General features: G+C 34.5%; 2 protein-coding genes across 2 annotated transcripts in view; one reads left to right on the top strand and one right to left on the bottom strand.

The window, feature by feature from the left end:
* Window positions 1-484: 484 nt before the first annotated feature.
* Window positions 485-29,641, bottom strand: LOC126809565 (WD repeat-containing protein on Y chromosome). The gene is made up of 11 exons (XM_050534193.2): window positions 29,520-29,641; window positions 28,743-29,175; window positions 17,826-17,890; window positions 5,215-5,461; window positions 4,306-4,452; window positions 3,578-3,640; window positions 3,081-3,300; window positions 2,506-2,552; window positions 2,085-2,222; window positions 1,377-1,565; window positions 485-700 (listed from the first exon to the last, which is right to left on the bottom strand). Exons 2-11 carry the CDS (start codon window positions 29,106-29,108, stop codon window positions 485-487), a joined length of 1,698 nt encoding a protein of 565 aa, XP_050390150.1. The 5' UTR covers window positions 29,109-29,175; window positions 29,520-29,641.
* Window positions 29,642-59,078: 29,437 nt separating this feature from the next.
* LOC126810815 (neurogenin-1) overlaps window positions 59,079-60,948 on the top strand; it is a 3,131-nt gene continuing 1,261 nt past the window's right edge. The window contains exon 1 of the mRNA XM_050536100.2: window positions 59,079-60,948. This exon is cut by the window's right edge and continues 1,261 nt beyond it. Within this exon, the coding sequence (XP_050392057.1) occupies window positions 59,398-60,282 (885 nt within the window). The 5' untranslated portion in view covers window positions 59,079-59,397 and the 3' untranslated portion in view covers window positions 60,283-60,948.

The raw sequence follows: 60,948 nt of genomic DNA, 5'->3' as shown, positions 1-60,948 counted from the left end.
AACTATTGTTTGTAAACATGTTTGTTCCTTTACATCCCATACTTTTATTACCTTTATTTAAAAAAGATGAAAAATATCTTCAAACAAGGCATAAATTACATTGTGGTACATCACATTAAATATCGTTGACAAATGATATTCATAATTTTTACAAATGCAATTCATTCCTTTTTGTAGATAATATTCATTACATTCTGGCATATAATCACTACATTTGGGCCATGGTATTCATTATATTTTGTTAACCATTAATCATAACACTTTAGTATTAATTACATTTTGGAATATACTCATTATTTCACATTGGTAAATGAAATTAATTATACCTTGAAAACTGATATTACTGTTTGGTAAATATTCCTTATTCTTTGATAAATGATATTCATTCATGACATTCATTATATTTTTTATTGTAACCAGTATATTTTGGAAAATGATACTGATACCACTAAATCAAGGCTCAATACAATAATATCTGATAAAATTATGGTATTAAAAATAAACCTACTGCATCTTTTGAATAACTAAAGACTTGAGCGAATTCTTCATGTATTGTGATTCCTATAACACCTGTAGAATGACCAGTCAGTATGGCTGTAGGTTTACTAGTAACATAAGGATTCCATACTCGTATATAATGATCAATGCTACCTGTTACTAAGATATTCAAATTCCTATTGTGGTCGAAACATTCAACACCCTGTCAATTAAAAAAAATGTTTTAAAGTGTTTAGTTCCAAGAAAAAATTTTTCTTTCACAAGTTGTGAATCACAACTCTGTCTCAAATGTGTATAATAGAAAACAGCTTATGAACTCCTTGTAAATAAAATTAAAGAAATAAATTAAATGAAATGTCTTACTCTTTTGCAATGACGGAAATTTTACCCGGACAGCTGCCGTGCTAAGGCATACTATTACATGTATTTCAACTTCTAATTGCCATGGCATCTTTAAAATGACATATTTCCATGCCATGCCCTCCTGTCCTGCACCACTGACATGGGAAAATCATTTTAAGAAAAATACTACATTATTTTTATTCAAAAATCACCTGTTATCCATATCACATAAACTCAGGGCCGTAACCAGCTCAGAGCAACGAGGGAGGTGGGAAGTGTTCTCGGGGGTGATGTAAAATTGACAGACAATGTATATTTCTTTTTTTTTTAATGGTCAACAATTTTGTCACAGGGGTTGGGGTGGGGCGAAACTTTTTGCAGGGGTGGGGGGGGAGGGCTGTAGATACAGGCCTGCCTAAACTTGAGGTAAACTTTTAATATCTTACGAGAATTTCAAATAGGTAAAGGGGTTAAGACTGAGAGAAAATCATTTGAATTCTGGCAGTAAGTACAGTTAAAATATATTTAATACATACCTTTTCTATTCTAAAGACATAGTTTTTCTTCAAACCACAAACATCAGCTATAACTACAGCTGATCTAGAACAACCACTAGATGATATGATAGCATCACTATCTGGTATATAACGTACTTGACGTATTAACTCTGGGTGTATCTTCTGTAAAACTTTATGTGTCACCCACTTAGAATGTTGTGGTAAATCCTGCAATTGAAATACATTTAATTGTTATAAAGTTTTCTTTGATAACGCATTATTGTTTTAAAAAAAAAGATTAAAATTTTTTTATTTTTTTTTAAAATTAGCTAGACTTCTACATACACTATCATTTGAAAATGGTAATCAGTATTATTTTTGAAATCATATGTTTCTTATATAGTACATCAAAATCGTAAAATCTTTTCAATATTGAAAGTTTGAAAAAAGAGAAAATCCACAAAGATTGAGGTTTCCAGTTTCCATACTGGAGACTAAAGGGGGGACAACTCTTTTATATTTCTGGAAAATGCTAATCCCCACACTGATCTTTCTAATCATATCTACTACATAATACTTCAAAATCTGATGATCTTTTCAAGTTTCGCAGTTTTAAAAACAGTAACCCGAAAATTCCTAAAGGAAGACAACTTTTTAAACTTGATTTGCTTGACCAAAATTCATTCTGTGACATAGATTTTGCATTGCAGCAATGAAAGAAAACAAATAATAATCATGCCATTTTACCTTTACAAATATTTTCTGTGCACCACCTTCACTGAGAAAGGGTGTCTCAAATAACTGGGTTAAAGGTCGTTTAAAATGTAAAAGAGAAATATCACCGGAATCTAATCCAAATATCAACAAAGATTCAGCACCAGGATTCTGAAATAAAAATGGCAATCCATAGTTAGGTATTAGGTATATCCATGACAACATCCATCTGGAAACACAGAAATACTACACCTCAATTAAATGGCCACAACATTACATCAATTAGTTTGAAAACTGCTTTTTGGCATGAACTGGTTCTTTCAAAGGATTGTTTCATTTACAAAATGTTTTCTGATGGTGCATTTCATTTGCAAAATGTTTTCTTAGTGTGGGGTTATATGAATGTGTCAATTTCCGCTATGATAATGATAATCTTATGAGAAATCCAACATACCTTTACATCATACCAATAATCTAAACAATATGGTACATCTGTCATTGCTGAAATAGAAACCCATAGATAATTTTATAACTTTTTATTCATATTATTCAATCAATTGATTGACAGGATAGGATTTCTTTGTTGATCATATTTTATTTATTGTTACCTTACTAACTAAATACTTTCAGTCTTGGGGGGGTTGGATGGCCAAATTGTTAGCACTCGCGTGCTGTATCATAAGGTATGTCATTAAGTCAACTGGCATGGTTTTCGATTCCCCGTCCAACCTCGTATGTTTTCTCCGGGTCCTCCGGTTCCCTCTCACTGCTAAAGACCCCTATGCGCAAGCGAATTATTGAAATAAAATTGAACCATGTGTTAGTCCCGATATGACCTAGTTTGAGTTGAGTGGACGTTAAACCCCATTTCTCTCTCTCTCTCTCTCTCTCTCTCTCTCACTTTCAGTCTTTAATTTCAAAAGAATATATTTTTAATTGAAAATAAGATTGGAGTATGGATGAACTTCACAATAACATAACATTAAAAGAAATGAACACAACAAATTTTAAACATTCAAATCTTCTTACCAAATAAATGAAATTCTTCAAAGAAAGATGTTGCTGAGACATCATAGAAACGTATATCTCTACTAGTAGAACATATTGCTAGTTTATGACAATTCTGCATGTAAACAGCATCAGTAACCCACATTTTAAAACGTCTTTTCTGACTCTCATCATCATCCTCAGATACATTATAAGATCTCTCAAACTGCATGTTAGGATTCCATACTGACATTATACCTTCCTATTTAAAACAGAATAATATGTTTTACAATTATTTTAATGCATCATAAATAATCATCAAATCTTCTCATGATCGTATATCTAAATTAGCACAAATCATAAATCATATGCACATAGTATATTCTCAATATTATCTTTTGATAAGGATTAGAACTCTTTATTCTTTTGTTTAAATCAATGGCTATTCTAACCAAAAATTACTTTTGAATTCTGAAAATTAAAGGGTGATAACTCTGTAAGAATCTAAGTTTTAATTTCAGTCTATAAATTTGTATTACCCTGCTTATAGTAACGAACTTGGTAGGATTATCTATAGCTATCATCTTTGTTGTTTGTTCTTGCTGTAAGGTAAATAATAAAATATATGATATCATAGAACAGTAAGTGACAAAACTGTCACATCTCAATCACTTTCAAATCAAATAGATATTAACAGTTACCTGGATATATAAACATCTTGTCATAATCCTCCCATAATAATCCTTTATTCTTATTGACACTAACTAATCCATCACACATATTAATATGTATTTATCTTGTTAAATACTTTTAATAAATTCTCAAATGGGACGAAAAACCAAGATCCAGTGTACATATTGGCATGCATGTAAAGATCCTTTGACAGTTGGAATTTGATATAAGAGAAGGGTGCAGTGCCGCTGTCTGGGGAAAATTTCTCCCATAGCACACTACATGGCCTAAGTCTGTCTTCATTAGCTAAGTCAGAGCAGAACAGTAGGACGTTAAACCCCATTTCATTTTAATAAAGTCATTAAACTTTTCAATGCTGCTGATCACCATTTCAGTGATTTTGAATCCCTTGCAAACTAAAATATTGATTGTGATAGTCGAATCTCTAAAAGACACATCTGTCAAAAAATGTTTTAATTCCATTCAGTTTTAACGATGTGATAAACTTAAAATAATGGGTAAATCTTTTGATACTTGATTGAATCCAAGTATGAAACCATGCACAAGATGGTATATGCATATTTTACACACTTACCCTATTCTGTACAATATGTCTTATCTTGGGTTCTTGTAAAAATGGTATTTCTTTCTTACTGCGTAGATAATCATTTTCTCTGTATAATAATAGCATATAGGTACAAAACTCATTCCAATCTACATAACCATCACATGATGTATCTAACTGAAAACATTTATATATATAAAATAACAACCATTATATTCGTCAGTTCATTTATCATTGACCTCTAAAGGAAATAATTCATATCGTTAGAAAAAGATTTCTTAGTAAAATTTAGAGTTTAAATGAACAAACTTAATGTTTAATAAACTTTTTCTTTTTTAACTTTTTCAACTCAGATTATTCAAATTGTCAGTATTAAATTCTATAACTCACTATGATCTCAGGGCTAGATTTGAAAAAAGTAAAAAATAATTCTCGAAATTTTTTATCTTTTAAGTAAACATAATACATGTGAATTCAAGATTTCTCCTGTGCCAACACCAGACAAGGAGAACAGAGGTGGCAAAATCTCAAAAGATGTTCCCTTGCAGTCTTTTGATTTGATCATTAGATTTTGTCTGGGATAACTCGATCAAAGATGCATTATGTAAGAACTAAATCAGCCTATTGTAGGTCTTTGTTCTGGCTTCAAATGTTATACAAATTATTATTCAGACATTTATTCACAGGACAAAATAATCAACTCTCTAGATCATCAGACTGCTGAGATTTTGAATGGATTAGACCATCCACGCCACATAATCGGTTAACATTAAAATGGATGTCACTCAATAAAAGGACTAACAAATGAGACTTCAAACACTCATAGTTTCACTCAGATCAAATAGTTTTATTTTTCCTTATCTATCTATCATAGAAAGAACGGACAGCTTTTAACTAAATCTTACAAAATGAATCTTAAATAAATAATTAATTAATTACCTTGGTGAAAAGTTTTCCTAAATAATCATCATATTCATTTGTTCCCAGAACCTTAGCAATAGTTTCCTGAAATTCTGTTACATTCATACACCCTGGAATTCTTTTCACAAGTTTTGGGGGAAAATATCCCGATTCTGCTGGTACCCAAATATCCTCAGGGTCATGGACGTCAAATTCTTCCATGAGTTGCTCCAAATGCTTAAGCTTGATCTCTTCTTCAAGACGTACATGTTTCTCTCTTTGAAAACTGTGACATAAAAGAAAGAAACTTTAAAGTTTTATACCACATAGAACATGTACAGAGAGACCATTCAGAAACAAGCTTCCACTCATCTCAACATCCAAGTGTCATTTCGTGTTCTTTTATCAAACACGGGGGGTTGGATGGCCAAATGGTTAGCATGTGCGCGCTGTATCATAAAGCCTGTCATTGAGTCAACTGGTGTGGTTTCAAATCCCCAGTTTTCTCCGGGTCCTCTGGTTTCCTCCCACTGCTAAAGACCCATACGCGCAAGCCAATTATTGAAATAAAATTAAACCATATGTTAGTCTCGAAATGACCTAGTTTGTGTCGAGTGGACGTTAAACCCCATTTCTCTCTCTCTCTTTATCAAACACTTTGTTCTATTTATAAACATACAAAAACATAAATAAATTTCATTTATGAAGAGTATGTATTTTCATTGGATAATTCCTACTATGTTAATTTCAGAAAATGAAATTGATTTGTATTCTAGACTGATTTGACTAATCACTTACTCCTCAAACACGTTTTGGGTTAAAATTACAAAAATGACAAGGGATTCTACTTCCAAATTTTGACTGTTGGTTAATTTTGATAACAAACCCAAACTTAAAATACATATATAGTACGATATTGTGAATTCATGCATCTCAAAATATATCTATTTGTTAGTGTCATGTACATTAGCCCTATTAAATGAAAAAAACAAATCTTGGCATAATGATTCTTTATTAATGAAATATTCAGTTTAGCCCTTTGAAGTGCTCATATTATCAAAATTTGTTGATTGTTTTAAAGAAAAAAGAAGAGCTGAAGTGACTGTAGAAAGATCATTTTGACATAGCCTACACATCGTACCATGAGTTGTACTTATAACATCAAACAAGATATCAATAAATAGGCATCCACTAACTCACCAACCAATAATTATGAACCAATAAAATGACATAGTTATGAAAATATGATTGAGAGGGTCAGTCTGATAAAACACGTTCAAGCTTGGTAACCTAATCATTTTTTAATTGTTATAAGTGTATAGAAAGCTTTTAGCTAGTGCGGTAAGTTATACAAAGCACAATTATTGACATATTACACATCTCATCATCTCAACATGATTTCATGCGTTTTACATGGGTGTGGTTAGAAACAAAATACAAACTGTTAACTTTGTAAACTTCTCAAAGCAATAAAATCATGTACCATGCTGATTTGCATTTTTTTTTGGACAATATTAAGTTTATTCACAGCTTAATCCACGCTAAAAAGTACTCAAATTAATTTTTCTTTAATATTTAAGATTAAGAAAAGAAAACCAAAATATGAAAGATAAATAATCCACAGGATTTGATTCAATCAGAGTATAAAGAGGCCCATCATCAGATTTTACCAAACACCTATAAGTGGCTCTGGCTTATTTACATCATGCTCAATGTTGACAAATTTTCATTTCATCATATCTTTATAAATACTGAAAGTTTTTTCACAGCACAGTAGTTTACTAGTGATTCAAATGATGATCATTATCTTTAAATCAAAACTATTATATTGAAGAACACTTGTCAACAAATACTTTAAATATGTTTAGACTCATTAAGATTAAATAATGTCAACAATGAATTTTTTAATCCTCATATTTGTAAGAATCTTTCCAATCTAAGTTTTCTCAGGTTTAATGTTTATAATACAATCTGATGCTTGCTGACATTAAAATATCTCATTGTTTCCATGTGGTACATAATACTCTCAAATTATGTCTTGATAATAACTTTTTAAAAAGAACAGTAATATATATTCAGAATTATTTATACCTATTTATAACAAATAAAATTTATACTCATTTATATGGAATATCTAAGAAAATTGATACCTGTGTCTATATCAAATAAGAAAACTTATACTAATAGCGTTTAATAGTAAGAGTGTTGTAATTATTTCACCTTCAAAATATAAACTTTTACCTATTAATCAACAACTGAAATAAATGAGAAATAATAGCATTACTAACTTACAAATCAATACTTACAAATCATTCATAAATTGAACTGCTTTTATACTTGAAGCAAAGTGAGACATTTTTTCCTCCTATAAAAGTTAACCGTGTGTCATTTTATTCCTTTTAACGAGCTGCTAATTGAAATAAACTGACTCTATTCGTTATTAATTCTATTAATACATGCACACAGATATAATTCTTATTGATAAAATCAGCCACATTTTAGCATAAAGATTGTTAATATCCATTGAATATTAATAAACTAGTTGATTCAATTGGATTTCTAAAGCCAATATACCATACACACTTTTCTTCACTGTATAAATAGAGACCAATGTTTTCATTAGGTACAAGAACCAGTTACCTACAGCCCCCTCCCCTCTACTTGGTACGCTATATAATCCCAAATCTATTAAAGTACGAGACTATTGACAAGTTTTAATGTCACTCAAAGATTATCAAATATCTGGTTTCATGAACCAGTGAGAGTTAACTTGAGTATTTTATTAATCCACTTGATATTAAAGGCTAGAGACCACAGACAATACAAAAACATTTACTTTAAAATGAAGCCAATTTAATATGAAAAGCAATTACAAGATAAGAGTTTGTTTCTACCTCCAGGAGTGACTATATTTAATCATGTCATCTATAATTTAACTAATATTGCATGTTGAGTTAATTACATGAATTCTAACATATGTCAAAATATATAAATAATTGATAATCTTTCATTAACTTTTTGTTGCAAACTTTTGGACATCTGATCAAAAATAAATTGCTTTTAAAATATCTAGTCAACTCTAGATTGGTTATTTTTATTACACTTATTGCATTGCATTCAATGGTAATTTTATCTTATCAACCTTGAAGCATACAGACTATACCAGTGAAGCAAGATGAACTGAAAATATTAAGTTCATGTACATATTTTCTAGTCAAAAACTTTTATTGTTCTATTGTCATAGATATAGAAAATATTCAAATAGCCTTCAGTATCATTCATAATTATTAATTATTCTCACATTCCAGACATATTACTGAAATAAGTAAACAAAGCTAATATCAATACTATCTACGAATCATTCTTAGTATACCCATTGGGCAGTAATACTTCAGGGTATTCCGGTATATCATTCATACATTGGAACTAAATAAAACTTTAACCTGGTTTAAGGGTTAGCATTAGTGAAATACATAGATATGCCAATACAATTTGTGACGGATCATGAGGTCACTGGGCCCTGCGTGTCACTGCGGCAGGGGGTTATAGAGGTTCTCCCAGAAAATTTGACATTTGGAAATGCTATTTTTAGTGTATCCTGGAGGAACCCTACCTAACATATATGTACAATGAGACAGCAGATAGTAGGGTTTTTTTTAACAAATTGAAACCTATTTAAAAAGTGGATTGCTCTTATTTGAAACAGTGGTTCAGAAATAAAAGCCATATAAGACTGACTTTTGTCTGTAACATAGTTAGCAGTGGTAAGTCATAAGAATACTCTACTCATGCATCTAGATGATTATCCAACATTCCGAAGCATATCTAAAAAAAACGTTTAAAACATCAGTCTATCAGTTCTTGATTTCAATACATAAAAAAAAACCCACCAGAAGTAAAGTTAATGTTGAAATATATACTCTGTAAGTCTTTAATCCATGTATTATTTTTACTGAATAAAGCTTTTTAAAGGCATTTGTGTTTGGATTATTCATGGATCCTTTAAAATTTCAAAATTCATCAAACTCTATCAATTCCTCTGTCAACATACAATTTTTAAAAAAAACGTTACCTTGTACTAATAATCTGACATCTATGTTCCGTTACAATTCCTTCGGTGTTTATAATTTGCACACTAAATTTCATTTTCGACTTTCATAAACTCAAACAAACCAGGGTTTCAGTTCTAATGTCTCTTAAAACTGGATTCCGTTTGTAAAATGGAAAGGAACATACAACCAAGGTAAGCAAATAGACAAACTACAGGTAAATTGTTATTCACAGGTATATACAAGGTGAGTAGGTAATATGTAAATAACAATACCAATATCTATTGTAATAAACTATTGCTATATATATAATCAACACTAATTAACTAAATGTCCCTCATAATGACATCTTTGTACATAGAAAAAATACTACAATAATGGTATTATTATTTTCTGTAAAAAAACAACCCATAAAGTAATATTACAGGTGAGAATATAGTAATCTATAGGTATTTTTCACAATTGATAAGTTAATCTTACTTAACAGAAAAAGAATATATTTAGAGTGACAAGACCCAGAAAAACAACTATCTATTATACGTTTCTACTGGGAGTAAAAATTAAGGAAATAGAGGCTCTAATTAGACCTTTTAATCCCCTTTTATGGTAAAACTGATCCAAGAAAATCTTGATCATCAGCGTGATGACAGCTCGTTTTCCTGCTATTCTATTTCTAGCCCATGAATACAGCAACTTTAAAGTAGTCTAATATAGTCTAATTAAGATGGCTAACTCGAATTCCAATCAGCTAATCAATTGTTTGCAGTCCACGGAGACAGGAACGTCGGGAGAAAATTTTGAAAATTTAACTGCCACAAACGCTTTTTCCTGCTATTCCAGCCCGTGAATAAAGGCAACTTCAATGTGGTCTTATATAGCCTACCTTATGTGGCTGACCTGAATCCCAAACAACCAATCAATCATCGGGGGAGTATGGTGGCCACGCTCTCCCAGAGAAACTTTTGAAAACTTAACCACCACAAATGCATTTTTATGCTATTCTAGCCTGTGAGTTAAGCAATTCAAAAGTTGTCCAATCGTTTTGTAACCAAAATCCCACTCAATGCTGACCTGAATTCCATCCATCCAGTCAGACTGTTGCAGCTGCATTCACAATAATAATCAATGCCCGAAGACAAAATGTTTTGATCCATAGTCAATTAAGTACAAATCCGTGGTATTCAATTAAAATAAAAGTAAAATTTGTGTTTATTAGATTTCGGACAATTTAATTTGCCAACTAGATGAAATAACGTTTTTATTTCACTTCACCTGTCTGCCCAAAAAGTCAGATTGCCCCCCCCCCCCCGGCAGGATGGGAGATAAGATAAAGAGCTGGCAGTTCTCACTATAATAGTTAAAAACTAGATTATGTAAAGGCAATTTGCTGAAAATTTCAGTCAAATTGATCCACTATGAACCAAGAATTAAGCGCTTGAAATTTCGGCCTAGCCTCGATTATCATTACTAAAGTCTGTACGATGAAAAACATAGGATGAAAAACATAGTCTCGATCACCCATTTTTATGATTAAATTATGAATGGAAGTCGAGCAGCAAATGGGATCATAATCCAGTAAATATCGCAGGCTAGCGATGCCATCGAGAGTTGATTATGGTCTGGATAAGTTAATTAATGTCTAATCAATAATTTAGATAACATTTCAGGCCTAAAGAAAGACCTGCAATTGGCAGATTTAGCTCTTGCATAATGTATGTTTAATGAACAATGAATTAACCTCATAACAACCATCGTGCATAGACTTATCTGTCTTTAAAATACTGGATGTGATACCAGTAGATAAAGCACATTGATTTTCTTTTATTTTTTTATACCAGTAAATGAGAATATCCACAGACCTACCTAAGCTCTGTACTGACTCTTGAAATAACACCTATTTTACGCTTTACTTCTTTCTTGTTATCAATATCCTTGCTAATTTCCTTATTATCCTTGATATTATCCTTGCTATTATCATTATCAGAGTCAAAACTAGATGATAATTCATCACAAGAAATAACACTAGATTCGGACATTGCTTTATATATATATACTTCACAATGTGAAGTTAACATTTAATAAACTACCTTAAATTTAACTAACTTTTACTTCTGTCGATTGAAAAAAAAATTTTATACCAAATTAATTCAGAAAAATTCTAATTTTATCAAAAAGTTCAAAGTTATTATTTGATTCTAGATTACTCCCCAATAGACATGTAAATAAAACAGTTCAGATAATACAATACAAGGTATTTATTTCTCTGATTAAAAATTCTTAAATCGCATTTAAATTGATATCAAGTCACTGTTTATTGATATATCTGAGTTTTATTCCCATTTTTAGTTATTGTAAATGAATAGGTGGTTTAACATTCCATGGTAGAGCATAATCACTATTGTAACCATGTGATTTGTATCTGAGATAAGAATTTTCTATAAATGTTTATAGCTGTTTTATTATTTTAAACCATTTGATTTATTGTTTTTTTGATACAGGATTAACAATATGTTATCAGAGACAGTAGAACGGAACTATAAATTTCAATCCATATAATGTTTATAACATACTAAATGGTCGATCTTAATTTTAATATTTTCAAGATACAATATTTTCAAGAGCTAAAACCTGCTTATTGTGGGTCTTTATTTATATAAACTATTATTCAGAAATTTATTCACATGAAAAGTCCATAATCAACTCTCTAGATTACTGGAAGGCTGAGATTTAAAAGGATTGAATCATTTATTAATTTAATTTAATAATGAATAATCTAGACTTAATCTCAATTGTCAAGTACAGTTGCTACGATAATAAAAACTCTTTGCTACATCTTCAATAATATTCATGTTTCATTATCAATTTTTGAACAATTATTGCAAGAACGGCCAGCTCTTTAACTCGATGTTACATAATGCCTCTCAACAAAATATTCCACAGTGATAAAAGACTTGATAATCAATAATCGACAATTAATTGACGTTTTTATTTTTGGATTCATTAATATTTTAGTGTTCTAAGTCGTTCAAAAAGGTGATAAAACAAGGTACATATGTGTAAACATTGCTGTGCACGTAAATGATCCCTTAACAGTTGGAAATGACAGAAGAGTAGGCAGAAACACTGCTGTCACATGTAACAATTAACATAACAGTATGTTAGTCTCAAAATCAAAGAGGTATTTTGTTGGGGAGACAATAAAACCCCATTCTATTATTCTAAATGAAGACAAGATATAAATAAAATACATACAGTATTTTTGGGCATATCATACATTGTTCAGGTTAGTTGTTGAGTTTTATACCATGATTAATAATACAATTTTTATTTTATGGCTTTTTTGATAAATAAATTAATCATAGCTTAGAAACCAGCTCAAACACTTTCTGCATTGGTACCGGAAATTGCTCAATTAATATCTTAGCAACTAAAATTACGAATGGAATGATTAACTATTTACTCTCAGACTCCAGGACAAAATGGTTTTGTCAGATATTTCTCTTTGTCAAAATATAAATGTGGATATATTAGCTGAATGACTGATATTGCAAAAGGAGCAATTAATGTATTAATTGCAATAGGTCTTTCTGTTCTTTTACATGAATATAGTACTGAGTCGCTATAACAAGTAGCTATCACTCAAGTCAGTGGTACTGTCAACCATAACGCCCCCCTAAACAACACACTAATTAATCAGATGGTAAGTTTATCAAGTTGTTGATAATATAACAATGATGTCATTATCTGTAATTTGGACACCATTTACCAGATAATGACAATAAGTCAGTCATTTTAGTTTTACCTGAAAATATGCCAGGCACTGCTAAGTTATGGTTTGTGTCAGACATGTATTAAAAACAGCAACAAAAATCAAGATAAAAGATAAATCTGTGTTGGTAACATGTCCGAATTGGCGAAGCTTTTAGGTTTTTTTTTTAGAAGAGCCAACCCATTGAAAACAATTAGTACCAGTTTATGGAACCAGGCCCCGAGTTCACAAAGCATTCTAAGACTTAAATTAAGGATTAACTCAACTTTCAATCATTGTTTATGAGAAATATTTTTGATCCAGAAACACAAAATGTTGCACATAGTTTCTTATTGATGTATTTGATACAATAAAACAACAAAAGTTTTATAAAGGGCTATAGGTGAACAATTTTGAGTAAATTCTTAACTTAACTTGAGTAAATTCTTAAATCAACTTGAGTAAATTCTTAAATCAACTTGAGTAAATTCTTAACTTCAGTCTGAGAATGCTTTGTGAACTCGGGGCCAGTTCCTGGTTCAAATATGTGACCCATCACATCGAAAAGGGTAGTAAGTCGCATATAGGCCTGTATTGTTCTAGCCCTTGTAATGAAAATGTAAAGATAACAGTTTAGTTTAGTTCCACCTGTGAATAGAAATCATTAATTTGGTAGTGAAATTGTTTGTATTAAATGTTGGTTGCTAAGGAAATTTTATCTTTCAATAACTCATTTTTAATCATGATTTTCTCAAAATCTGGTTTTGAAATTCTCTCCAATTGACTTGGGATAAATTTGAGGCAATATCTCTGCCATTGAACATGATATGGAGTCGGAAATGGTGCCAAAATGAAGTTTGGAACCCCAGGAATGTGATTATGTGCATAACTCAAAATGGCCAAATTGCTACTTACCCATCAATGTGATGGGTCACATATCATACGAGGGGCTCACTTTAACTTAACTGAAATCTATAACCTGTAAATTGATTATAGATATCACCTGTGATTTATAGCAATATAAAAAGGATTATATGAAGTCACATATGTTAATGAATTAAACACAGAAGACATGTAAAAAAACAGGTTTCAATTCATCAGTTTGACAATAAAATCAATGTACATAATACAGTAGCTTTATTCTTTTTATAAGCTTACTACTCACTGACTCCTACGGTCTATTATTGTGTGGCATATAGCAGCCAGTGTAAAGGTTTATTTAGCAGATAGTTTGATCGTGATGGTATGATAAGACTGAATAAAGTCCCCGTGCTCCCTCTAATGAATATCAAGAGTATATGCATGTCCGTTGAAAGAGTGGGGGTCAGCATAGTGTGCCGAAATGGGGTCTTGAGGTGACAGTGTAAGAAGGCTAAAGATCTATCAATGAGCAGAACAAGTCATCCTTTTATTTTTTGTTTTTGTTTTGTAAGATCAATATAGCGAAACAAAACACAACAAACAATCAAAAAAAAACACGCCAATTTCTTGTTTCCAGAGGGGGGGGGGGGATATTGGTGTTTGAATATAAACAGTGATTTCGAGTAAAAAATGTTTAATTTTATTTTTCATGCATATCACACTATGTAGAGGACGTATGACTCTATTCTTTGGGACATTAAAATAGACGAAAATGGGTCTAAAAGGACATATTAATGTAATATGAATCTAAATAAAGTGATTTATATTTAATTTCTAAAAAAGTTTTTGTAATTTCTAATCCATTATTTTGGGTGAAGTATGTGAACAGTCCAAAATGAATGATGGTTGTTTATGCCCGAGTAGTAAATTCTACACTTTTGTTATTATTATTTTGTCGTTTTTGAATTGGCCATTATACTTATAATTACTTGTAAGATTGTTCATTACAAAACCATAGAACACATGACCTGTGTACTAATTATAAAATGTTCATGGTGTCTTAAATATTGCATATTAGGGTCTCATACTTTCAGGGAAACATAGCAACATAGTAGTGATTGAATTGGGCTTGTATTGAATTTTAATTCATGTTTTTAATTTCGCATAATGGAAAGTATTGAGTTAGAGGTTTAGCTCCTTTAACAAAAGCCTTTATTTGACTGTAAATCAGTATGAAGTATTAACAACATAACACATCTCTAAGTGGTTTATATCCAACTTTAGATAGATTAATTTAAACCTCAAGTGTATTTCACTTATTTAATATCCCCATATGTTATAAAAGATTATACCTTGTAGGTTATATTATCTAACCTTTTCAAAGTTAAAGAGGAATTATTTATCAATCTCAACAAAAAATTAAATATAATCAGTTTTGAATAATATCATAAAACTAATAACTGACCGTAATTTCAAAGGTCCACTGGCCGACTTAAAGGAGCTAAATCGCTAATATTTGGGACCTAGAAATTGACACATTTGGGTCGCAAGTCGCAACGCATATAATAATGCAATATGAATGTATATAAACTGATTTACATTCAATTGTTTCCGTTTTTACTCTAATTTCAACTGGTTATATTAGGTGAAATATGCCAGAAGTCTCAATCGAATGGCAATCTCTAGCATCTGGTTATTCCAGTCTACATAGAATTTATTGCGCATGCTCTCCAGATAAGAATATGGCGTCACCGATTGACATGACTTGTGGAATATGTCTAGCCTCGTTCTTCGAGTCCCTTGTTACAAATGGGACTGAAACGCATTATGGTACACGATTCATGTACCAATGGTAAAATGTCTATTTTGTCTAAAATATTGGATATCAGAAGCCCATCTTTTCCCGGTAAGATCACAGCATCAATGTTGATTTAAACTGGCAAATAATTAGTGTTTTCAATGTCAAAGACTTTAGATGATATCGGGTTAGAGACTTTGTTATTTTAATAATTAAAGTAGCCAAGTCTCTAACTCAATATTAAAAGGCATTTAGTAACTGAAGCTTGATATTAGCTTGATTAATTTGAAAGAATACTCTTCGAAACATCATCCAAATAAATAATTAGTTGTTTTTCCATAAGTATGTGTGTTATAGTTTATTGACTTAATTATTATAAGACATTTTTGTGAGAGTTTGTCAAACTCCTTGAAAAGTACTATAAAATTTATGACTGGCAAAATTTTTTATGACTGGTAAATTAAAAGTTATAGCTTTCAGATGTCACCAATGGATTGCTTTATTCATCTCAAATTTCGCATAATCTGGGTGCCTGTCAGAACGAAATGCGTATTGGGGGGACCATTTTTAAACTAATGCACACATATTTGTATATTATTTGGAGGGCTGAAGTCCCCAGAATCTTTCTTTAAGCTGTCAATATTGTTTATATACCTTATATATTAGTGATTTTTTTTTTAATTGGGAGTCACGGTGGCTCAGTGAGTAAGATGCTGGTTAGCTAACCTGGAGGTCCTGTGTTCAATCCCGACAAACTTCATCCGGATTTTTTTTTCTGTGCGGTTTCCCCTTGTCAATGCTGCAGGACTGAGGGACTGACAAGGACAGCGGTCTAGTCATTCAGATGGGACAAAAAACTAAAGTCTTGTGTACACATTAGCATGCACATAAAAGAACCCCTGACAGTTGCAATTTGATATAGTACACTGCATGGTGTATGCCTGTCTTCATTAGCCCAGTCGGTGCAGAAAAGTAGGACGTTAAACCACATTTGATTAGATATTTTTTAAATCGCGGAATTAAAACAACTCCTCTTTCATTTATATAAACGTTAAAACTTGAAAAATTACACTCATTCCATTGATATTTATCTTTGTGTAAATCTATTTAACAGTAGGAGGAATAGGAGAACACAGAGGTTAGGTAGCCCAACTTTAATCTTTATCAAGGACATGCGCTTGTTGGCTATCGGTCAGTGTCTAAATCATATTATTAAGCATGGCGACAATAGAACTTTAAACCTAAGAAGTTCGATTTCTAAGAATGAAAGAGAGAGAAATGGGGTTTAACGTCCACTCGACACAAACTAGGTCATTTCGGGACTAACACACGGATCATTTTTATTTCAATAATTCACTTGCACGTAGGGGTTTAGCAGAGGTAGGAAACCGGGGGACCCGGAAAAACCCCACGAGGTTGGACAGGTGACCCTACTCCTTGTCACATACAACCGGAGAATCGAAACCCAGCCAGTTGACTGAATGACAGACCTTATGATACAACATGCACACACTAACCATTCGGCCATCAAACCCCCCGAGTGTACATGGAAATGGAAATATTCTGGATGGAGGAATATACCACCAAAAATTAAACTCTATCAAGATGTACCATATATATATCTACAGTTATCCACTGCGATTCCTATAAGGATATTCTAAAGGATTGGTATTAAAGGGGCTAAATCGCTAACATTTGGGACCTAGAAATTGACAAAAGTGGGTCGCAACACATATAATACTGTAATATGAATGTATATAAACTGATTTACATTCAATGGTTTCCGTTTTTACTCCAATTTCAAATCAGTTATGTTCGGCGAAATAAGCCAGCAGTCTCAAGCGAGTGCAAATTTCTAGCGTCTGGTTATTCCAGATTACATACGCAGTTTGATTTGGTGCAATGTGTCTAGCCTCGTCCCTCGAGTCTCTTGATACAACTGGGGCTGAAGCGCATTTTGTCTTAAATATTGGATATCAAAAGCCCATCTTTTTCCGGTAAGATCACAACATGAATGTTGATTTAGTTTGACAAATAAATCGTGTTTTCATTGTTGAAGATTTTGGATGATATTGAGTTAGAGACTTAGCTACTTTAAATTGGAATAGAAGTATGTAAGAATCATATCTTGCTTATTTCATCCTGCCGTGTTGCCATCTAGAAATATTATAAGAGAATTATAAATTAATCTTACTTTTCTATTGTTTCAGGATTTGAGAAACTCTTCTTTCTTTTACCTGTTATTTCAGTGACATCAGCCTGAAATTGATAAACGGAAAGATTGCTTTGAAGATTAAAGGGAGACAACTACTGATTTCAGGAAAAGATGGTTACAGATTACTAATCCTCACCCCATTTACGTCAATGTTAAATGTATGTGTTCCTTTGCCAAAGCTGTTTTGAACAATGATCTTAATCTTCATAACCACATAGAGCCCATCATGTCACAATCATCTGATAAATATATTGAAAGGTGATGATCTTCTTTATATTTTGCTACACCCGGTGAAAGGAATCTACCGGCTCTGATTGACGCCAGATTTGGAGACGTTCTCATTCGTTATTCAGATTAGGGAGACCCCCAGTTTATGAACGTTTTGAAATAGATAATTTCTGAAACTATGCCTACATTTCCTAAAGACTCCACACAAAAGATAGTTTAATTCGAACTACATGACTTTTATTTCTTATAAGAACGCCTTGATTGTGTGGATTCGTTGTTACTGATACACCAGGGTTCTCACTCTTCGAAAGCTAGGACAAGTACTTTTGAATCGATCGACCCAATCCTATTGGTTGAAAATGCCCCCTTCTCTCTAGTTCCTTTAGGAAGTGTCTCTGAATGGACGATGTCAGTGGCATCGTCCGCTCAGAGACAGTACTTTTGAATCGATCGACCCAATCCTATTGGTTGAAAATGCCCCCTTCTCTCTAGTTCCTTTAGGAACTGTCTCTGAGCGGACGATGCCACTGACATCGTCCATTCAGAGACACTTCCTAAAGGAACTACCTTCTCTCCAATGTTGCTTTATGAAAGAACAGGTTTAAAACAATTGTCCTGGCAAAAATACACCGGTAAAACGGTGTGCTGTCAGGAGTCAAACTCTCGATCAAGAAGCACGTATCCTTTGACGTATGAAGTGGGCTCACGCGAATTTTCTTTGACCAACTCAAAAGTTAGAAATACATTTTTAAAGGGGAGAAATCTCTTACTCAATATTTTCCAGAACATTCGAAATTAAAAATACTAACGGGAATTCAATATTGGTCTATTTCAATCAATATTGATGTTGTTAACTTGGCGTGAAAACATGGGATCCTAATATCCAATATATGAAGAAACGATGCACATTTTATAATCAGTACGGTAGCCTACACGAGTCATGTATTTTATTGCTTCAGGTGCCATTTGGAATAAACAAAGAAAAACATATCCTACAAGCTAACTCGGAAGTAATTACTAATGGCTGATTCACAAACGACAAAAAAAAATCATAAATGGACTAACTAGGCGTAAACGACTGTCGTTCAATTTAGACTGTTATTTCACGGAACATAATTGATTAGAAATTACAATATTTTTTTATTAAAAAATTAAATATATATATATACACTCATATTACATTAATCATTTAGACCCATTTCGTCTATTTTTAAGGTTCAAAAGAATAGAGCGATGCGCCCTTTAAGTACCCTAATTCCGATGTTGTGTGTTTGGTAAAATATGAGAATGCCTGATATTTATAATTTATACCAGGTTTAGTTGTATCTGTTATACCTCAATTATACTACCACGTCCAGGAATATTTCATATATACCACAGCATAATGTCACATCCACGAATACCTCCATTATACTCCAATTGTACTAACACACAAAGGAATACCTAATTTATAACAAATACCACACATACAGTTACCTAAACTATGCCCCATTTGTACTACCACACACAGAATTACCTAACTTCTACCTCAATTATACAACCACATTAGGAATACTCCAATCATACAACCACATTAGGAATACTTCAATAATACAACCACATTAGGAATAGTACTTTTATACTACCACATCCAGGAATACTTTAATTGTACTACCACATCCAGGAATACTTTAGTTATACTAGCATATCCAGGAATACTTTACATGGGCGGATCTAGGAATTTTGAAAGGGGGGGGGGCGCCGCAAAATGAGGGCACTGACCGCGGAGACGGGGCACGCCGCTGAGAGGGAGGGGGGTATGGGCGGGAAAATTATCCGTCATTTCCTTGCATCTGTAGCCATTCCAAGAGCTATTTGGCTGATATTTTCGTAAAGTAAATGTTCGGAAATTGTACAGAGCGGCTAGAAGTTGGGAATAGGGGGCGAGGTAGGGGTTATTCCAAATCTAGAGTGCCATCTACAATCCCACCCCACAATGAATGTCAACAAAATACTGGCTATAACATTAAGCGTCCTAGTAGAACATAGACAGTATTGTATAATTATATAGTTGTTCGCCGATCGTTGTCTCGCCGGAAAGCAGTTTTATTTAAGTTGACATAAAGTTTATGTCATATATGATGATTGTGCCTATATAGTAAGTTGATAACCTATTGAGCAAAAGACATAGAAATAATTATGTTTTGTCTTTCTTAGAAAATATGAAATTATCGCTTTAATTCATTGAGTCGCCGATGCATAATTTTGAGACCGACTGCAGTGACTGCACTTATTTTGAGACCGACTATTTTTCTACCTGGGGGAAATTTTGTTCATAGACCAACATACTCACAACAGAATAAGAATGAAACACAACATTTTTTCAAACATGATAAGTTGACAAGTTTATTTCATACTAAAGTTTCGCGTGAGTAGCGTGACGTATGCAGTGAGCACTTATTTTGATACCGACTGCTCTTATTTTGAGACCGACTGCACTGATTTTGCGACCGACTATTTTTACGCCCCTGATCATTGATATCTGTCTATAGTCACTCTATAGGATTAGGGCACCGTTAGCTAAACAACAAGAATTCGTTTGAAAGTGGAAGCATTAATTAGACCAGACTGATGTGTTTGAGTCGATGGTTTGAGTTGGGAACGGACATATTTGGGTCCGAGAAAAGGCACTCGCGCGCACCCCCCCCCCACACACACACACCTTGGATCCGCCTATGCTTTAATTATACTAATGCATCCAGGAATAAGGAACACTTCAATTATACTACCACATCCAGAAATACCCCAATAGATACCCCAATTATACTACAACATCCAGGAATGCTTTAGTTATAAAATGTATACTAACACATCCAGGACTATTTCAATTAAACTACAGCATCAAAAAATACGAATACATAAATTATTACTACCTCATCCACGAATACCTAAATTAATACTACCTCATCCACAACGACCTAAATTTATACTACCTCATCCACATATATCTAATTTATACCTTATCCACAACTACCTAAATTAATACTACCTCATCCACAACTACCTAAATTAATCCTACCTCATCCACGAATATCTAATTTATACCCCATCCTCGACTACCTAAATTAATCCTACCTCATCCACGAATATCTAATTTATACCCCATCCTCGACTACCTAAATTAATCCTACTCATCCATGAATATCTAATTTATACCTCATCAACAACTACCTAAATTAATACTAACTCATCCACGAATATCTAATTGATACCTCATCCATGACTACCTAAACTAATACTACCTCATCCACGAATATCTAATTTATACCCCATCCTCAACTACCTAAATTAATCCTACCTCATCCACGAATATCTAATTTATACCTCATCCTAGACTACCTAAACTAATACTACCTCATCCACGAATATCTAATTTATACCTCATCAACAACTACCTAAATTAATACTAACTCATCCACGAATATCTAATTTATACCTCATCCATGACTACCTAAACTAATACTACCTCATCCACGAATATCTAAATTAATCCTACCTCATCCACGAATATCTAATTCATACCTCATCCTCGACTACCTAAATTAACACCTCTGTAATACTTCCACATCAATGATACTAACGCTTCAAGAAACTATCTTAATTATCTTAAAAATGATTTTTTTTATACCAAATGCAGAAATACTTAAATAAAATTATACATAACCATGTTATTGTCGAAACATAATGGATTCGAACATTATTATTATTTTTTGAACCTTCCAGATTCCAGACTCGTCGCCACTTAACCAACGCCCCCCCCCCCCCCCACACACACAGACACCTCTCCCAAACGAGCCACCCTGGTAAATTAAAATCCTGCATTCGGGCCTTGGGCCTTCCATAATAATTATAATCGAACCTGGTGATCAACCAACAACACACCCTCTTCTGATTCCTCTCCATCTTCATCATCAGAATAAAACTTGACATTCTTACTTTTCTTCAACATTTCTTTAAATTATATCATTTAACACACATCTGTCTAAAACCACCGAATTTAAAACTGATATCTTCTTATACAAAACTGGTGTTTTCTGATATAAAACTGCCCAAACGCCTGTTGTATTAGAATACTTTACTATATTAACCCTTTACATGTACAAAAGACTGGCGCTATATTAAATTTATGATCTTGTAGTTACGGCATTGATATTTACTTTGATCTCGAAGGCGATACTCGTTAAAACTTCTTGTCTTCCATTAAATTTAATATTGCACGAACAGAAGAGATATGATATGCTTTATTATCAGATGATTGTTGGGAAAAATACAAGTACTCAACACTATTACAGTCGTTAAAGTGTAGTCTTTCTTGATTAATTTTTGCATTTGTTAACGTGTAATCAACCTGGATTAATTTTTATAGTAGTTGTTAAAGTGTAGTCTATCTGGATTATGTTTTATAATTGTTAAATTGCAGTTTGTATTAAATAGCTGTTATAGTTTGGCCTGAATGGATTGATAGTTGCAAAATTGCAGTTTGTATTTAAAGTTTTAACGTGTTGTCTATTTGGATAATTAATATTGCCTTTGAAGCGTGATTTCAAATAGTGCCGCAGTATCTGGGTTTAAACATTTCGGAAATGATTGATGTGTTTTTCATGTGAGAAATTCCAACAATGTGTTTGTTTTTGTTTGTTTTGGTTTTGGTATACTTCTAATTATTATTTAAAAAATTTGTTACATGGACTGGTGTTTGGGGGTTAAAATGTTATTTTAAGCAGCAATAAATATGAGCAAACAACGAAGATTTAATATCAGTTTCTAGTTATTTATGATACTTCTCTAGAGTTAATAAATGCTAACAATACCTATATATAATATATATCAGTATAAAATATGATAACAAAAGACTGTAAGTAAGAGTAAGATATTATTGTTGTAAGTTATATATAAAATACTTGAACAGTCGTTAATAACTGCCTTCACAACTGTCTTGTTCAAACTCATAATGTTACTGTCGATTGCTTTTTCCCTCAAATTCTAACCTTTTCACATGCGACCTCTTCTATTATTACGTGTAAATATGAAATTATTTACTGCACCCCCCAGCAAGGCATTACAATAAAACCCAGCACAATAAATATGTTAAAGTGACAATCAAACTTTCACGATCAGCAATTTCAATGAATGGATGAAATGGGGTTTAACGTCCTACTATTCTGTTACAACCGGAATAATGAAGCCGGTCATACCCTATGCTATGCAGTGCTGTGAGGGGAATTTGGCGTTTTCAGCAATTCAATCCCAACTGTCAAGGGTTCTTTTATTTACACGCCAATGTGTACAAGGGACCTCATTTTTTGTCCCATTCGAATGACTAGACGTTGTCTTTGTCAGGCCCTCAGTCTTGCACCACAACTGACATGGGGAAACAACGTCCATTGCTCTACAACTCTAAATTGATTTTTTTTCACGTTTATGTTGATCAAAACCAATTCTCGACAGAGATTTGCGTTCATCAGCTAAGACTTCACTTACCCGAAATCTGGGTGGAGCACTCCTTATATTTCTAACTGTACGTAACACTTTGCCGTTAATATCATGATTATCCGCAGTATTGGCTTTAATATTCAGAATGGTTTCTGCTTTCTGTTCATTATAACAGATTGTTCTGTACGTATTCCCCACAAAACAGTTGGTATATAAAGTAAAACGTCTTCTTGGTAACATGATTTTTAAACTGGGACAACGTTATTTCAAGAGCACTTAAATTTTACATAAAAGAACATAACTAACATTATATTTTACTATCAAACAAATATTTCACACCCAACTATTACATATTTTAAATAAGTTTTGAAGAGAATACCGTCGTGTTGGCCATAGGTTAAAAGTTCACAAAGTGCTAATCTACGAAATAATATTATCCTAATCACAGATTCACTGGACAGGGATCTATAAAACACTACCTTACTGTCTGTTCAATTACACCCATCAACATTAATCCCCAACTAAATCTCTGATTACTGGTTTAACAGAAAGAACTATCTATTGTTATCTTTTATTACAGATCATGACACCTCAAAGGAACAATGGGATTTTGATATGATCATAATTATACAAAATCTAGAATCTACTTTCAATTTCAGTACACGTATGAAGATATCTTTCCTGAAATTAGGTAAATGACGGAAAAATTAATCTGAGAGATTACCTACAATAGTGTTTAGGTATTGATCCTCGAATATAAACTATTTATTAAAATTTTATGAATTATTGATGAACTTAATTCAACATCAATCAGTTGATCATGATGAGGAAGGGGGTCACAAATTAAATCCCTAAGGTCTTATCCTCGATATTCCCTTTCAATGTACCAACCAATTTAACCCTTATAGAATTTAAAGTTAATCAATCAAATTCAATATTTGAAGTAAAACCTAGGTAAACCCAATTAGTCAAAATATCGTTTCAAATTCAGCCAGATTGCATTAAATGGAGTCAAAATTGGAAAGATTCTCACATCCTCGTATCAGTGCTCATTCCACGAACCCAGGCAAATCCTTTAGGATATACATGGCAACACCATTGTAGCTTACAAACCAAATCCTGTGAATATTTATAACGCACTCTCAAACAGGTGAAATGGTTGTAAAATCCTACATTTACACAATAAAAACAATCATGTCACCAATTATTGACAGTGGTCTACTGTCCTTTGAATCTGAAATTGATTTATTTTTTTTATCTGATATACACATACGCCCAAATCAATCAATAGTGCAATCTATATATTGATTATATATCTTATATACAAACAGTAAACTTGGTGTGAAATTTATATCTTTTCTATTTATCATTTAAACAACGTTAATCTAATACTGTATTATATTGACATATAGAATAAGATGTTGTTAGGGTATAACAATAGAAGTTTATTTACATATGACAACCTACACATATTGTCAGTGTTTTATATGAGTATATATATCACACTATATCGTTTATCGGGTGGGTTAGATTAACAACAATACAATTTCCTAAAGCAAAGAGGTACTATGATGGATATTTTGCCCACACAGTGATGTTTCCGCCTAATCTTCATTTAATTTGAACTTCCAGTGGTTCTTTTACGTGCTCGTCTACCACGTGACCTCCATCCTGCAACATCGATAAAACCTCTATGGAAAATCCCGAGGCACTTTCTAGGCCAACACCGAGATGGAACCCATGAAGTCCTGGGTTAGTCTACCGCCTTATACACTTAGCCACACTATGTAGAAACTGAGGACAGTTGTCTAGTCGTTCGGATGGGACGAAAAACCGAGGTTCCGTGTACACATTGTCATGCACGTAAAAGATCCCTTAGCAGTTAGAATTCGAGTTGGCCGTTGCAACGCTGTCCGGTCAAAATTTCCTTCTTAGCACACTGTATGGCGTATACCGTCTTCATTAGCCCAGTCGGACGTTAAACCCCATTTCATTTTATAAAGATCGAAACTGAGGTGTGTAAATCTATTTAACAGTGGGAGGAATAGGAGAACATGGAAGTTAGGTAGCACGATTTTAATCTTTATCAAGGACATGCGCTTTTTGGCTATCGGGCAATGTCTAAATCATATTATTAAGTTTGCCTTGCGGTGGAGCATGGCGACAATAGAACTTTAAGCCTAAGAAGTTGGGTTTCTAAGAATGTAGAAAATAAAGAATTTTGAAAGTCTTAGAAGTGGAAAAGTCAACTTTAGCCTTTAGCGCTGGCAAAATTCCCTTTTTAACATCATAATATACACATAGTTACCAGTACGTTCTACAATTTTTATTTCTTTCTCTTATTACATTTCTCCATTAATTATTCACGCATGAAAAATATTTTATTTCAGTTAAGAGTCACTTTACCAATATAGAATGTATATATTGCCGATATTGAGTTGAATAATTGTAAGGTTGGAAAAGTTACACTACTTCCCAAAATCTAAACGAGATTATACATAAGTTAGCGTTGTGTATGTTCTACATGTGAATGTTCAATATTTAATAACAGCCACGGTTATAATCAAAAAGTGGGACTGAATTGTTTCTGTCTCGGAAGGTCTATAATCAGTCTCTCCTCCCGTGGCGTTCACAATCTTTGGCGTTGTATACTGTATGTACCCCATCTTTATCAGCAAAATATGTATTTAGTTAATCAGTATTTAAATTCCTAATAATCATTCTCAGTGTTGTATTTTTGTGTTCTGATCTATTTTATTACATTATTGTTATTACTTTATATTATATTTTTCTATCATGTATTAATAATAAATGGCCTATTCAGTGTCATATCGCCTACTGTCATATTTGTCTACTAGCATAATCAATGGGTACATAATTGTCTGTCGTCATGTTACGGTAAACGATATTTAGTTCAGTCAACAGAGAAATGCACGAAAAGATCCAGGACTAGACAACTCAGTCATGCCATTCAAAGATTGCTGTTTATTTCGACTTTTAAACACAGGGTATACAAGTTTCACTTCAAAATGGAAATATTTATAGTCTTAAGCGAATTAGATACATTTCTCAATGTCATTTCTTAGGACACTCATATTCACGCAAAAGATGTCCTTGGTTATATGCGCTAACAAAAACCATGGATAGGCAACCTATGTTTCATTGTCTTGTCAATCAACAACCAAAAACTACTAGTGACAAGATCCATAACAAATAGCTAGTATCACGGCATTCCAGTTTTGCTACCACAAAGTATGAATAGACTGAAAAGTTATATACTCATTCATTTCCGCAGGCATGAATGCTGCAAGTTTGAAAATAAAATTTCAATCAGTTTCAGTAATATATCTTAAATGGTTTCTGAGATTAGCTACCGAATAACAATTGCATATCATTCACCAAGAACTAAGTCAGTTTGTTTCCATAGCAACACAAAAATTATTAAATCTGAGAATATATTTTTTTTTTTGCAACTGTCACAACTTCAATAATAGGTTGATGTGTGTACAGTGTTTCATAAAGATATCTTGAATGATTTATGAGATGTGATCCAGAAAAAAACCTCAGAGGATGGGTGGGCAGACAAACGTATGAAATGGCGGAAGAATAGATTGACCGATGGAGAGATAAACGTATGAATTCCATTTCAATGTATCTTCATTAATAGGATAAACACAACAAATAAGCCTGTCTGTATTGAACATAGGCCAAAGAAAAACTAGCAGCGTCGTTGATCATATACAACTTACCGTAGAATTGCATCTCATTGTGGCATAATGTTCAGAATTTCATCAAACTAGACATAGATTATAGTATCCGCATCCGGGTGGATGACATGACTGTTTTACATCACATAAAGTATATTTATCTGATATTTATAAAGCAAACACCAAGCACTCTATGACGATAACTTAGTGAAATATCACCATGTCAAGTATAATAATACATTCCATGCTGATACGTCAATCATCTTATAAATACATTAAACCATCATCAACCTATATTACCTGTAAAGCTCATCTATTGACAAACGACAAATCAAGTAACAATTCTGTGCAATTAATATAACATTTCTATAAACCGACTATTTATTAGATCTGTTTATTTTATTGCTGTTTTATAATACATTTATTCAGTGTCTAATAAATAAATGAAATGGTGTTTAAGGTCCTAGTTTCCTGCAACGGCCGAGAGAGAGAGAGAGAGAGAGAGAGAGAGAGAGAGAGGAGAGAGAGAGTCATTTCGGGACTAACATATGGTTTAATTTTATTTCAATAATTGGCTTGCGCGTTGGGGTCTTTTGCAGTGGGAGGGAACCGGAGGACCCGGAGAAAACCCACGAGGTTGGATGCAACGGCTGGTCTAATGAAGATGGACATATGCCATGTAGTGTGCAATCTGATTAAAACACAGATCCTATTTCGTTTCGTTTTTTTAGTTCAAAATTTCGTTTTACTTCTTTTTACTACACTAGGTCTAGGATCTGGAAGAGTTGTTATATAGCCCGTGTTCCTATTGCTGTGAGGGATTAGCCAATGAAACGGTCTGTCACGGCTAGTTGTTAGTGTGAGTTGCAAGGAACTGTGGGTAATCCACTAGAAACATCAACGCTGATTGGTTAATCAAATGTCTAACGTCATAGAGTCAAAAGCCGCTCGTATGACCTCTGACGCGATCTACACTTACAACTGGTCAGATCTTCATGTAGTAAAAACGAAATATAGATCTGTATTTTAATCATATTATGTAGTGTGCTGTTGGGGAAATTGGTTGCTAACAACAGCGGCGTTTCTGTTTACTCTTGATCAATGGGTCGCTATCAGGGGTTCTTTTACGTGCACATCAACGAACAATAAACTAACCGGATATATGCTCTACACGCTTTTACCTACAGTTGCTCAAAAACAATAGTGATGTTTAGAAAGCAACATTTTATAACAATCAATTGTAAAGACCCCTGCAGATCTTGATGCTATAGAATATAATGTTTGAAGGGATGTGTATATTTGATAGTGAGACTTGTTTGGTAGGTACGTAGCCTTAAGAAGGATATACTGTCTTATTAGCCCAAGAAACTTTTGCACCCCCACTGATAAGAATACAGCTTATATCCAGGCTAATGGTCTATATGAAACTTGCAGAACAGTAGGACGTTAAACCCCATTTCATTTCATTTCATTTCTATATGAAACTTACCTCTTTGATTGACATCTGTGTACCGGTAATTATAGGAAACATACATTTCATAAGCGCTTTCCATGCTGGCGATATGATAGGTTCTCTTGATCTAGACTTTCTACCAGATACCATAGTGATTTCACCACCACGGCTTACCGAAAACCGTGGAGTCATTCCTGCTTCTAGAGTCATTCTATGGGTATCAAAATCGTCCTCAAATGAATCCTTCCTTCCAGTCACAGAACTTGGAAACAATGAACCCCGATGTTTAGGAGATGCTGTTTGTGGGAATATTGAAGATGATCTAGAGAGGCCTGATACAGATCCTCCCGGTGATCGGGTTCCATGACCATGGTTGGCATCTCTTGGTGTTAAATAATTCATGTCGGTACTCCAAGATATAATCCCAGAGACACGTTTATAATAATCTTGTGATCTTCAAGGCCACATCCTTTCAAAAGATAATAAATATATAAATATTCATCTACGTGTATTGAAGTAAAAGTTACTATAGTATGGATTTAATTAGGAGTTATTAATATGAAGACAAAAATGGAACAATAGATTTCTTTGTGAAGTAAAGGTTACTTTAGTATAGATCTGATCAGAATGTATTAGATATGAAATAACTGTAACATATTATTTCTTTAAGAAAACCTTTGTGAAGCCTTTTTAATTAGTGATGAAATCTATTCCTTGCATTTGAATGCTGTTTTTTATGATGTAATTTCAATAACGCCGAAAATTATGTTACAAGTAACCACAAGTTTATTTTTAAAAAGTTAGAACACTTACCCTGTTTTTAAAACTATGTGTTTTTCAGATATACGTGATATTCAACACACTACACACATTAACTAATTGCATACTCAAGAACGTTATGTTATTACACTTATAAACAAACTGATATTAAGAACGTTACATGGCTGATTCTAATAAAATAGACATTAGTAAACAGATCTTAAATATCACCTAGGTATTGCCTTATCTATTGAATTGTATTGTTGTTTAGGTAAAACGATTCCTTTATTCCGTTAATATGTGTCAATCTCCCTCCTTTGATTACTTTCCCCCATTCTTCTCTTACCATTAATTTATAATAATACACTAACATCGAGTACGTTATTTCTCTTAAAATACAAATAAACAATAAAATGAATACAAATACAAACCGGTTAATAATAACCGTTAGTTCTATAGTATGTTTTTTTCTGCTATTCAATATAATACATTGAATATTATTCAAATAATGGATTATTAATAATACCGGTTTAAACTGAATACAGGCATTTCAATACACACGTATTCTACTATACGGGTTATATGACGAATCTTTCGCGACTTGCTAATCATCAATACTTGAAACAGTTAAAGCATGTTGCTGTGTATTTCTAGACAAATTTGTCAAGTGTTTAACGATGTTGGCCGAATATAACTGCATTAAAGAAAATTGCTGAAGACACTGAGAAAGGGTTTTGCCACTCACTTTGACAATTGGATCGGGGTTGGGTTTGATTTTACTGAGTACCTTCACTTCTAATACATAGTCCAAGAGAAATATATTTTTTTGATAATGCTTTAAAATTTCCCTAATGAACCATACCAGGAAACAAAAATGAAGTACAATAAATTTTGTTTCATGTTTCTAAAAACACCTAAAAGTAGCTGGTATCCAATATCCAATAGTTGGTTTGTTAAACGATGATTTTCACTATTTCGTATCATTTGAACAGCAGGAATAAAAGGAATACCTTCTGTTCGAAGTACGGATTCAATGATTGTCATTTGCACCAAATAAAAGTAATTGAGCTATTCACTGGCATTTTAATGTTAAAACTAGTATACATGTATTTGTATCCATTCTAAAAATTCAAAACAATTCAAACTTAATTTGATTAGGCCTACAATAAAATTTTCGTAATTCTCTTCCAATTCTTATTGTAATTTCATCTGTAACACATTCTGTCACTGACTAAGCTACAGGTGATCTCGGTTTATTGTCTCTTCTGAATGACTGGTCACAATAAGTTAACCAGCGGCCAAACGTCACCCTGGTGGAGCGGTTTTGCTCTGTTCGTTGCGCTTAATTCTTTTTCGAAACATCACATTTCTGTTTGGTTCCGTGTTTACTAATGGTTTATATTTCATTGGCTCAAGGAGGGCTACCGGCACCCTAGAGGAATATTTATGAGACAAAGTTTTTCTACGGCATTTTTTTATGCACCGGACACCCAGAAATCCAGAATTGAAATCTAGGCAAAGAAAAGGGTCTTAACGCTTGCCCTTCAACTATGGATCGACATCAGACAGACAGATTTTCATTCTGAAATAACGAGGATGATTTTGATAAGGGTGGTAACTCTTCCATTACTACGGATATTCGACGCCTTACACTACATTAGACAATTTATCGTCCAGCTGTGAGGTTACTAGTGAAGACTGACAATTCTCGATTTAATTTATCATAGTTTGATATCTAACACTCAGACACCATTGTACCTTTAAACATTTGCTGTTTTAAATTAAAGATATATTAGCTTATACTCTTTACGCTTTAAAATTACTTTATGTAAACAATATTCTAAACTTCTACCATATCTGTTGTAGACAATATACCAAGGGAGCCGCAGTGGCTCAGTGAGTAAGACATTAAACCTCATTTCATTTAATTACAATATGGGCGCCACGGTAGCTAATTGGTAAGACGCTGGCTAGCTAGCCTGGAGGTCGCGTGTCCGATTCCTGCAATGGCCGAGAAAGTTTTGTTAGTAGCAGCTAGTTTAAGATAGTTCATTCTATGAGTTCCGTAAAAGAGTCAGCGTATACTTGACCTTTATGTATAATCTAACATTTTGGGAATAACATAAAATATACTTTCGTATAATGCAATTTCTGTGAAAACATTTTCTCATTATTATTCAAAAATAAAAACTCTCCCGTTAGACTGTGCACCTTTAACAATAGAAAAGGACCAATTGAAAAATAATGAGGAAACGAACACTTAAAATTGAGAGAATATTATTATTGCAAACTGCAGGATGTTTGTCAGACATGTGGTTGAAGTTAAGCCTGGGGTACAGTTGTACATTTTAAATAAAAAAATTACTTATATAATATGCTTCCTCGCCTTTGTATATTATTTCATTATATACCTATAGGCAATACACAAACTTCCGCGACTTTCCCGTGGGTTCTTCTCATAATAACCCTCTAATGACTAACTTTTAAAATTCTTTCGTTTTCCTTTCCATTAAGTGGACTTACAAAACCCGTCTCCGGCAGTATCTAATGGCGAATAAAAGATCACATACACATTGTATACGCCTAATCATTTGGTCGAGTAACGGCCAGATTTGTTCCAGAAACATACGGAATCCACTTTTCAATCCTACGGAGATAAAATATTTTCATATATCTTTAAAGAAGTATTATGACTTTCACCAAGAACATAATATCAGATTAATTCAGAATAATGTTATACTCAAAATTACCATGCACAAGCGGAACTACTCAGAGTAATGAAAATTGGGCTCCATCAGTAAGTAATTAAACGAATTCAATATCACTAAATTGTAAGACTCCTAAATTGACAGTTACAGCGTTTATATCTCGGATATGGCTCGGTAAATTTGTCGCAATTGTAACACACACGATGTAACTGTGTAGTCAAATCAAACTAATTTCTCTTTAATATTTTGGGCAACACGACCACTGATTTGATCATTTATACATGTAAGTCATGTATGTATAATAATTTATACCCATACTTTTTCTCGACTCTTTGATGAAAATGGGTGGGTATACACCGATACACGGCCACTTTTCAACTTATACACGGCCACTTTTCAAATGTGGCCGTGTATCAGTTGAAAAGGGGCAAAAACAACAAAATCATGATTTGCATATTTATTTGAACATCCACAACCCGTTTTGAACATGTTATGGTAAAAGAGTCATCATTTTCAACTGTCTCAGCACTTTTCGAATGTGCGTCACTACTCTCAGTTACTTATCTATAGCGAAAAGGTTCCTAATAAATGATGTGTAGAATATGCATATCTATGTCATATTATTCATTGTTGATCATCTTTTGCAACAATTTGGGCGATATTGATAAAAGAAATGCTCTTGTCAGTTCTTGTCGGTGAATAGTAGAACCTTTTTTCAAGAGGACTCCATATTTAACATTCACGGAAACCTTTAGTCCAATAGTAGACCAGTAATCGCAGATCTCTCTTTGTTATTGTCCGTCTGTGATGGCTTAGAACAGAAAGTTCCTAGAGATTTTCAAGCGTGGTTTCCCCATATCAGTGGTACAAGGCCTAGCCGTAACATCATCTTGTTCGGAGTGCACATTAAAGAACCACCGAGCCGCTGTCCTGGCAACATTCCCCCCCATTACACACTACATGACGCATGGCCGTCTTCATAAGCTAATAATTATATTATTTTATTTATTTTTTTTTGATTTAACAAAAATAAATGTTATTTACATTTTACTCTAGAAGATTAAAAATATAAACGTAGGTTAGATTTAGTTGGATAGAACATAATAATCCTTAATAAGTCTGAGACAAAAAATGATGACGGCATAAAATCAATTAAATGGAATAGTCTCCACCTAATCCATGTTTTTTTTTATGGATTATATATCTTCAATATGTGTAGATTCAATACCTGGATGATGCCACCCTGACACCCTTGAGGAAATTAAAATATTCACGACTATATTTCCAGGTTTGTCAACCCGCTGCCGGACTAGGACTTTAGATGACAGTAACTTTCGATTTGTATATACATGTATATAATTTTGGACCAATATGCTATTTGTTAAGAATTTTGGTTAAGTTATCTCTCTTTGTGTGTTGGGAGCCGCGTTGGCTCCACGAGAAAGAAGGTGGAGGTATCGGGTTCGCTGCCGGTGTTGGTCGAGAACGTTCATCGGGATTTTCTGGTGCAGTTTGCCAGTTGTCTAGTCGTCCGGATGGGACAAAAAAACCGAGGCCCCGTGTACACGTTGGCATGCACGTAAAATATTCCTTGACAGTTGAGGTTCGATATAAGAGTACGCCGTAATGCCGCTGTCCGGGCCAAATTTATCCCATGCATGCCCATCTTCATTAGCCCAGTCGGTGCAAAAAAATTATATGTTGGTACAGGTCTCCCGAAATGACCTAGTTTGTGTCGAGTGGACGTTGAACTCCATTTCTCTCTCTCTGGTACAGGTCATTTCCTGGTAATTATTTAATTCACATGCCTCAACAATCTACGTTACTAAACATCTTCCAAACACAGCCCACGGAAATACAGAAAACTAACCATCCTTACATTAATGTATCTAATAAGGTAATAATTGTTAGATTTCTGTTATCCGTGAACTTTCATTCACCCGCAAATCAAACATAATTCTATATATCTTGATTCATGTTCAGTAAGTATTATATTATCTATCATTCAATATAATATTATTAACAAACCTTTATTCCTATCTTACTTCTTTTAGACAGGTCATCACGTGGCTAAGTGGGTAAGACGCTGGCTCGCTAGTCTGGAGGTCGGGTGTTCGATCCCTGCATTGGCCGAGAAAGGACGGAGGGCCTGACAAGGACAGCTGTCTAGTCATTCGGATGGTACGAAAAACCGAGGTCTCGTGTACACATTGGCGTGCACGTAAAAGGTCCCTTGACAGTTGGAATTCGATATAAGAGTAGGTCGTAGTGCCGCTGTCCTGGCAAAATTTCCCATCTTCATTAGCCCAGTTCGGAGCAGAACAGTAGGACGTTAAACCCCATTTCATTTCATTTTAGACAGCTACTTATTGGCTATTAAACATACATTATGCAAGCGCTAAATCTGCCTATTGCATATCTTTCTTTAGGCTTCAGATGTTATAGAAATTAATAATTAGACCTTTATTTACACGACAAGCTCAAAATCAACTCAGTAGACCTACGGATGGCTTGGATACAGTTTGGTTTTAAAATTAAATCAATAAATGGCGGACCAAGCTAACGTTTACCGTTAGTCGCTGATGTCACTACCGGAAACTGGTGATAAAAGGCCTGCCAAGCGAGGCTACCACGGCCATTGAGCATGTTACTTGATAATCGAGAATATGTGGTTATCGGCTGTCAATCAAACGATCGCCAATTCTCATAGACGATGCAGACACAATTGATGCTTATTTCTAGTCCAAACTTCCAACAGTGACAATTTCGTTCAGAACAAAGTAATTTGATAAAATTTTCAACATTTTCTTTTTTTTAGCATCTATTTATGAATTATTAAAGCAAGAATGGCCAACTCTTCATAATACTCTTATCTAATGTATCTTTAAGTCGAGGAACGTATTGTTTTAATAAAATGGTTTTCCATTAATTTCCATATCTTGATGTCATCGGCTTTCATTTTTATTAAAAGGGAAAATTTGGAATTTTACTTGTAGGTGTTGTGCACATCTAAAGATATGTCTATTTACAAATAAGGGTCCATTTACAATATTACAATCCCGTAATTGGTCGCGTACTCTATCTCGTAGATGTGTGTCCGTCTCCACGATGTAAAAATTTACTAAAAGTAAAGTTATGAAAATTATATTTGTTATTTGGCGTAATATGGTCGCAACATTTACATCGAAAAGACGGACATTTAGATACATATATACTGGTCCTTTTGCTTTGGTTATTATTTTTTTTATTATTATTATTTAATACATTTATATAGCGCATCTTGCACCTTAATGAAGCGCTTAACAATAACAAGGTAAAAATACAATTTATGATAACAAAAAACAGTTCCTAAAAACCCTAAAAAGAAAAAGACAATGTAAAATGATATACCCTGATGAACTCGAAATTAAAAACACTACTGACAGTGACAATTACGCTTCCTACTTGGATCTGCGTCTCGATTTTGACAATTGCCATAAACTTAGTGTTAAAATGTACGATAAACGTGATGACTTTGACTTTCCGATTGTTAACTTTCCATTTATTAGTAGTAACATTCCGATATCACCAGCGTATGGAGTGTTTGTGTCTCGGCTAATTCGTTACGCGAGAGCTTGTTCATTTTATTCTGATTTTTTAAGTAGATCGAGGCATTTGTCATCTAAGCTTCAACTACAGGGATACTTGCGAACTAAACTTATTAAAACCTTTAAAAAGTTTTATGGTCGTCATATTGACTTGATTGGTAAATATAACATGTCTCTCCCGGCTATTATTCTAGATATATTTAATTGACGCGTATACTATCTCCCTGATAATGTCTGTCTACTACATCGTTAACACTGTTTGCATACCGATAGTCCATTTGCCAATCACGCTATTTTACCGAGATTTTGCCTAATAGTTTGGATGCAGCTATGGCGGGATTTGGCGCTAGGCAGGGTAAGCTTACTCTTCCGGACATCTGTTACCACTGTTTGTCGTGTATTTTGTACACGGTGAACAGTCCATATGCTGATTACACTATTTTGCCTGATTACACTATTTTGCGGGGGGTTGGATGGCCGAATGATTAGCACGTGCGCGCTGCGCTGTATCATACGGTCCGTCATTGAGTCAACTGGCGGGGTTTCGATTCCCCGGTTGTACGTGACAAGGAGTAGGGTCGCCTGTCCAACCTCGTGGGTTTTCTCCGGGTCCTCCGGTTTCCTCCCACTGCTAAAGACCTAGTTTGTGTCGAGTAGACGTTAAACCCCATTTCTCTCTCTTTCTCTCTCACACTATTTTGCCTATACCTTTTTTAGGACTTCTAATTTTGTCTAATGGTTTGGATTGTTCGTACTTGGTTTTATTTTATTAAAAAAAATTAACTACACATAAAACAATCAAATGTGTAAAATCAGTAAAAACGTGTTTGAATAAATGAGTTTTCAAGTGCGATTTTTATGTAATAATAGAAGGTTATTTGCGAATAAAATAGGGTAATTTGTTCCAAAGTAACGGTGCGTGAAATGAAAAGGCCCTCTCGCCATAGTAGGCTAGTCTTGCTGCTCGAGGTTATACTAACAGTAAATCATCAGTAGAAGGCTTTGTGTTTCTCACTGAAGTGCGGATTTGTATCAGTACGGACAAGTATGGAGGGGCTAAACCATTTACATTTGTATGTGATTAACAATATATTAAAATCAATTCTGAATAATACAGGAAGCCAATTAAAGGTATAAAAAATTGAAGTTATGTGCTCATGATAACCCACACCAGTAACCAGGCGTGCTGTGGAATTTTGCAGTTTTTGTTGACCAGTTAACGGGGAGTTCAAGCAATCAAGACGTGAAATAACAAGAGATTGAATTAAAGTTCTAGTAGCATCAACAGATAAAAATTTACGTATTCTACTGATATTGGGTAGATTATAATAGCCATTCTTACAAAAGGACCATTCCATGTCAAGAGGATCAATTTTCAGAAATTTGGGAAATCGACCCCCTCGAAAAAATCTGGAAAAATTAATAAATGTTATTGTACATGCAAAAACTAAAAACTGTACAAAATTTGAGTTTCATGAGTTACCGATAGGTTTTCGAAACAAAATATGTATCAATAATTTTCTCGAGTTTGATATATCACTTAGAGCAGAATGGACGATATCGGTAATAACCGGAGAAATACATTAAGATAATCCACTAGGCTAGGAAATCAGATGGGATCGGGTCCAAGGAACTAAGGAGACGTTTCAGATTAGGTGGCTGTCTTTATGATTTAATGAATTAAACATTATCAAATTTCGTGCTCGGGTTATCGTTTGATGCCAGGAGTGTCCTGTTCTCGTGCATTGTTTTAAAGAAGTTGGGATGTTGGGGGTTATGAGTAGCGACAAACGTAATGATATTATATCCGAACTGTCAATGTTTTGATATCAATTGCCAAAGCCTTATTTATCCCAACTTCTATTACCTCAAGGGGGTAATGCTATTTCAATAAATTTCTTTTTAGCTCACCTAGCCTTCACCTATCACAATGGTGCATATTTTTCTAGCTAAAGAAAGGGGTATATTATTATTTTTGGTATGGCATAGGTGACATGATTTATAAGACGGATAGTTTTTGGCATCTGTTTCTTTAGAACACATAACCGTTATCAGGAGTTCTCCAGTTCGTTTCACTATAACGTCCAAGAATGCGATTTGCAGATCGTTCGTTTCAATTGTAAATTTGATATTTAGATCTAAATCATTCATTATTTGTTGCAAATCTGCAACATTGACAATTCGCTCATTACAAATACAAAATACATCGTCTAGGAATCGTTTCAACGGATTTTCTACATATAATCTGTAATCCACGCCATGTTCAATTTCTACAAATTGCTAAATTACTTAATTGTGGTGCCGCCTTGGTACCCACAGCTATACCAAGATTCTCTTTAGGTTTTGGGGCTAACTGTACACGAAATCTATGTCATCCCGAATAACAGTTTTTACATTTGGCTCGTACGACTTAAGTAAGATATCAATAAGATTTGATAGTTTTATTAGTAGGGCAGCATGGACCGGCAATTATTGGTCTGAATGAGAGATCATCTGGCTGGAAAACACTGATGAATTCGGCATTTTGGTGTTTAATAGTCTCCTTGATCATCTTGGATTTATGGCTTTTTGGAAGACCATAAAACTGACTTGTTTTATACTCGAATTTTCGGAGACAAATCCGTTCGTTGTGATCTTGGATTAAGCCGTTTATTAATCCCATTGTTCTTTAATCATGGTTCGAATCTATGGTTGTATACACCCATTCTCTCATAATATTTCACATCCATGATAACAATGGCACACCCTTTACGGTTTTCTTTAATAACGATCGTATCGTTAGATTTTAAAGAATTTATAGCGCACTGTTCCTCCTTCGACATATTTAATTTTGCGCTGCGGTTTATAGGGTGTGACAACTTGGTTAAATAGTCGATGAAATTGTCCAGCGTCACGACTTTGCCCCGCCTGGGGTTGAAGTGACTTTTGTTGATATCGCACTCTAATTCCTGTATATTAGCTTTAGGCGTAGATGTGAATTTTAGTCCTCTTCTGTAGGAAGTTTATCTCGTAATGATTTAGAACTACGGATAATATATTTATGATTTTTGGGTGTACTGGTTCTGAGAATTGGATATTGTGTGGACGTTCCTTGGGTGACACTGAACTGTCTTCTTGTTTTGGGAAGGTGGTCGCAGTAGTTGGAATGGTGGTCGATATGGTTGGGATTAGCCTCGCTGAAAAAGCTGCCTCCGGGCTTCAGAGGTGTGTTCGGTCCTCTGTTGCGTGTTATACCCCTGGTTTTTATTGGGTACATTCTGTTTTTATCGCCATTGCTTCTTTGTGTCCCTGAGTGGTTTTTTTTTCTCCCAGGTTGGTTGCGCACATTCGGGTTTTTATTGTCATTGTTGTTTTTTTTTATTATATCCCGGGTATCATTCTTGGTTTTTGCTTTTTATTCCGGACCGTTTGCCAAGTTTCTCGGGATGGTGTTGCGTCGGACGAATTCGGTTCCTCGGTATCTTGACAATAATTTGTTCCTCTCTGTATGGATGCGCTCTATAGGCAAGTTAGTAAGGAATTCTTTGTTCTTTTTCCCTATCGCGTGTGTCTTTTTTTCCTCAGTACAAATTTCGGCGATCCACATGTTTTTCAGAAGGCCCACTAGTTCTTTTTAGTGGTGTCCTTCTAGGAGTGTCAATAGTTCATTCTCTGCTTTGTTGATAATTTCTGTTTGTTTCGCAGAGAATTCATGCAGGGAATCTATCTGATTTTGCATTTTGAGAATGTCAACTTCGTTTAGTTTGGTTCTCCGACTTCTTTAGTCTTGGTGTTCCTCGCGTGGTCCCTTGTTTGAGAGATCATCACATTCAGGCAAGACGTCGATGGTGTAGGGATCGTCAACACTGGGATAATCGACGCTGGAGCAATGTGATGTTTTCAGATGAGTCAAGGTTCACTGTTGATTTTTTGGACAGACGTAGGAGGGTGTGGCGTCGTCGAAACGAGCGCTTCCAAGACGTTAACGTCATCAGACATGATCGATTTGGGGGTGGTTCTGTTATGGTGTGGGGAGGCATCACTGTTGCTGGAAGAACGGCTTTACATGTTGTTGCAGGGCGTGTTACAGGCCAGTACTACCGGGACAACATCTTGGCAGTCCATGTTGTGCCGTTCGCACGACGTCATGGCCGCCGTTTCATCTTCCAGGATGACAACGCAAGATGTCACAGGGCCAGGATCGTTACAGGTTACCTCCAACAACAGAACATCACCACATTACCTTGGCCAGCACTGAGTCCCGACCTCTCCCCCATCGAGCATGTCTGGGACATGCTTGGACAGAGGTTACGTCATCGTCAACAACGTCCTGCCAATGTCCAAGAACTTGCTGCTGCGTTGCAACAGGAATGGGACAATCTGGACCAAAATGACCTTAGACGTCTCATTAGGAGTATGCCACGTCGGATCAATGCTTGTTTGGCAAACAGAGGAGGATTTACCCGTTACTGACTTGGTTGTGATGCTGTGGTAACTTTGCTGTTTGACCCCGGGTATCATTTTACCCTTATAATGGTCAGTCTGTGCCTTACTTAGTCTAACGATCATTTGGAATAAATCGATGAATGTGAACTTCATTTCATTTTGTCATTTGTTTCTTCGTCAGTTTCATTAGGTGACTTTAATAACACTTAAAAATCAAATATCCCCTACTTTTTTTGAATAGTATAGTATGTTGGTAACTAATAGAAAACATGTACACACGTGTGTTAATCTGGTGTATACGGGTACAAGTAAGGAACATGGAGTGGAAGATAATCCTGGGATAGATTTAAGAAAATTAATGAAGTTAATGGCCAATTGTTACTTATTGACTATTAATTCGAGGAACGTATATTTTAATAAAATGGTTTTCCATTAATTTCCTTTTCATGATGTCTTCGGCTTTCATTTTATTAAAAGGGAATTGCACTATCATACCAGGAAGACTATGTAAATTAATGAAAGGTTAAGCATTATAGCCAGATTACATAACAGGTCTATGAACATTGATTTCATCTCATCATTCCTGTAGTGGCTATTGTCAAACTATACCAGGAAGACATTGTAAATTAATGTCAGGTTATGTATTGTATACTTTTAACCTTTTGTTATACGTTACCTAATATTATTTATAATCCATTTATAATCCATCGTCATGGAAATCTATTATTCTAAGAATATATACATATATATATATGAAGACGCCTATAGAGGGAAGACAGCTAGCTTATATGATTTAATGTATGTCAGAATGACGTAAATTGGAGAATTGTTTTTACCTGGACGTATTTTTTATTTTTTATTTATGCATTTATCTACCACAAACAAAGAAGTATTATATTTGTTTCTGTCTCTATTAAAGCGTTCAGGGTATGATTATATATACATTTCCGGGAACACCTGCTAATTATTATTTTGATATTTTCCCATTTAAGAAGTTTGCATACCATTTATATATCAAATAACCTTTTTATTTGTAAAAATATTATTGTATCCTCTGTCAATTTTATTAATAAAGAACACAATATGAATAGTTTCGACTATATACATGTATTTAAGTAAACTAATTATAATTATATTGTTTTGTTAAAGGGAGATGGGTGATAAAGGCCTAGCCTGTTCCCCAACCCTATTCTTTTTGAATAAAATATAGTTGAAAAAAAAATTACTTGATTTTATGTACTCCGTCTTTGGTTACCACTCATGATTGACGTGACTTCCAATATTTGTATTATTGTTTATTCTATTTGAGGTACATTTAATAGAGATACCTATATTGATATTTTTGTAGTGGGGGTTTGAATTTGGATCTAATTTAATAAGCCACGATTTCCTTCCCAACCAGTATTTTATTTGCTCCGATGCTCGTTGATTAGAAGCTCATTGGTGCGATGTGGTTTCGGTGTAAATGTTTTAATACACCAATAAATATTAGATTTTGTACATGATTTTCTGACTTTTTATCTTAGGTTAAATATAAAAGTTGTATACATATTGCACAATAAAATTGTTCTGTATGTAGGTTATAATGTTTCAAATTGATAATTTACTATCATATGATTAGTTGTTTGATGCATTGTTACTCGCCACTATTGACCTCATTTCTGCAAGACATGGTAAGCTTACTCATCCCAGAATCATCCCAGATATTCCTCGTAATTCACCTGTGAGGGATATACAGGGACGAACAGGGGACCGGGGCACTGAAGGAGTGAACCCCCTACCCCTTCCATGCTCGAAACAAATGGTACTTTCTAAAACATATCTTACCAATTCATCAAAAATAACGTAAATTCATGACTATAAAAGGCCACCGAACTAGTGAGAACATCAACTTCTTAAGGGGCCCTAGTCTTCCATTCTCGCAGGCGCCTGCTCAGTCTATTGCTGGGGAAACGTAGCTGACATAATTTAATCAACTTCTGCGTTTCTATTTCTAACTATTATGTAGGCAGTAATCTGTTGTAAAATGGTTGTTGCTGATCTGTAGATGTATGATGAAGCATGGCCATGATGGACGGATTTAAAATATTTTTGACCGAATTGAAAATGGTATTTAAAGTCACTATGTGTTATTGTTATTTTGCGGACGGTATCAGATTTAACATTTAATTAATAGGCTTTATTAATTTGTAAAACTTGATCCTAAGATCATGTAAATACTTTACAACCTTGTCGGATAAATGAGCATCGGACCAATGCACTGATCCTTTTATTTCTACGTGGAGTGAAAATAAGAAAAGATGAGAAACGAAGCAGTAAAAACCTTAAAACAGGTCATAAATGTAAACTTAATAGGTATATTTGTAACGCCACTCTGTCATCGGATTGACAAATATGGTCATCCATGATTGTTATTGATAACGTGTCATGTTAATTACTTACTGTATAGTCTCAGTGATATAACATCATGCAAGAGTTATTATGATCAATGACTACTAAGACTGTATCGTAACAATCGTATTTAATAACGTTGGAGTTTTTATCATTACCATTAAAATAGTTTTGATGATCAATGGTTCTAGATACATTGTGTGGATGTCAGTCCCAAAGGTATTAATCCCTGACAAGTAAGAACCGGTCATGAAAAATCCATAACTGTCTCCTCGCCAAACTTTGCCATACGAACTCAGAACACGGGTTGTCGTGCACTCTTATTATTGCTGTAGTGCAGACAAGGATTGCCATTGTTATAGGTTAAAGTAGCTTAGTCTCTAACTCAATCTCATCAAAAATCTTCGACATTGAAAACACGAATTATATGTCAATTTAAATCAACATTGATGTTGTGATCTTACAGGGAAACGTTGGGCTCCAATATTAAAGCCAAAATAAACAATTATTCGTGTGTGCCATAATGCGTTCAGTGCCATTTCTAACAAGGGACTCGAAGAACGGGGCTAGACATATTCTAAAAGTCATGTCAAACGGTGGCGTCATATTCTTATCTGGAGAGCATGCACAATAAATACTATCGAAGTAGACTGGAATAACCAGACGCTAGAGATTACCATTCGATTGAGACTTCTGGCGAATTTCGCCGAGCATAACTGATTTGAAATTAGAGGAAAACAGAAGTTATTGAATTTAAATCAGTTTATATACATTCATATTACATTATTATATGCATTGTGACCAATTTTTGTCAATTTCTAGGTTCCAAATATTAGCGATTTAGCTCCTTTAAGGTAATTTGGTTAGAGATCAAATGGTGTTGCCGTAAGGTATACACTTACACATACATAGCGTTGTCAGTCAACGAAAATACGTCTAAAAGCAGCTTTTTGGAATGAAATGGGGTTTAACGTCCTACTGTTCTGCTTCGACGGGTATACGCCATACAGTGTGCTATCTGGGAAATTTCGCCCGGACAGCGGCGCTACGGCCTAGTCTTATACCAAATTCCAACTACCAAGGGATCTTTTACGTGCACGCCAATGTGTACACGAGACCTTGGTTTTTCGTTCCATCCGAACGACTAGACAGCTGTCGTTGTCAGGCCCTCTGTCCTGTACCACTGACAAGGGAAAACACGCCAGTAAATCCAGATCAACTTTCTCGGCCAACACCGGGATCGAACCCACGACCTCCAGGCTAGCGTCTTACTCTCTTAGCCTTTTTGGAAGGAGGCAGCAAGGCCTTCACAGGATGTTGCCTGGTCAAAATAGCACTTAGATTTGAAATATGTACAAGCTTTCGGTGCGAGAAAATCGATGTGTGCCTTCCTAAGAATAATGAGAGAGAGGGAGAGAGAGAGAGAGAGAGAGAGAGAGAGAGATGGGGTTTAACGCCAACTCGACACAAACTATGGTTATTCGGGACTAACATATGGTTCAATTATATTTCAATAATTCGCTTACGCGTAGGGGTCTTTAGCAGTGGGAGGAAACCGGAGAACCCGTAGATTACCCACGAGATTGGACAGGCGACCCAACTCTTTGACACGTACATCCGGGGAATCGAAACCACACCGGTTGACTCAATGACACCCCCACCCCACCCCTACGAATAATGAAACTAAGCAAACAGTTTATAAAGTTCAGGTGAAAAGGGCAATAACTCTGCAAAATATTAACGTGCGATGGGGGCTTTTTATGACTACCCGAACAATCGTAGCAAATTTTTAAAAAGCTTCTCGATCACATAAAAGTAATGCAGATTGGACTTATAAATTATAAAGGTTAACTAACCGAAAGCTTACAGATAAAAGTTTTGTCTTTGTTATTATGGGCAATGTTACCTGGAAAATATTTAATAAAATTTGATAATATTTAACAAATAAGACGGAAAGTTATGATAATACTAATGTGTCTCTTTTTGTATCTATAATTGATGACTCATATTAACACAATGGTTTTTATATATGTAATTCTATATCAGTTTCATATACTATATAATTATTTTATAATTAAGGGGTGTGAAGGCGGGTTCGGGCAGTGTACTAAACGTTTTTATAGACCTGTCTATAATATATGATATATAGTCTATAAACAGATTAGGTTATAGGGTATATAAGAGAACTAATATAGATATTATGATTTGTGTACAGAAGTTTAACAAGTACAACATATACCTGTATATACAGGTAATAAATCAACCACCAGGTGGAAGCTCGTTCACTTTCACTACTTTTATGGCTGTTTTATTAGCGATATGGCGCGACATCCTGTCTCAATGACCAATAAAACAATATAAAGATATTTCACTTATGTGGTGCGACAAGGGGGTGTTACTACTCCTATTTTAACTTACATGTTCACAGTGCACTAATTTGATTAATAAAAATAATTCACATGGCGCCATATTAACTTGTTCATGGTGCATCTACCTGTATATCTTGTTTATAAATGTAGATAATACTGCAGCAGAAAACCGTACAGAACATTTATATTTCACCATTATTTTCGTTCAACAGTAGAGGCCAGTTGCTTGTCCCGATCTGTTTTATGTAGAATTCATTAGAAATAAATATATACTTTATATACCTAATATATTAAAATTAATGTTATCACATACATAAAAATTAAAAATGATTATTTATATACGGAACTCGGTGGGTGACACAGTCATACGTTATGAATCCAGACTAGAAAATCCCGAGGAACTTTCTTAGCCAACACCTGTATCGAACCTGGGACTGTCTGGTTAGTGAGACATGCCTTATCGATAGGGTTCGCTCTCTCATGACCCCCATGTTTCTATCAAATTTGAAAAGATTCCGTTAAAAACTATAGCCAAACTATGTTTTTGTAACAGTTTTAATTTTAAAAAAAGATCTTTCTCAAATTTGTCCCTTCTTGACTTTTCTGACTTGTGGACTGATAGAAAGCTATAATTAAATTAATAGCAGAACGAACTCGCTCTTTCCGGTTTTTAATCCGATTGTTATATATATATAATCCTGATCCACCACATGACATTATTCCATACATGATTAACTTTCAAGGTTATTAATATAGTGTCTGAATTCGTATACGTTGACATTTCGAAAATCGTGATATTAGTATTATGAAATAAATATACATACGATTATATTATATATAATGTTTCCAGAACATGATTTAAAAATTCCACTTCACATTCAGTCTCTCTGAACCTGTAGATTTCTGTCTCCTAGTCTTGGAAATGACTTTGTCATTTTCCGAATATATTCTGCGTGTATCATTAGCGGATATTGTATCTAATGATTTATCAATTGGTATATTTTGATAGATCGGATAAACCCAAGTCTTGGTTTGAACATAGTTTTATATATACAATAACTAATAGCTCCGATTTAAAGAGGTACTATGCGTGATTTAGAGAAATACTATAATAGTTCAAATGTAGATAATGAAATCTAATGAAAATTTTAGTCAAATTACATTATTCTGGGCGATGTCTCGATTTTCAGTATTTTTATACGGAGCCTCCGTGAGTGTCGGTCATATTAGCATTTAACGCAGATATGACGGACAATGTTTAATCTACTTATTATCTAAGTCATCCGATAGTCTAGAGAGTTGATTATGGGCTTGTCATGTAAATAAAGATCTAAATGAAAATGTATATAACATTAAAAGCCAAATTTTGGCTTTTAATGTTATATAAAGACGTTTAGCTCTTACACAATGGCTCTTTGTCGTATACATTATACCCGATTTACTATCAAAGATCTATAGAAATTTTTATCTTAAATTTTGAAATGTTAAGCAATAGGTGCATCGGTTATCTTCAAAAATAATTTAATAACCACCACCTCTAGTAACTTTATTTAACGTTTTGAAAAGAGAAAAGGGGGTTTTCTTTGCTTGGAATCACACCATTGGTTTCCTGTATAAAAAAAATTCTACCTGTTTATTTTTGTTTTTTTCCTTTTTCATTTGAACAATAGATGAATGGATATCTGTAAACCATGCTTACATGAACAGTTGGTGTATATATCAATATAGGTTATAGAGCACGAGATAAGTATATAAGATAATATTAGTAGTTGATAAACGGTGGGTGTTGTATATTTTACTGTATGTAGATGTTATTATACCTATGTATGATGTATTGATAAAATTAAATGTTACAACGCCCAGGTGCTACGGTTTATCTTACATTATAATCATGTATATATATCATTATAAACTTGAATATCCAGGCTGTTTCTAAACATCGCAATAGTTGGTAATAGTTTCAGTTTTTATTTACAACACGTTTTGAGCTTGAATCTAAATAACAGTGGGTGTGTTGCTTCCTGCTGAAAATACGATAGGGATACAACTTGTGTTAGCGCAAAAAAAAACGGAGTCCTAATCTTTTATATCTTCAGGTATGAGGGCATTTTGAGCGATACGCCTTTTGATTCTGAAATTTATGTTCTTAGATAGCTATCTGCGAATCGAACGCCTGTTATATATAAAATTCAAACAAAAATGAGGAGACGGGGTCCAAGTTCCCTGTTTTTAATAGAATGGGCCGTTATCTATTTCTTTTTATCTACATTCCAGGATGACTGGAAGTTCGAGAATATTTGGACCCAGATGTTTATGACTTGTGGTATTAGTAACTACCGTTCGCGTGATTTTGGCGGGAACTAGAGCGCGTCAGTTAATGAGCGATAAAATGTGTTGAATATAGGTATAGGTAATAAATGTTTTATACCACCTGGACATCTAGTAAGTAAGTGTATTGGCTTGCGGCTAAACAAGGCAATTATAGACAATCCTTGTGTATAGCAGTATATTTATTTCAAACATTTGGTTGCACGCAGCTAGGGCTATTTGAAATGGGAAGAAATCGGACTGGGCTTATCCTACGTGTAGGCCTACTCTTACTGGGAGACAGTCGACCCTGCACCTTATTCAGGGCAAATGCGGGATTAGACCAATGATTTTTATAGATGACAGGACCTATCATGATCTACAGCGAACGAAAGAAACGCAACCTCCCTTCAATATCTAAACTTATCAAAAACGTTTCTACTTGCATTTACCTTTCATAAATGCCCCTTCTGAAATCGTTGTAAGCATAAAAAAGGGCTTCTCCATCTACTGTAATTGATTAGCTAAACATTCCAAGAAACCTTCAAAACAATCATATTGTGGTAGATGAAGTATGACAACATTTTTACCAAATGAGTGTTAATTATCATACATATTCAATATAATTTTGACACAGAAAACTTAAAAAATATTGTATAATGCTAACCCATTATAATTTTGACACAGAAAACTTAAAAAATATTGTATAATGCTAACCCAAATATTTTTGAACTGGGTGTTCCTGTTTATTTAAAATAATCATATTTATATAATACGCTATGTTGCTATGGTAGCATATATAACAAATTATATAATCATAATAATAACAACAGCTACCAATTTTTTTTAAATCAGAGTTTTACGATTATGTGTTGTCAAAATTACAGGTAAAGAGTGAATAAGTAATCTGAGGTTCTGTAAAGTAGTATAGTGTTTATATCACAAATGGTAGAGTCTATATCTGGGGTAAATAAAGTGCTGGCATTTGGCACGTTTCTTATCCAACGGGTATAATGAAGACGGGCATATGCTATGCAGTGTGTTATGAGGGAAATTTTGCCCGGACAGTAATTTAATTTCAACTACGAATGGATCTTTTACGTGCACGCTGTTCCTTGTCATGCCCTCCGCTCTGCACCACTGACAAGGGGAAACCACTCCGGAGAAAATCCCAAAGAACTTTCTCGACGGCGATCTCAAGGTTAGCGATCCAGCTCCTTTCCAGGGTGTAAAAAAAAGAACCACTTAGCTCAAAAAATAATAGTTTTGAGAAAATCGAAGTTTCATTGTTTTTTATAATAATGTTTAAAATTAGTACTTAGAGGTTCTGATTTGATAAATTAGAACAGGTAAAGAAATGAAATGAAATGAAATGGGGTTTAACGTCCTACTGTTCTGCTCCTAAACTGGGCTAATGAAGACGGGCATACGCCATACAGTGTGCTATGAGGGAAATTTTGCCGGACAGCGGCACTACGGCCTACTCTTATATCGAATTCCAACTGTCAAGGGATCTTTTACGTGCACGCCAATGTGTACACGGGACCTCGTTTTTTGTCCCATCCGAACGACTAGGCAGCTGTCCTTGTCAGGCCCTCCGTCCTGCATCACTGACAAGGGGGAACCACGCCGAAAAATCTAGATGAACTTGAATTTTTAAAAATTAGCATGCAAAGAAAAAGTAATTGTGGCAGATAAGATAAAGTTTAAAAAGAAGATATTTTCTCCTACAATAGCACACGAACAATAGTATATGGTTCATTCGATCTCAGAATGATATTGTAATTACCAGCAATGTCGTATGACAGTTACAGATATTGATGTTAATTGTTTAGTGTATAAAAACTTGTAACTTCTGGTAAAAATATATGACTCTCGAGATTACATAAAGATTTATGACATCAACCAATTTATTATCTTTGAATAAAGTCAATCTGGCGTGTAACAAGAGCTGGAGTAAAAGTTACCGGATTCAGGAACAGTTGCGATTTTTGGACACCTGATAGAGGTCAATATATAACTTGACCTGAAAGTTTTGTCAAATAGTTGTATGTAGGATATATCTAAAGAGACTGTCAGATTATTGATACATATCCTAAATAAGCAATCAATGGGCCCGTACAAAGCATATGTTTCCAGTCAAAGAATACATACCAACGCCACAAGCAAATTTATCCTCCTCAACAAAGAGGAAACATTCCCGAAGCCCCGAAACACTAAAGTAAAGACTTTCAATCGTCCTTTGGAAAGGATAGCAACATAAACTAATTTTAATACCCAAAATAAACAAATTTGACCTATTTATTAAAACATCTTCATTTTTCAGCTTGCCATACAAAGCGGAACATTGTATTGAATGGCTAAACTCCTCAAGTTGACACCCGAAATCGTCGAAAAACTAGAGAACAAATACGAACTACCAAAATGTAACATCTAGAATGTGAACCAAGCTTCGTAACAAAGGGGCGTAATTCCAAGTTAAGAAATCCTTAAACATCATTAGAATTTTTTCTCTTATATAGCTGAACAACCTATACAATTGAAATCAGAATTAACGGTATATAATGAACAGGGATTGTGGGACAAACCAACGGAGGCAATATACGACCACATTAAAATGTGACAGAAAACAAAATGAATAAAACCTGTAATTCGTATTGACAATAATGACTGACTCAATGATATTATAAATCAAAATTAATTTTATCACCATTAAAATATTTGGATATGCCACCCCACCCCCAACCACCCCACCCAACCCCTTCCCTCCAGTCTTCTTTAATAAAGAGTATGACCTATATAAATACATGTACGCGTGTAATAAAAATTACGTTCTCTGTAACATGTTGATGTAGACTTTATATAATAGAAAGTATGTTTTCTGTGACATATTAAATACATGTACACATTATGTGATAATAATTATGTTCCCTGTAACACTTTTTATAATAAAAATTCTGTTCTCTATGACATGTTAAATACAGTACTCGCACATTTAATATAATAACGTAGTGTCTGTTTTTATCAAACAGATTAAATTACTGTCTGTAACCCAAATTCTTAATTCTCTACTCGTTGTTCTACACGCCGTTTCTCAGATAGCAAGACAAGTATCTCGCAGGTGGTTTCTCAGAACCGACAAAATACCGTCACGTGACGTATAAAGTTCATCTCGGGTCACAATTACATCTGCTTGCAGAGCTAAGATCGAGCCGTAGAAGGGTGCATTTACTCTTGAGAAAATACAGATATTGAGTCATAGAAAAACGATTGAGGTTTATGTGATATGGATCATATTTCCTTCTACCATCTGGCAAGCGTTTTATGATTGAAGAGGAAATGACATAACAGTGGGTAACAGATGCCGTAACAATAGATTATAAACACCATTTTTTTATACATTCACTCTCAATTAGACAAAACTAATATAATATAATATCTAGACTAACTTTAACATAACTAGTTGTAAAGTTAAGCTCAATTTATACAATCTTTTTACTGCTTGTCACTTCTTTTCAAGAGTTAGTCTGACTCAATAACCAGGAAGGTTCGAGTTCCATTCCAGTGACTGTCGGGTAAAGTTTCTTGTTTTTCTGAGGCCAGTATATCCTTTTCGGTGGTGCAGGGCGCGAGGGGTTGGGTGTGCAAATAAAACAAAGCCTGACAGTTGGAATTCGCCGCTGCGCGGTCAAATTTCCCGATCACATTGTATTGTATATGTTCGTCTGATAAAGCTCAGTTGAAACAAAAAAATTGGGAAACGCTCCGGTCCCGTATATTTATGTGGCTATAGATCTCTATATGGATTGTTGCTCCGTCGTCCTAAATTAAACAACCCAAGCGACAATCCAACAAATAAACAGCCGACAACTGGGGAAAATGTCGAAGAAAATAGTTCATGGGTTCTTATTTGATTTGAAGAGATTTTTAAGGTTTGCCTTTATTTGCCTATCTGTTTGCTTTATTATAGGCTGCTTAAAGGTATAGTACCATGTGGATGATTTGAGACCTGTGTTATATTAGCTGTTTGCTTTGATTTGAAGAGATTTTTAAGGTTTGCCTTTATTTGCCTATCTGTTTGCTTTATTATAGGCTGCTTAAAGGTATAGTACCATGTGGGTGATTTGAGACCTGTGTTATATTAGCTGTTTGCAAACTACAATAATATTTGAAGACTCAACTCTCTCAGTAAAGCAACAAATACACAGTATATATCAGTTGTTACTCTGTCATATATTTATATTTTTAGCTGGTGTAAATTCTGTTTGTTATCCACATATCTTAACCCACGAATACCTGTTACTTTTTACACGATTATCCAGACACGTATTGGAAACTTATCAAAAGAGGACTGTAAAATCTTCAACGTAGTTGTAAATAATTTATTTTCGTTGCGTCTTGCTTTGTAAATTAAAAATATATATTCAGCCTTTTGGTGAGAAACGGTATTGTAAAGACATATTGTTTATTGGGTCTGGAGAAACCCGTCTACACATCCCTCAGCAGAAATGAGTTTCAGCCAGATGGGTTGTAACAGTCGAGAATTTTGTAGGATCGGGTTTCAAGACAGGTATGCAAGGTGTCGATTAGAGAAAGATAGATCTTACAGCTTTTATCTACATAGGCATACCAACTTATAGTGTATGTAAATACATGTAGGTATATATATATTTATAGCCGACTCATATTAACCTTTGTTTAGCCAAATAAGAATGGCATCAGACATACAGATATGGGATAACCGCCTCGCAGGAATTGATAGCCTAACCGATTGGTCTTTATGGTGATAAAATGATCTAATATACTACATATATATTGAGTTTCCACAACAATTAGACTACCCATGAAAACCACTGGGTGTTCGCTTCTTATTGTCTGTGTTTTTCTTTTCTTTCTTGGTATTTTGTGGGCCATTCAGAAAACGTCTTTGACTCCACATATCAAATAAAAATGCATATTGAACTACGCACATCTTGTTTACTTTGTATTAAGTAATGATATACAAAAATATGATTGTAAGTTAAACGTATATTATACAAGAGCTAAATCTGCCTATTGCAGTCTTTCTTTGGGCCTGAAATGTTATGTAAATTATTAATTAAACATTAATTAACTTATCCAGACCATAATCAACTCTCGATGGCAGGGCTAGCCTGCGATGTTTACTGGATTAGATCCCGGTCTGCTGCTTCTGATTAAATTTTAAAAAAGTGGATAATCGAGACTATGTTTTTTATCGTACCGACTTTAGTAATGATTATCGAGGCTAGGCCCAAAATTCAATCGCTAAATACTCGGTTCAGGGTGGATCAATTTGACTGAAATTTTCAGCAAATTCTCTTTACATTATCTAGTGAAAACTACCAGTTCTTTATCTAATCTCCCATAATGTATCTTTAAGGTTCTATGCTAGTGCTTGTAAATTTCAAGAGAGCTTTCTAGCTAGACGGTAACACTAAATGTACATTGTAATAAACCAAATATATCATACAGATATCGACACCTTGATATTGTATATGTGTAAGATATATCTGTTGTTACTGTCATCGCATGTATATTTATTTAAACCCAAGATTTCCGGTTTTTATAGGATCCCTATATACATGGGAATCTATAGGTGATGGGTGGCGTGCACGACTCTTTATATGTCTACGGTTTTGAAATACATAGTGCCAAGTTTGATTTTGGAAGATATTCTATTCCTTAATTGGGGGGTAAGGGTGCGTGCGCGTTAGATCATAAGGTATGTTAATTGACGTGGTTTCAGTTTCCAGCTTGTGCGTGACAAGTAGTGGGGTCGCATGTCCAACCTCATACGCAAGAGATTTACTGAAATAAAATTTAACCTTATGTTAGTCCTGAAATGACCTAGTAATTTACATCGAGTGGACGTTAAACCCCATTAAATCAACCAAATGAACATTAATTTATCGAGAAAACGGACGACTATGCTGACAATGATTATTATTACATAATATGTGATAAAAACAAATTATTACAGAACAACAATCATCTATCCAACCCTCCTTATGTACACCCTTCTGGGTTCATTAAATAAATATATTTTAGCAGACACTTTTAATTACTGTATTAATTAATCAAAATAATGCTGTTTTGGGGACATTTGAATTCTGACCCCCGTCACTTCCCAGCCCCACCTCCTCCCTTACGCAAACAACGTGCGCGCCGCGGCAGTCGATTACATGGACATACATGCTGTTTGGGCAGACTTCCAGCGTGCACCTATCAGAACTGGTTTTAATCCATTGAGATTATCATGGTATAAATATAATTATAAATGCTATTTGTTTTCGTCTGCAAGCCAACTCTCCCGGTACATGATGTAATCAGTTTTTAATACTGTATATATATAGTCTTAGTATAAAAGTTAAATTATGATATTCATTGATATAAATCATGTGGATTTTAATCTTTATTTACGTATATAAAACATGTACACACATGTAGTATTGTCTTAATTTAAACATACAAAAAACTGTTATGGCACGACTAGTGGTTTGATCTACATTATGAAACTCGGCCGTAACATGAGAAGTGGTGTGTTGAGAGTTTTAATGCACAACAGCTGGTGTTGATACATATCAACATTTAACATAACGTTTATGACGAACAAAGAAACATAAAAACACAATATATAGTCGAGGTGAGGAGGGGGGGGGATGGAATTGAGGGGTGGGGGGATGGGAATATTAGCTAAACGATGTATCCACTTATCGATTTAAAGAAACCCACGTCTATTATTAAATATAAACTGACATGTCGATTATTAAACTAATGTGATCTCTACCAGTACAAGTGTGGTGGGTTATCGACTAGCTGGATAATGCTTATCAACAACATGAATCTCCTAGGATTATATCGATTGTGGCGGCTGTATTGTACACAGGTGGTTAACAGGCCCAACTTGAGAACCATTATAAACTTAGCTTAGTAGAGCTAGCAACCCGTCATTATCACATGTCAAGAAGCAATAAACTCGTCCAGACAAGGGGGTGATTAGATGGGTACCATTATAAATTTGAATAAAATATTTGAACAAAACAAATCAATGACTTCCTAACAAACAAAAGTACAAACAGTATATTTCAGAATTTGGAAACAGTAAGAGATTTTATGAAAGGTGTAAATATCGATATGAACTTTGATTGTGTTTTTTTTAAATTTCCACCATACTGTAGGCAATTATCAGAAAAAGACCCTTTCATGCACACATTTTATCTTGGATGTGACAATTAAATAAGATGTTTAATTTTTATTTATGGAAAGTTAGCTATCTTCCCTTTAAATTTCACGGTGGGGGTCTATTAATCGTTTATTATACTTTATTTAATCCGTAAAGCTCATTAATCCCTCCTTTTCCAGTTGAATCCCTTTCTAAACAAACTGGTAATTAGCCGCTTTGTCAAACATTGAATCAAAATGCACCTGAATGCAATCATATAAAATGTGTAGTCTTTGAAAACCAGTTGACAAAACAAGTAAATAGAAACTGGGAAAGGCGTCAGGTCTTGGTGTAATATAAATTGTGCACACAATCATATTATGTCACTGTGGTGTATTTAATTTGACTAGAGAAGGTACATATTGGCGACACAATGACCTCTTTTTCAACTTCACGCGACCAAACGGCGCCAGGTCTGCATTTTGCCCGCCATATCTGAATAGACATGACACACCGCTTTTATGTTTTCATCTCAATTATCCTCTCATTTCATTCGCTAGTCTTTATATTTTACTTACATTCTTGTGAATGCCGCCAGTGAGAATCTATTGAGACTCAGTCAAATGTGAAATCTCGGGGTTTTTTAACGTCTAACATCACACTAGAAAGTGTCGACATTTTACTTATTCCCTTTTATTTACGGGATTTTTTTTTTATTTAAAGACTTTATCCAGGCTTGCTATATAGATATTCTACCGAATAGATAATAAAATAGAATATCCCTCATTTAGAATATAAATCTTAAAGATGTTATGTTGGTGGGTGGTTTTTTTTAATGAAAATAATCAGTTGCATCGCACTGCCAAACATTAAGGGAAAGTTGAATGGACCTTTGATAAGCATACATATATATTTGGTTACGGTAGAATGAATCTTAAATGTGGGAAAATATCTCAGCATCTTTATAACGTTATCTACTGCAGCCATTTTGGGGTTTTATAAAAGTAAAAACAACACCATTGTAGCTTTTGATCGTATGTGTGTATATACAAGTATTGTATCTTTTACTACAATATGTAAATATATCAGACAAACTTTCTTTTTACTGATTCCAATGTCAGATATCAATTTTTATCGACGCATCATCTCCTTGAAGTGAAAGAGAGCGAAACTGTTTTGCACATTAAACACTGGTATAAGAAGCAGATTTTAATTCATAATACAAGTCCCCGTGGTAATACGTAGAAACACAACTAACGCAACTGAATGCAACATCAATCGATGTTCTTTGGTGACTTCAGAACATGCAGGGAGATTCCCATCGACATATTCAGCGCCATTAGTGATCAGAATGTATCTCCGGATCATTATTAATGAAAACACAATCGAATGTCATATTCTCGGTGTCCCGACTTGGGAGGACATCGTGTTATCAATATCACCAATAAGTGAATGTAGCGTATTCATTGTCTCCATTAATTCTTGTAAACGTTACATCCTTGGCGTCACAAAAGTTTGTAAATGTATCATTCTCCATTATTATAAGAATGACAAACACAAATACGACTTCCACAGTAAAACAACGAAACGGAAGAATGCAAGGTTTCGGTGTGATCAACAGCAACAGTGGACGTAAATCCTCCTCAATATCTTTCACATAAACATCTTTGACTATTTGCAACCAGCGTTATGACACTTCGCTAAAACATAATTTATAATAATATAGAAGAATGCACCGTTTTTTGGTATAAGCAATAGCATCAATGAATGAGAATCCTCAGTATCATTAACATAAGCAAACATTGTTGCATTTTTGAATATCAGTGGTCACACGCCAGTAATTGCAACATTTTGATATTATGGATGCACCACCAGTGACATAACGTAAGTCGGTGTATTGGTCTGTAATGGTTAGAGTCGCCAATACTAACACCAATAAATGCAAGCATTTTTATTGTCATGAATAACATCCATAGATGATGTATCGCCAGGCATGCCCAATATAAGTATTAACCATGTCATCAATGATTAGAGCTTCTTCATCAGTGGGCACATCATTTATTAACTTCAGATATAGCCTTTTCGGTATCAAAGATACATGTACATACATTTCCATAACATCAATGGGTGCAGCACTGTTTAAGTTCAGATGTAACATCTTCAGTGTCATCAGTAAATCAATGAACACGGTCTCTGGAGACGGCACCTTTGATAATTATCGATGGACGCAACATGACATTATCATTAATGACACCAATGAATATAATGAATTCTCAGTACATGTATAAACAATATTATCGCTGGTGAATCTGTATGATGAGTAATAAAACTGATTAACCGAGAAACTAAACCAAGTTCAATGTGCAATAATTTGTATTCGCAGTCAGGACTACGGCAAAATTTCGCAGACACAATACATGTACATGTATGTTGATCTCTTTACAGGCACTAGCGAGTTGCTGTATCGTAAAGCATGAAGGGTTTGTTATTTATCAATTGCCCACTTTACCAATACCTACAGAATTAAAATGAAATTTATGACGGGAAGACCATTTAGGCCCGATGGCTATAGGAACTGTGAGACCTCCACAAAAGCAGTTAAGTTTTTGGAATCTGGGAATTTTTTACCGGGATGCTTCTGATATACTACAGATATACATTCTATTAATTGAGAATTCTTTTGAAATGGATAACTTATACTTTGATTCAGCTTTCACGTATGAAATACCTTAATCTCAATCTATGTATGCTCTTCAACTGTTGGAAGCCCCTGTATGCAGTGTCCTGTTGAGGAAATTTTGCCCGGACAGCGGCATTTCAGCCTTCGACAACTGTCAAGTGTTCCTGCACCACTGTCAAGATGAGACATTTAATGCTTACAGACACAGCTGCACGGTGAAATGCGAATTACATAACATAACGTACTCCATTAAATTATTCAAATTAAAAAATAGGGAACATAGTGAATGTCTTGTTTGGACAAGCAATTATTTCCTCGACTTGGATATAAAGATACATATAATCCATTGTATCAATACTTGCTATATAAGTATTTAGATTATTTGGTATCAGGTAGATATTACGTAGATAAAAATGGGTGTAGCGAGTAAAACACTCTGATTAAAAGATAGGTGAAATTTAGAATACAGATAAATCAATTACTCCATTATCATACTATATGTCTTCTTAATGACAGAAACAACAGCACTAGATAACACAACACAAACTTTGAAATTGTGCGAGCCACTGTGGCTCAGTGAGTAAGACGATGACGTCCCGTGTTCGATCTCGGTGTTGGCCTGTAAAGTTCCTCGGGACTTCCGGCGCGGTTCCCCGTTGTAGTGATGCAGGGCGGGGGGCCTAGCAAGGACACGCGTTTATTCGTTCGGAAGAGTCAAAAACAGGATGTACACACTAGTGTGCACGTCAAGGAACCCTTGACAGTGGGAATTCGAAATAACAGGCCTCAGCGTCCGTTTTCATTAACTAGATGGGGCCGAAAAATAAGACATTAAACCCCATTTTAATTATCTTTTAAAGTATGCAACGGTAACTCTAATAGTCAAAGCATCATAATGTATTATATTACGACAAATACAGTACGTGCACATTTGAAAGACGCCCTATGCATGAGCATAGGCATTCTATGATGGGTGCTTTTTAAAAGGTGTTTTTGGTTTCTAACCAGTATTGTCCCACCAATTTATAGGATTATAGGACTGTTAACTGGGAAGAACTTGCAAGAGTGTGGTGTTCTAGTGCCAAGTGCAGTCGTAATTATAATTAAAGATTCAAAAATTAAGATTTATCAGGAAGCCGGAATCTCGTTAAACGGTAAATCAGTTGTTTAGAAAGTTTTCTTGGCCTTAAGAGATAGGATTAAGTCTGGGAATTTGTAAGAATGATATCAGTGTTATGTTGTTAAATAATAAGCCTTAAATTCATCCCGAATCAGCAGCTGTCTCTTTCCAAACAAATGAAACAAAGTCACTCTAATGCTAAGTTGGTTCAAATAAAATTAGCTCATTGTATGAGTGTGTGATTCTTAATACTGTTGAAATAAAATACAGTTATATTATGCGCTTTACTTTCCCTGTCTAGAGATAAGAAAAAACCTATTTTCAATGAAAACAGGTGGTTGAAGTAATATATAATTGTATAGGGTTGTTTGTCGCCATGTTTATCGTCAGCCAGAATAAATAAAACCTCCGTAATATAGCATCTGTGGCTGAAAGCCAAATAGCTTTTAATTAAAATATTTGACGCCATGCCATATTCGTCTATATTCCCCTTGTCCAGATGTTACGACAAATCTGGCAACAGCTCAAAAATCTTCGGGGCCATGAGTCCAAGTCCACTATTTTTGTACAATAATGCCAAAGACAAGCTAGTTGATTCTGTTAATTAATTCCCAGCATTTGATTAACCTATAAATTATACCACTAATTGTTTGATCGCCTTACACTTGTTGTTCGAGCTTTTACAACCCAGTCGTAAAAGATATTGATGAGGGCGGTACCTTTCCACACCCCTTTCATAATGGACTCTCCTCGCTACTCAACCATTAGATCACATATTGAATTTAGCCGAGAACAAGTAAAATGTCTGTATCCAACCACCTGGTGTAGCCATTATACTCGCTTAGATAAAAGTCGAATAAACAGCCGCTTTCCAATTTTCATATTCTAATTACGTGCAGCAGATGAAATGTTAAAAGCCGAGCGTGAGGGGGAAATCTAGCAGACGACAAGGCGCAGTTAAAGCGAACAGGACTGAGCTAGTCGAGTCTATTTTTATATCGCCTCAATTGCCTCTATGAAAGATAGCCATCTGAATGAGATTAGTCAATAAATAACACGCATCCAAGGAATTCTTTAACATTTAACATCTGGCCGACTACTAGCTCAGCCGTTAGTGTAAACAGCACACAGCGAGCTGGCAGTTCATATCACTTGCTCAACGATGGCGGGCTTACTATCCACCTGTGAATCTCCGTGTTCACCAACACCGTGCGTCCAGCTGAGAGGAAACCTGTCCACGGATAGCAGCTCTCCGGACAAGTTAACCTCGCCCACGGATACACCTAGGAAAAATAAGAGAAAACTTAGTGAACCGAGGAAGAGGAGTGATTTTAGTATTAAGAGATTTTGCCCTGATAGCCCGGGTAGTGCTATGTCTCATAGTGGTTCGGGTAGTGAGGATTATGAGCCGATACAGGAGGATCCGCCCGACACCCCCGAACCGTGTCACACCTTTGCTTCTGATCTCGACGATTCTTCTCAAGGACTCGGACCTCGGGATGAAGTGAACCACCTGTCTCAGTTTTATAACGGGGTACATGCCAACTGTATTGTGCCAAATTTATATTATGGAAAACCGAATTTAACCCATAATGGATTATTACCACAATTAATGGACGATGGATTAGTGAACGGATTAAAGAGGGGTCGGTTAGATAAGGGTTCGCGTAGTGGAGTTAAAAATGCTCCAAGTATTGGCGAAGAGGCGGACGAAGAATCAATGATGTTTAGTGACAGTATCGGTAAACGAAATCGAAAGAATTATAAAAATATGACTCGAGAGAGACGAGTGGAAGCTAATGCCAGAGAGAGATCTCGTGTTCACACAATTAGTGCTGCTTTTGACAGTTTACGGCGAGCTGTACCGTCTTATTCTTATAATCAAAAACTCTCGAAGTTAGCCATATTACGAATAGCTTCTAGTTACATAATGGCTTTGTCGAGTTTAGCCGACGAAGACGCAAAACCTACTACAAATTTTGCGGAATGTGTGGATATGTGTACTCAGACTATTCAAACTGAAGGCAGAGCGAGGCGGAGACATTAAAAATAATACTAGACAAATTTAATTATTAAAGCTATACATCTAGCTTAGTGGAAAGTTGTTAATTATTGTTATTGATTAATTCTGATATTATAACTGTGATAATTAATGTAATCGGCAATCAAACATAATATTATTATACCATTTTTTGCTCTCTCTCTCGCTCTCTCTCTCTCTCTCTCTCTCTCTCCGAATTCTATGATATTGTATTATTAATCCGCTGGAATTATATTTCACAACTTATTTAAATTGGTGTCAAGGATTGCATTGTTGACTTTGGTGGAGTCTTTTTCGTTTAATTATCTTATCGACGCAAGTTTTCTCTGGCGTTTAAACCATCTGGCAACCAAGCGAGTTGTACAGGGCTTGTCACCGAGAGATAAGTACATGACGTGCTTCAGCTAGTTTGGAGTGGTGGAGATAACAAAATTATAACACAGCTGGCCTTTTTTACCACTTTATATATTATGTGAAGTGAGATAGCTTACAATCGTCGCTAGCCATTTTATTTAGGTCTCACTACAAACTCACATATAAAAAGCTGTTTCTTCAGAAATATTTGATTCACGATGATGCGGATGAAGGAAATAAATGAAAAAAATTGTTTAAACCGATAAAACTAACCCTATGACCTGAAAGACAAGGAAAAGAAAAAAAGCTTTATCGTGA

Source organism: Patella vulgata, chromosome 2, assembly GCF_932274485.2.
Source record: "Patella vulgata chromosome 2, xgPatVulg1.2, whole genome shotgun sequence".
Taxonomy (NCBI): domain Eukaryota; kingdom Metazoa; phylum Mollusca; class Gastropoda; family Patellidae; genus Patella; species Patella vulgata.
Note: the sequence above shows the minus strand (reverse complement) of the source record. Positions and strands in the feature narration are given on the sequence as shown.

Excerpts from the sequence above, each read along its gene's own strand:
- LOC126809565 (XM_050534193.2), bottom strand. The coding sequence starts at position 29,108 with ATGAATTATTTAACACCAAGAGATGCCAACCATGGTCATGGAACCCGA. Across the intron at positions 4,453-5,214 it reads TAGGAAAACTTTTCACCAAG|TTAGATACATCATGTGATGG; the intron begins GTAATTAATTAA and ends AAATGTTTTCAG. Across the intron at positions 701-1,376 it reads ATGTCTTTAGAATAGAAAAG|GGTGTTGAATGTTTCGACCA; the intron begins GTATGTATTAAA and ends TTTAATTGACAG.